At 51.0% G+C, this 71424-nt stretch overlaps 1 protein-coding gene across 1 annotated transcript; it reads right to left on the reverse strand.

Annotated features, from left to right (window-relative positions):
* Positions 1-3331: 3331 nt before the first annotated feature.
* On the reverse strand, positions 3332-28312 carry LRPAP1 (LDL receptor related protein associated protein 1). Its single transcript, XM_023549674.2, has 8 exons — positions 28100-28312; positions 22637-22781; positions 19474-19598; positions 11506-11626; positions 10679-10837; positions 8744-8826; positions 6079-6255; positions 3332-3771 (listed from the first exon to the last, which is right to left on the reverse strand). The coding sequence occupies exons 1-8, from the start codon at positions 28295-28297 to the stop codon at positions 3709-3711; spliced, it is 1071 nt and encodes a 356-aa protein (XP_023405442.1). The 5' UTR covers positions 28298-28312; the 3' UTR covers positions 3332-3708.
* Positions 28313-71424: the final 43112 nt, after the last annotated feature.

Genomic DNA, 71424 nt, shown 5'->3' on the forward strand with positions numbered 1-71424 from the left:
AAGCAAGGATGGCGAGACTACGTCTCACATACTTTGGACATGTTATCAGGAGGGACCAGTTCCTGGAGAAGGAAATAGTGCTTGGTAAAGTCAACGAGATGGACTGACGCAGTGGCTGTAGCAATGGGCTCAAACACAGCAATGATTGTGAGGATGGCACAGGGCTGGGCGGTGCTTTGTTCTGTTGTACGTAGGGTGACTATCAGTCGGAACCCACCCAACAGCACCTAACAACAATCTCTGATCGTTTCAATATCTGGTCTTCACCAGTCAGCTTCTGCTATTATCGCTGCTGGCTGTCCCTCATGGGGTCTTCTGTGGGCAGTTATTTTCAACCCTATGCTACTCATTGTTAACAAAAAGCTATTTTTTTTGAGAACTAGGGTAAAGATGTTAACCCCAGCCAGGTGCTGGAGCATCTAGATCCGCGGTAAAGCCGTTTGCGGGTCGAGGTTTTCTGAACCACACAAGTGGTTGATTCAGGGAGCAATTCATGAAGGGGATGGCCCTTGGTCAAGTCTTGTCAGGAGCAGGGCTTTCCTCTAACCCTTCACTCGACTGAGTACCTAGTCATCTCTCCTTTCTTGGCGTAGGGTGAAGGGGGTTGCTATAGATTCACCCTTCTTGAGGGGATAACTTAAGGGGCCCCAGTCATCAGAAACGGTCTCCTCCGGACTCCCAACGTATGCAGGCCTGAGGCCTTGACGTGTCCTCTTCACTGAGGTCAGAGACTTGAGCCAGTGTCTGCCTGGACTGGCAAAGCCCTCAGGGCAAAAGGCACTGGCCTTTCTGAGCTCCTGCTTTACCGTAATTTTGGCCATTCCTCCACAGGTTGCCAGACGTTCACTGCTTGTAAGGAGACGCATTTAAAGCAGCATGTATCTTTAGTGTGTTATTCCAAATAGCCTCGCCTGTCGTTACTGCAACCGGAAATTCCTTCCCTCTTTCGAATAACAAACATTTAAGGGTATACATTTCCCTCAGAGTATCACTCTAGCCACGTTCCCCCGTGTTTTGACATTATCATGAGCTTCAAAGTTATTTTCTCATTTCTGACATGGTTTCTTTGACCTATGTGTATTTAAAATTTCTTTAATTGCCTTGTTGTTATTGATCTCCTCCTTAATTGTGGTCAAAGACTGTGTGATCTCTGCCATTCTATCCTGTGAGAATTACTGACGCTTGTGTCCTGGTATATGGTCCATTTCCAGAATGTTCCAAGTGTGCTGGAGAAGGATGTTTTCTCTAATGGGCATAAAAAGATCAAGCCTGTGAAATGTATCGCCCAAAGCTTCTATATGCTGAGTAATTCTATTTGCTTGATACACTATCAACTACTGAGAAGTGTGTTAGAAAAGAAGGTCCGTAGTTATTGCTCTCAGCCTCTATCGTAAGAAGCTAGAACATGGACAGCAAATGGCCAGCACATTAAGCAAAACAAAGGAAATTTACGAAATAGCAAAAATCTATGAAAACAAAAACAACCAAGAATAAAGACAGTGACCCCAAAAGCTAGTTCTTGGGCAAGGCCCTGTAAAATTCATAAACTCTTAGCTAGACTGATGATGGAAAAGAGAAAACCTAAATTAGGAACATGAAGAACGAGATAGAAGGCTATCACTACAGGTTCTACAGACATTAAGGAAAAGGGATATTATGAACAAGTTCACACCAATTATTTTGACAACTTAAATAAAATTCCTTGACAAACATCTTAAAAACATGACACAAGAGGAAACAGAAAATCTAAATAGCCTCCGGTCAATTTTTAAAAATTCTCAATTAAAAAAAAAAAACTTAGCACAAAGAAAACTCCAGGCCCAGATGACTTCATTCATAAGTTCTATCACACATTTAAGAAAGAAATAATACCAACCCTGCATAAACTATTGCAGAAAATAGAGAATGGAAGGGGGCCCAAGAGAGGACTCTGTAATATCTACTTCTTGAGCTGATTACCTAATTCACTTTGAAGTAACTCACCCAACTCACTTAGCTGTAGTGATAGGCGTCGTGCATGTCTGTGAAGGCATGTTTTACTCTGATATGATCGTGTAGAAGGTAAAGCAGTGCAGCCACAGGCGCCCGGCTCAAGGCGATTCCATCTTTCACTCACTCACCTGCCAGCCCAGGGACTACAGGACTCCTTCCTCCAGGGGAAGAGGCTAGACCAGCCCTTAGTAAAGCCGCAGGCAGTTCTGCACACATCTGAAGACCCAGGGGCTCCTGGAGGTGTCTGGCCCTTGGCAACGGTGAACCAAACACAGGCTCCACCCTGTTGGCCCCAGCCTCACCCAGGCCGGTTGGTGCTGTGCTCATCAGCAGCTGTGCACCCCTCCCGCCTGGACTACAGAAGGGACCCTCGTGAATACTTGAGCTGTTCAGAGAACCACACGTGGCTGGGAGCCAGGAGCTCTGATGGCACAGATGTGGGGACACTGGCCAATGAGCATGTCTGGGTCTTGGATGTAGCATCCCTGAGTGGGGACAGTCCCGCCCTGCCCCCATGAGGTCATGAGTGCTGCTGCGTGCTGGAAGGACAGGCCCCACTGGTCAGGTTGTGCCTGTGTGGGTGGGGGGGGAAGGGTGGGCACAACGGTGCCATCCCCAGGCCAGGCAGAAAGCCCCATCTTCACCCAGGGACCCCTCTGGGAGTGGGACCGCAGCCAGGAGGACGCCTGCACTTGGCACGTGCTGGGCCAAGTCACTGCCGGCTCTGTAAGCAGTTCTTGCCCTCTGCCTCCAGTCTTTCCATTTTTCTAAGTAACGAGTAAGAGCGCATGTGTGTCTGGCGGGGTCTGCGCTCTTTGCTTGTGAGCTTTAGCTGAGTTCGTTAAGAGCCGAGACAGGCGTTATGTCTGAAAGGTGGTTCAGATGTGGAATTGTGTCACGTTCCAGGACGGGAACCTGGCTCCTGGGACAGCGGGGACTGGCTAAGCGCTGGGCCCCACATGTGCAGGCTCCAGGTGAGGTGCAGCATTCACATGGGCACAGGCTTTGCAGCCCCTCATGCCCCCACCCAGCTGTCTCCCTCGGGGCTGCACCCTCACCTTCTGTGACCTGCAGATCCAGGCATCCGCCTGCAACCAGCCCACAGCTCCAGCTCAGCTCTGTGCTCCCCAACTAGGGGAGGGGCCCCATAGGCAACGGATGGCAGCACCCCTTGGTCCTTCCTGCTCCACGGGGGTGGGGGTAGTGTCAGGGGATGGGCAGGAAGCGGGGAGCGAGGACACAGAGACACAGAGGACTGAGCAGCACCGCGTGCTCCACCGACTGAATCCCGTGGCCAGCACGGCAATGACACAGGCGGCAGTGAGACAGAGGGCATATCCTTGCTGGCTGTCGGCGTCAGGAGCACAGTGTATTTCTAGGATTCTGCACACACATGCCCAGTGGCAGATTTACACGGTTGACACAGCTGTGCCGACGTGGCACAGAGCAGCTTGGGACCCTCTTCTCCGTGTTGAGGAGGCTGCCCTGCTGGCCTGGGAGAAAAAAGGCCTGTCATCCAGAGCCAGAACCGTGGGGATGGCCGACAGCTGAGACCCTTGTAGTTCATCAAGGCCCTCCCCCGGTCTAGTCACACAACGGTAGCTCCAAAGTCACTTGGGACAAGGCCTCCTTGTGGCCAGCCCCCGTGGCAGGTCCCTAGCTCCTGACACCTCAGCTGTCTTCAGCGGGCCACCTCCCGTGTTCCGCCAGGCAAGCTCAGAGCTCATTGTGTCGGCCCCTCGAGACCCTGCCAGCCAGGTCCTGCAGGTGCTTCTTCACCTGAAACGGAGAGCAGGCCATCAGCAGGCAGAAGACAGGTCCCCGCAGGCTCGGGGTGCACACGGCCTGAACCCTGCTTATCTGTCCCCACGGGAATCCACCCAGCCGGAAACCAAACACAAATCATAAAGCAGCTCAATGTCAGCCGGCACCAAAAACAAGCAGCTGGAAGCAGATCATGCTGAAGGGGAAAATGGGTGTTTTGTCGTCATGTACCCACACTACTATGTCTGAAAGAGCAGTGAGCAGAGACGTGACAAACACACCTCCCTCGGAGCCCTCCTTACTCCTGGCCCACTTTCCTGAGACCCTCTCAGGGCTTCTGCCCTTGGCAACACCTCAGACCTGTCACCACCACCTCAGGGCGGTCGGCCCCACAGAGGACTCACCATGTGCCAGGTGCCTTTTTTCTAAATTCTTACAGAACCCGGCAAGGTCGAGGCTTCGGGTATGTGCCCTGCTCCCCTCTGACCCTGCCCCAAACCCTCACATGGCCCCAGACTGGGCTTCTCAGCCAAGACCGCAGCTTTGCCCGTGGTCAGGCAGTGCGAGGTGACCTGCTCCTTTCCCACCTTTCCCGATCCCAGATGGGCCTTCTCAGCAGATCCTCACATGTGGGACCCGCTTCCCACGCCCACAGGTATCACAGCCTCTGCCGCCCCTCCTCAGCCCCGCCCCGCCAAAACGGACGCACTGGGCTATAGCCTCCTCTCAGTGCTTCCGCCTTGTTCTCACCTTGTCTAGTTTTGAGCATGTGATGGAGTTCAGGGGAGCCCTGGTGGCACAGTGGTTAAGCACTTAGCTGCTACTCGAAAGGGTTCTCAGGAGAAAGGTGGGGCAGTCTGTTGACATGAAGACTACAGCCCCGGAACTCTACCAGGCAGTTCGACCCTGTCCGATGGTGTCACGCTCAGTCGGAATCGACTCGACAGCAGTGTTTTTTTTCTTAACATAGTTCAAAATTCAATAGGCATAGCAGTCTCCCTTCTATCCTGGCCCCTGCCACCAGTTCCTTCCAGAGACAGCCGAAAGGAGCAGTTTCTAGTTTCCTATGCATCCGTAAGCACATTCTTAAATTGCTTCTTACTTTTTTCACTTAATCACTTGACCTAAGCCAGAGCATGCCTGGTCCACGTGAAGGGATTCCTCTTGCTCAAAGGACTGAAGGTGCCCAGTGTGTGGGATCTACCCACAGTTCTCAATCAGGGCACCCAGGCCACTTCAGGCCTTTGCTGGTTCACACGACGAGGCAGCGTCACGAGTGTCAGTGGACGTGGCCAGGTGTGCGAGCTCTAGTTAGCTGACGCTTCGCTTCCAGGACCTGCCCAGAAAGCCCGGCCCGTGCTCAGGACGGCAGAGGATGCCCACGCAGTTCCACACCGGGACCACCTCGGGGTGCCTGACAGGAGCCCCAAGAACCAACCCAGGTGGACGCAACAGTACAACGCCACCCGGGCACATCGTCACGCTCACGATCCTGCCGTGGAAAATGTAAAAGGTCTGGAAACAGATGCTAACTCCCACCAGTGAGCATCTCTGGGGCCGGCAAGCCTGGGGGCGTGAAGTCTATGGGGGCAGGGGGTCTGTGGGGCCAGAGTCTATGGGGTGAGGAGGGCGAGCCTACGGGGGCAGGAGTCTGTGGGGTGGGTGGGCGAGCCTACGGGGGCAGGAGTCTGTGGGGTGGGTGGGCGAGCCTACGGGGGCAGGAGTCTCTGGGGTGGGTGGGCGAGCCTACGGGGGCAGGAGTCTGTGGGGTACGTGGGCGAGCCTACGGGGGCAGAAGTCTGTGGGGTGGGTGGGCGAGCCTACGGGGGCAGGAGTCTGTGGGGTGGATGGGCGAGCCTACGAGGTGGGCAGGTGAGTCTTTGAGGTTGGGCGCGTCTGGGAGGATATGCAGAGCAGCCTCCTGCTAGGTTTGCAAAAAGCCCAAACCTGCTGCTGTGGAGCTGATTTCAATTCATAGTGACCCTATGGGACAGACCAGAGCTTCCCCATAGCGCTTCCAAGGAGCGGCTGGTGGGTTCGAACTGCCGACCTTTTGGTTAGCAGCCCGAGCTTTCAATCCCTGCGCCACCAGGGCTCTACTAGGTTTGCAAAGGACAGTGAATTAACACACCATGTGTGACTCAGGACAGACACCAGGAAAGACTGATCTCCAAGAACAGCAGCGTCTGGTAGCCCCACCACTGGCCCTGGCCTGCAGCTGTGGGGGGGATGGCACCTTCCCCCACAACAGGCGCCTGACACCTGATCCCTCTCATGCCTCCACCTGTGGGCTGCAGGTCTGCGTGCCCTGCCCCGGCCCACCTTGTAGCCCAGCTCCTTGGCCTTCTCCTCCAGCAGCGCATACTTCTCACGGCTCCGGCTCAGGTGCTCCCTGTCGCCGGTGCTCTCCACGTGCTGCAGCTTCTGGTGCGAGAGCTCCAGCTGCTTCTGGTAGTGGTTGTGCTTCTCGATCTTGGCTTCGAAGTGCTTCAGCTCCTCCTAGGTCACAGGGAACTGAGCTGGCTCTCTTTCGCCTGCCGGAGGGCAGCCTTAGGGGCCTGAGGGGAGCCTTAGGGGCCCAAGGGGGACAACTGCATTCAACCCAGGGGCTGGGGCCCTACTGTGGGGCCCAGGGAGCAGAGGGCAGAAGGTGTCACACCTGAAGGCTGCAGGCACCACGCCTCAGAGCTACCCTACAGACAGTATGGGATGTGGGCTGCCACTGCTCCTGCTGCCCCACAATTACAGACGTGGCCTCTGCACCAAAACCACTGTAACTCACCTTAAAGGCTCTGAGGTAAGGCGGACGCTCGCACTCCACCCAATGGCCCTGGTGGACCACCAGCACCCACACCCGGGCTTCAGCTGGCACCTCATCTTCCTCATCAGTGCCCTGACCCCTGTGGCCTTGTGCATTGTCCCTGTGACCAGCAGCTGCCCCATCCCCAGAAGCCAGGCCAGAACCTGCAGCCATTTGGCTCCACCCTGGCCCTGCCCCATCCCCACTGTCCCATCTCCACAACTGCAACCCTGCGCACAACCCCACCCCCATGCCTCCAGCGCCAACCCTGCGTCCCCACCCCTATGCCCCTGTCCCCACAGCCCCATCCCCACATCCCTACCCCCACACCCGTCCCCCCACTCCCACTGTCCTGTCTCCGTGTGTGGCCCCGTGTCCGCACCCTGTCCGCATCTGCACCAGCACCCTGGCTGGACACGGCTCTCACTCCCTGCTGGCAGCCCTACGCCAGGCTCCCTTGTGGCCTGTGTCTGTCAGGTCCCTGCTCTAAACTCAGCGCTCCCTTCCCAGCCCAATGCCCCATGCGCTCACTTCTGAAAATCCACCTGCAGTCAGCTGCCCCCTGCACCTGGAGCAGTCCTCTCAGGTGAGGGTCTCCTGCTCTGGGAGGGAGTGTCCCTCACCCCTCCAGTCTGGGGCCAACTAGGGCCCGCGTCCCCAGTCATGGCCCACATCGTGTCGTCTCAGCTCCGTGAGGGCAGGATCCATGTGCCCCGTGTCCGCCTGCAGCACTGACTGCGGCTGCATCTGCCCTGGACCCCACCCACCTTCCTGACACCTCACCCTGTTCCACCCAACCTGCTCACGGAGGTGCTGCCCTGTTTCCGCCCTCTGCCCCAGCCCCGACACCGTGGGTGACCGTTCATCTCCAGGGCCCATGGCGCCACTGCCCTCTGTACCTCCCTGGAGTTCAGGCACACACGACGCCCCAACATCCCGCTAGCCCCACAAGGAGAAGCTCCCTCTCTTTCCTTGTCCCAGCTCTCGGTCTCATGAAATGCCAACAATCCCAACAGCCCAGTCATCCCTGATGGCCCCAGTCTTGTCCCAACCATGACCGTGTGCTACGTGACCCACGGGGAGTGTGGCGTGGGGCAGTGAGACTCATAAGATGCACGGACACCCTTTTTCTGTCTCACTGGCACAGGCTGAGCCCAATGTCTCTTCCTCTGAAAATTCTCAAACCCATTCACTTCTTGCAGCCCCCACTGCCACCGTCCTCACCTGGTAGCTGGCATCGCCACCCGCCAGCCCTCCCTCCTCAACCGGCATCGCCTCCCGCCAGCCCTCCCTCCTCACCAGGCATCACCACCCACCAGCCCTTCCTCCTCACCTGGCAGCAGGCATTGCCTCCCGCCAGCCCTCCCTCATCACCCAGTATCACCACCCACCAGCCCTCCCTCGTCACCCAGTATCACCACCCACCAGCCCACCCTCCTCATCCAGCAGCAGGCATCGCCTCCCGCCAGCCCTCCCTCCTCACCTGGCATCGCCTCCCGCCAGCCCACCCTCCTCACCCAGCATCACCACCCACCAGCCCTCCCTCCTCACCCAGCATCACCACCCACCAGCCCTCCCTCCTCACCCAGCATCACCACCCACTAGCCCCCCCCATCCAGCATCACCACCCACCAGCCCTCCCGCCTCACCCAGCATCACCACCCACCAGCCCACTCTCCTTATCTGGCAGCAGGCATCGCCTCCCGCCAGCCCTCCCTCCTCACCCGGCATCGCATCCCACCAGCCCTCTGTCCTCACCTGGCATCACCTCCTGCCAGCCCTCCCTCCTCACTAGCCAGCAGGCATCGCCTCCCACCAGCCCCTGATCTCACTTGGCAGCCAGCATTGCTTCCCGTCAGCTCTCCATCATAACCTGGAGGCCAGCATCGTCTCCCACCAGCCCTCCACCCCCACTTGGCCTCCCCAAGGGCAGACGGTCTGTCCACAGGGGACATCAGGGCCCTCCGACAGGCACTTGGGGTTAGGCAGGCACAGTGTACAAGGGCCCCATGGGCTGGTGAGCAGGCCAGCAGGGCAGAGGTCACATGGAGAACGTGAAGAGAGGGGAAACGGGTTCAGGCTGGGTGCTAAGCTGCTGCCTCCCGTGTGAATAAGGGAGGAAAGAGAATGCACGCTATCTGAGAAGGCAAGGGGACAGATATCTGGCAGACAAATTCGCATCCTTACCCGGAACGACTCCAGCTCCTTCTTGGTGAAGTTCGCAGACTTGGCCATGTCCCACAGGTCAATCACACGGGGCTCTTCGAACTCTGCCGGGACAGCGAGGCGGGCTCTGTGACCCCCAACAACAGCGCGGCACCACACTCCCCGCCCAACACTGCGGTCACTGGGTGGGTGTGACTGTGTGCACCATGAGTGTAAGCACACGTGTGCTATGACGTGCACGAGTTTGTGTGCACAAGCGTATGTGCACGCGAGTGCATGTGCCAATGTGTGTGAGCACGCGTGTGGGCGCCTGAGCGTGTGAGCACCTGAGCATGTGTGTGAGCACGCATGTGAGCACCTGAGCATGTGTGTGAGCACGCATGTGGGCGCCTGTGTGTGTGTATTTCCAGCACGTGTATTTAGTGTTCCCTGGAGCACGGGGGGGCGTCTTTCTCAGGCACATTTGCTCTGCAGCACACAAGACTGCTGACATGTGGCCCTCGCAGCGCCATCACCCGCTCCCCTGGGTCAAGCAGACGCCACCAGGGCACGGTGAAGACCTCCATGGTCACCTGTAGCTCTTGGGTCAAGGCGCTGGCATCCCCCTCACTCCTGAGAGAAGCAAACCAGACTGAAATGGCTGCCTGACCCCATCGGGGCTCTCGTGTGGGCACAAGAACAATGCCTGCAGCCCGGGCCAAGTCCTCTGACTGGCTGTGTGGGGACTCCAGGCTGCCCCCACTGCCTCCTGCACTGGCCCCGAAGGGCCTCAGGGTTTGCGGGGAATCTCCTGGGGGACCCAGCTGATGCAGGTGCCAGGAAGATGGTCCAAGACAAGGATGGCAAGCAGGGGCCACCATTTACCTACCAGCAGAGGCCAGGCTCAACGAGTCCTGCTAGGAGCTCGGTGCTGGACAGCCCTGCTCTGACACCACAAACGTGACCCATCACCACACCAGCATGCACTGGGAGCTTACCCGGGACTGGGCAGACATGGCCCCGCCCCCCAAGAGCTGAGGCCGCTGCACAGGGTGAGGGTGTAGGAGACAAACGGACAGAGCTATGTGTCCAGATGAGGGTGTGGACTGGGCACGCTCCAGGAAGAACCTTGTATATGCACATGTGCGCATCCACATGCACACACGGGTGTGACACCACAGCAGGACACACTCACACACAGACCACAGATGTGACACCACAGCAGGACACACACACACCATAGGACACACATACACACGGGTGTGACACCACAGCAGGACACACACACACCACAGGACATACACGCCCCCCCCACAGGACACACACACCCCCCACAGGACACATGCACACCACAGGACACACTCACACACCACAGGACACACACACACACGGGTATGACACCACAGCAAGACATACACACATGCACTCACCCACAGGACTGAACACAGCAGAACACACACACCCCTCACAGGACACACACACCCCCCACAGGACACACACACCCCCCACAGGACACACGCACACCACAGGACACACACACACACACGGGTGTGACACCACGGCAGGACACACACACATGCACTCACCCACAGGACTGAACACAGCAGAACACACACACCCCTCACAGGACACACACACCCCCCACAGGACACACACATACCCCACAGGACACACGCACACCACAGGACACACACACACGGGTGTGACACCACGGCAGGACACACACACATGCACTCACCCACAGGACTGAAAACAGAAGGACATACACACGTACACACAGACCACAGATGTGACACCACGGCAGGATACACACACACAAACAGGTGTGACATCACAGCAGGACACACACACATGCACTCACCCACAGGACTGACCACAGCAGGACACACACACCCCCCACAGGACACACGCACGCACGGGCGTGACACCACAGCAGGACACACACGCGCAGCCACACGCAGCCCCCCACCCGCTCACCGTTCTCGGAGCTGTAGCCCTGGTGGCTGACCTTCCGCAGGCGGTCGAAGCCCTGGTTGATGCTGCGCAGCTTGTCCTTCAGCTCTGCGTGCCGGCTCTGCAGGACCTCCTCCTCGATGCGGCTCATGTCCGAGGGACTGATGACGTTTTTGTGGATTTCTGTGGAAACAGGAGCCAGGTACCTCAAGAAGAGGCCGTCGTCCTCTGAGAGTCTGCTGCTGGGACCCACTGGAAACCCAGGCCGCCTGAGGCCCCTGCCCATGCCGAGCATTTCCCATAAGCCACGTCCCTGTGGATTTAAGGCCCTCGGTCCTCTGGCTAAGACGTGTCTCCCCGTGGGCCCGGGAGGTGTCCCGCAGTAACGATGTGGTCTGTCGCTTCCTCAGATGTGGAGGCTTTAGGACGTGTGTGTCTCCAAGTTAAGGCAACTGATGAACCTTGTAGCCTGAGGCCAGGGCTGGACTCTAGGCTGTCCCACACACCTGCCCGCCCGCCCGCCTCCTGCTCCCACTTTCTGGAGGGGGGCGTCCCACCATGCTTCATGAACCCTCAGGTCGTGGCAGCCAACAGGCAGCAGCTGCTTATTTTTGTTGGCATAGTGACGACCAGGGAGGATAGATCACTAGTTACCACAGAAACATATAATCTGACCAGACGCCCCCATGGATTAATGAGACACCCTGAGTGTTTCCTAAGCCATGAGAGGCCCAGTCCCAGACTGGTGGAGATGGCACCACGTGCCCCAGGCTCCCACTGCGTCCAGCTTCCCGAGCCGGGCCTGTAGGCCTGGAGGCCGGGGTTGAGTGGCAGTATGGGCTGACGAGCACCTTCGGTTCTGCTCAGCGTCTCCAGCAGGACGTTGTACTCCCGCACTTTCTCTGTGTGATGTTTCAGCTCCCGCCACAGCTTCTCCAGCTCTTCACTGCTGAACTTTCCAGAGGTCTTTGCCTGAGACAGAGAAAAGGCCTGAGTGAAAACTCCTCGAAAACTGCTCTGACCCATCTGAGGTGGCTCCGAGCCCCAGTGGCTGGTCCCTGCTCCTAGGGGGCACGTCCTCGTCCTGTCCAGAGCCTCACAGGGCCAGCGCTTACACCCACGTCCCTGTACTAGGAGGTCTGTGTGGCAGGAAAATAAGAGATGAGGGGCAATTCTGCTCCTGAGGCTAAGTGGTGGGGCGGCCACAAAGTACGGCTGTGGTGTGGAGAGGGGCAGGACTTTCCCTCCCCCCTTTCCTCACAGGCCCACCCCACAAGGCCTCTCCCTCCCTCCCCACACTGGCTGGTGCTCATCTCCCATGACCACGGACGAGAGCTTCAATGTTCAGACCCTAATAAACGTGACTCGGACAGGGAGCTGGACTGAGCCAACAGCTCGATGGGCAAACCCCAGCGCCTCACCCCAGCTCCCACCCACAGAGGTTTGCGCACCCAGAGAGGCCGGCACTGCCTCAACCCTCCCCAGATGCCACGGCGAGGCCATCCCATTCTCTGTCTGCCTCAAGGGTTCTGGGAAATTAATGTGTCTCCACCATACATAAGCACAAATTCAAAATAGATTAAGGGCCTAAATGTGCCAACTAAAACCATAAAATTCTTAGAAGTCCAAACAAGGACAAAGCTGTCAGGCCCAGCATTCAACAATGGGTTAGCTAATATAATAACAAAAGCACAGACAGCAAAAGACAAAATAAACACATAGGACTTCATAAAAATTAACAACTTATGTCCATTAAAAGACTGTACCTAGAAAGTGAAAAGACAAGCTACCTACTGGGAGAATATCTTCAGAAACCACATACTCAACAAGAATCTAATAACCAAAAAATATATACATAAAACTTTGACAATGACAAAAAGACAACGCAATCATAAAATGGGCAGAGAACTTGAATAGACATTTCACTAACGAGGACATTCCGACGGTCACCAAACACACAAGATGCTCAGCATCGTTAGCCATCAGAGAGATGTAAATCAAAACCACAACGAGATACCATTTCACTCCCACTAGGATGGCATGACAGGTTGGTAAGCGTGATGGTTAAAGTTGTGTGTCAGCTTGGCTGGGCACCATTCTCAGTGGTTTGGCAGTCGTGACGTAGCCTGACAGCTTTTTAATGATGTCATCACCTCCACGATGAGATCTGATATAAAGTGTTCACCTCCATGATGAGATGTTGTAAGCAGCCAATCAGCTGAAAGGGAGTTTCCTTGGGGGTGTGGCCTGCATCCAATACAGGTGGACTTTCTGGCAAGGCTAGCTGGCCTTTGCTCACTCTGGATCCTGCAGCTGGCTCCTGTTCTTCTGATCTCTGGTCCTTGACACCTGAGCTAGCAGCTTACCTACCAATCTTGGCATTCGTCAGCCTTCACAGCCTGTGAGTCAGAAGACTCTTATCACCTGATCTTGAGTTCACTGTCACCTATGGCTACGTGAGTCGGGAGAAGCCTCCAGCCTGATCTGCAAATGTGGGACTTTCCAGCCTCTACAGCTGCGTGAGCCATTTCCTTTACTCAGGTCTGTCTACACATATATTTACATGTTGCACTGGTTCTGTTTCTCTAGACAGCGCAGCCTAAGACAGTGAGGACGTGAGGAAGTTGGAACCCTCACCCATTGCTGGTGGTCATACGAAATGGTACAGCTGTTGTAGAAAACAGTATAGCGGTTCCTCAGAGAACTAAAAATGGAACTACCATATGACCCAGCAGTTCTACTCCTAGGTATGCACCCCAAGACTTGAAAGCAGAGACTCAGAGACTTGTATGCCAATGTTTACTGCAGCACTATTCACAATAGCCAAAAGGTACCAACAGCCTAAATGCCCATCGGCAGATAAATGCATAAACAAAATGTGGTACCAAAATACAATGAAATACTACTCAGCTAGCGGGAGAAGTGAAGGCTTGATGGATGCTATGGTATGGATACAGCTTAAAGACATTGTTATTGTGTTATTGTTGGGCGCTGTCCAGTCGGTTCCAACTCATGGTGACCCTATGTATGACAGAATGAAACACTGCCCCATCCAGTGTCATCCTCCCAGTTGTCACAATTGAGCCTATTGTTGCAGCCGCTGTGTCAACCCATCTTGTTGAGGGTCTTCCTCTTTCTTGCTGGCCCTTCACTTTACCAAGCATGACATCCTTCTCCAGTGACTGATCCCTCCAGATAACACATCCAAAGTACGTGAGATGCAGTCTCGCCATCCTTGCTTCTAGGAGCATTCTGGCTACACTTCTTCCAAGGCAGACTTGTTTGTTCTTCTGGCAGCCCACGGTATAGTCAATGTTCTTCACCAACACCACAGTTCAAAGCTCTCAACTCTTCTTCGGTCTTCCTTATTCATCGTCCAGACTTTGCAGGCATATGAGCCAACCGGAAACACCACGGCTTGGGTCAGGCGCACCTTAGTCCTTAAAGTGACATCTTCCCTTTTCAACACTTCAAAGAGGTCTTTTGCAGAAGATTTTCCCAATGCGATGCGTCATTTGATTTCTTGACTGTTGCTTCCATGGGTGTTGATTGTGGATCCAAGTAAAATGAAATCCTTGACAACTTCAATCTTTTCTCTATTTATTATGATGTTGCTTATTGGTCCAGTTGTGAGCATTTTGTTTTTTTTTTTAATAAACAAAAGAAAAAATTGAAGCAATTATGCTGAGCAAAATAAACCAATCACAAAAGGATTGTAATGACCTCACTTACACAAAAAACAAGAAAAAGCAAATGTATAGAGACCAAAGTTTATCAGAGGTGGGAAGGAGGGGGAAAAAGGTTAATGGCAATAGAGAAATCGCACTGATCACGGGTAGGGTCGCACAGCCGATGACTGCTGATTGCTGTCAATCAGTTGTACACCTTTAAGTTGTACACCTGTAAATTGTGCACCTGTAAGTTGTGCACCTGTAAGTTGTGCACCTGTAAATTGTGCACCTGTAAAAAATTGAATTGTTGGGGATACCTTCACGCAATGACAGAAAGAAGAAGTAGCTGCTGAGGCTGCTTACATACAACTTATGGGGTTTGGTTCCTTGGTCTGGAAGTTCAGGGTCACAGTTTCATGGGACGTCCCACTTAGCTGGCACAATAACATGTTTAGTGCCTCTTCTACCTCCTAGTTTGCTCTGCAGTGCCTGGGGTCTCAAAAGTTTGCAAGCAACCATCCAAGGTACAACTTGACTCTATTTGCTGGGAACAACAGAGGGAAGAGTCAGCAACTGGAGGAGGAAACAGAGTGCGTGGGTAGCTGCCTCCATGGACAGTTGCCTCCTTTGCCGCGAGGCCAGAAGTGGGTGGTGCCCAGCTACCATACTCAACACTTTGGTCAAAGGTTCCACAGGAGAGCCCTGACCAAAAAGAGAAAAACGCAGAACAGAATTTCAAATACTCATGCACTCCAGACTCTCTGGAGCCACGGAGGGTGGATGAACCCCTGAAACTACTGCCTTGAGGTAATACTTAAACCTTAAACCAAAAATATCCCCTGAAGTCTTTTGCGTATGTGTGTGTGTGTGCGCTTTAGGTGAACGTTTACAGTCCAGGTTAATTCCCTGTACAAAAATTTATACACGTTGTTATGTGACACTAGCTGCAATCTCTATAAATGTGACAGCACACTCCCCTTTCCACCCTGAGCTTCCCGTGTCCACCCAACCAGCTCCTGTCCCCTTCTGACTTCTCATCCTGCCTCTGGAGAGGAGCCGCCCATTCAGTCTCCTGTATCTGCCTGAAATAAGAAACACACACTTCGTAAGTGTTATTTTATGTTTCACAGTCCAGTCTATTCTTCTGAAGAGTCGGCTTCAGGAATGTTTTCAGTTCTGGGCTAACAGTGTCCGGGGGCCATGCCTTCGAGGGTTCCCCGAGTCTCAGTTCTGGGCTAACGGTGTCCAGGGGCCATGCCTTCAAGGGTTCCCCGAGTCTCAGTTCTGGGCTAACGGCGTCTAGGGGCCATGCCTTCGAGGGTTCCCCGAGTCTCAGTTCTGGGCTAACGGCGTCCGGGGGCCGTGCCCTCGAGGGTTCCCCGAGTCTCAGTTCTGGGCTAACGGCGTCCGGGGGCCGTGCCTTTGAGGGTTCCCCGAGTCTCAGTTCTGGGCTAACGGCGTCCGGGGGCCATGCCTTCGAAGGTTCCCCGAGTCTCAGTTCTGGGCTAACGGCATCCGGGGGTCATGCCTTCGAGGGCTCCCCGAGTCTCAGTTCTGGGCTAACGGCGTCCGGGGGCCGTGCCCTCGAGGGTTCCCCGAGTCTCAGTTCTGGGCTAACGGCGTCCGGGGGCCGTGCCCTCGAGGGTTCCCCGAGTCTCAGTTCTGGGCTAACGGCGTCCGGGGGCCGTGCCCTCGAGGGTTCCCCGAGTCTCAGTTCTGGGCTAACAGCGTCCGGGGGCCGTGCCCTTGAGGGTTCCCTGAGTCTCAGTTCTGGGCTAACGGTGTCCGGGGGCCATGCCCTCGAGGGTTCCCTGAGTCTCAGTGAGACCATTAAGTCTGGTCTTTTTACTTGAGTTTTGAGTTCTGCACCACACTTTTCTCCTGCTGTCAGGGACTTTCTGCTGGGTTCCCTGTCCGGGCGGTCGTTGGTGGTAGCCGGGCACTGTCCAGTTCTCGTCTCAGGCTGATGAAATCTCTGGTTTACGTGGTCCTTTTGTCTCTTGGGCTAATATATTCCTTGTGTCTTTGGTGTTCTTCATTCTCCTTTGCTCTGGGTGGGTTGGAACTAGTTGATGCATCTTAGATGGCCACTCACACGCTTTTAAGATGCCACTCACCAAAGTGGGATGCAGAACATTTTCTTAATAAACTTTATTATGTCAATTGCCCTAGATGTCCCCCTAAACTATGGTCCCCAGATCCCAGTCCCTGCTACTTTGTCCCTTGAAGTGTTTGGTTGTATTTAGGAAACTTCCTAGCTTTTGGTTTAGTCCAGTTCCCTTCACCGAAGTTCACCCGTCTACTACCTAGTTAGTGATTTTCCCTCCCTCTCCCTCATAACCATCAAAGAATGTTTTCTTCTGTGTTTAAACCTTTCCTTGAGTTCTTGTAATAGTGGTCTCATACAATATTTGTCCTTTTGTGGCTAATTTCACTCAGCATAATGCCTTCTAGATTCAACCACATTGTGAGATGCTCCCCAGATTCATCATTGTTCTTTATCGTTTCAAAGTATTCCACTGTGTGTATGTACCAGAATTTGCTTATCTATTTGTTGCCGGGTACTAGGGTTGTTTCCATCTTTTTGCTACCGTGAACAGCGCTGCCATGAACAATGGTGTGCATATATCAATTCATGTGAGGGCTCTTATTTCTCTAGGATACATCCCAAGGAGTGGGATTGTTGGATTGTATGGTAGTTCTATCTTTTTAAGGAAGTGCCGAACCAATTTCCAAAGTGGCTGTGCCATTTTACATTCCCACCAGCAGTGTGTAAGTGTTCCAGTGTCTCCACAACCTCTCCAACATTTATTATTTTCTGTTTTTTAGATTACTACTAGACTTATTGGGTTGAGAGGGTATCTCATTATAGTTTTGATTTGCATTTCTCTAATGGCTTATGATGGTGAACATTTTCTCATGTATCTGTTAGCTACCTGAATATCTTCTCTGGTGAAGTGCCTGTTCATATCCTTTGCCTATCTTTTAATTGTATTGTCCTTTTGTTAAGATTTTGCAGTATCTTGTAGATTTTAGAGATTAAACTCTGATCGGATATGTCGCAGCCAAAAAAATTTTTCCCAGCCTATATGTTGTCTTTGTACTCTTCTGGTGAAGTCTTTGGATGAGCATAGGTGTTTGATTTTTAGGAGCTCCCGGTTATCTAGTTTCTCTTCTGGTGTTTGTGCATTGTTAGTAATGTTTTGTATACTGTTTATGCCATGTATTAGGGCTCTTAGCGTTGTCCCTATTTTTTCTTCTATGATCTTTACTGTTTTAGATTTTATATTTAGGTGTTTTGTCCATTTTGAGTTAGTGTTTGTGCATGGTGTGAGGTACGGGTCTTGTTTCATTTTTTTGCAGATGGATATCCAGTTATGGCAGCACCATTTGTTAAAGAGACTGTCTTTTCCCCATTTAACAGACTTTGGGCCTTTGTCAAATATCAGCTGCTCATATGTGGATGGATTTATGTCTGGATTCTCAATTCTGTTCCATTGGTCTATGTATCTGTTGTTGTACCAGTACCACGCTCTTCTGACTACTGTTGGTGGTATAACAGGTTCTAAAATCAGGTAGTGTGAGGCCTCCCACTTTGTTCTTCTTCTTCAGTAATACTTTGCTTATCTGGGGCCTCTTCCCTTTCTACATAAAGTTGGTGATCTGTTTCTCCATCTCATTAAAAAATGTCATTGTAATTTGATGGGGATTGCATTGTATCTGTACATCACTTTGGGTAGAACTGACATTTTCACAATGTTGAGTATTCCTATCCATGAGCAAGGTATGTTTTTCCACTTATGCAGGTCTCTTGCAGTAGTGTCTTGTAGTTTTCTTTGTATAGGTCTTTTATGTCTCTGGTTAGATTTATTCCTAAGTATTTATCTTCTTGGGGGCTACTGTAAATGGCATTGATTTGGTGATTTCCTCTTTGAAGTTCTCTTTGTTGGGGTACAGGAATCTAACTGATTTATGTATGTTTATCTTGTATCCTGATACTTTGCTGAACTCTTCTATTAGTTCCAGTAGTTTTCTTGTGGATTCTTTGGGGTTTTCTGTGTTTAAGATCATATCATCTGCAAACATGGATACTTTGTCTTCTTCCTTACCAATTTAGATGCCATTTATTTCTTTAACCAGGCTTATTACACTGGCTAGGACCTCCAGCACAATGCTGAATAAGAGTGGTGATAAATGGCATCCTTGTCTGGTTCCTGTTCTCAAGCGGAATACTGAAGTCTTCTTAAAACCAAACAAGAGTTTAGCTTAGCTGGTAAAAAAGGTCTGTGCTGAGCACTATGCTGTTTTAAGAACTATATACGTGGGATCAAACTGACAAGAGCAACTCAAAAGATTAGGCAGGAACTTTAACGGGCAGCGAGTTTATGTTAATGAGGAAGGAACAATTCAGAAACGGAGGGTGAGAATGACTGCACAGCTCAAAGAATGTAACCAATGCCACTAAATTGTACATGTACAACTGTTGAATGATGTATGTTTTGCTGTGTATAGTCTCAACAACAACAAAATAAATAAACTTTAGGAGGAAAAAAAGTAATACACCTCGCCCCTGGCGGAGGGCGCCTCTGTGACCATGGAAGCAAGGCTGCGTGACCCGCCCACAAATCAAATCTCAGACCTGAGTGAAACTCCAGCCCATGCTGTGCTAAGCCCTACAATGTGTTATGAAGCATTTCTTCGTATCTGATGGTCTCCCAAATGGCTAGGTCCTCAACTACTGGCCGAGAGGTCAGCAGTTCAAACCCACCCAGGCCTGGTGGTCTGCTTCTGAAAGGTCACAGCCTTGAAAGCCCGATAGGGCAGTGGTACTCTGTACATGTGGGGTCACCAGGAGTCAGAATCCACCCGTCAGCAACTAACAACACTGAGGACAAACACACTCATTGCAAGAGAAAAGTACTCTAACAGGAAAGGAGCAACTGTTCACATGAAAACAAAAATCACAGAAAGAGCCTAACGGCTTCACCAGGGAGCCCCTATATCCACAAGACTCCCCACATTACGGGATTCCCTGCAGAACAGACACAGCCTTCTTAAAGGGGAGAACAGAGGCAGTGCCCCACCAGCCCCCAGCCCTAACGCCCACAAGATAGTACAGACGGGGTTTCTGGAAGGAGCCGAGGGTACCTTGTGCCACAGCTTCTCCAGCCGTGGGTCCTCCAGGCCCTCGTCCTGGGTGCCGTCCTGGAGGTAGTTGGTGTCGACCACCTGGGTGTCTTTCCTCCCGTCCAGCCCGTACTTGGCCAAGATGACTAGGGAGAAAAGAAAGATTTTACCTGTGTGGCTTCTTCAGTCTGCGTGACTCCTGGTCTAGGCTTTGACACAGCTCCGCCACTCGAGCTGTGGGAGAGCCAGGTTGGCCCCTCATGTTCCTTCAGCCTTCTCCTCACCTCAGGTTCCAGGTGACAAGGCCTGGACACTCCCCACCCCGAGACAATGCTGCCCCGTATTCCTCTCCTAAGGCACCACCTGACTCCCCATTGACCATGCTAAGTCAGGGTGGCAGGGGCCGGTACAGCTGGGATGAAGGTCCCAGCGGGACCATTTTCACAGCCCCCTTCACAGACCTCCCAGCCCCAGTGCTAAGTAACGGCTGGCTGGGCGTACGGGAGCAATGGCTAGGGGATGGCCTTTTGACAATCAAAATCATGTTTCTACTTAAGGGAAAACACTTCCTAAAGGAACGTGGCTTCAAGGTCAGCTGGGCCAGCCCCAAGTCACGTGGCAGCTCTTGGGGACAAGTCATCTGCTGGGTCTCCCTGGAACTTGGGCCATCTTGGCCCAGCCAAGCCCCTTCCATCATTTCCTTCTCACCCAGGTTGGCCAAACTACACGGATTTCCTTGGCAGGGGTGGACTGGCCCCTCTTTCCGTCCTCCTCTGGAGTGGGTAGGGCTCTACCAGGCCCTACTGCCCCCAGGGCTGGACCCCGGGCCTCCAGGAGCTCCCAGCCCCAACTCCCCTCCACTGCCCCCAGGGCTGCACCCCACGCCCCAAGGAGCTCCCAGCCCCAACTCCCCTCCACTGCCCTCAGGGCTGCACCCCAGGCCCCCAGGAGCTCCCAGCCCCAAGTCCCCTCCACTGCCCCCAGGGCTGCCCCCCAAGCCCCCAGGAGCTCCCAGCCCCAAGTCCCCTCCACTGCCCCCAGGCCCCCAGGAGCTCCCAGCCCCAAGTCCCCTCCACTGCCCCCAGGCCCCCAGGAGCTCCCAGCCCCAAGTCCCCTCCAGCTGCAACCACCTCTGCCGTCCTTGGTGACTTCATTGATCAAGCTGGTGACCATCTGAGCCCTGTACCACAGCTCCTGCACTAGACCTGAGCCCCACATAAGACAGCCCCCTGCATGGCTCTCCTAAAACTCCACCTCCACAACCCCACACCTGGCACCCCTCCTCTGCCCCCCTACCCCTCACCTGCGTCCCCACTGTGAATCTACAGGGGCCCCCAGCCCCGACTCCTCTCTCTGCCCCATTCTTTTGGCTGCCTCTAGCCTCCTGGACTCAAATCCTGCTGCATCGCTCACTGGTTGAGGGAATGAGGGTGCGTCGACGCCCTGTACCTCAGCTCCTCACCTGGGACTCGGGGAGAACATCTGCCCGGACACCATCACTGGGGGTGCAAGCCGAGATGGCACAGGCCCTGGACGTGTCCCAGGACAGTGACTGTCCCCACACTGCCACCGGGGGTGCAAGCTGAGATAGCACAGGCCTGGACGTGTTCCAGGATAGCAGACTGCACCCCCCCAACCTGGCCTGAAGGTTCCAGATGGGGCTGCAGCCCCCCTAAAGTCACCCCGAGAAGCTCTTGGTCAGATTATGGGAACCCATCACCCACTTATACACAAGGGCCCTCTGAAGCCAGAACCTGGTCCCCAGGGCTGCCTGCTGCAGCTGCCCCCCACCACCCATTTGTACACAAGGACCCTCTGAAGGGCCGAGGCTGCCCCGTGGGCAGCTGGCACAGGAAGCCCATGCCCAGAGAAGAAGCCGGGGTGTACCCAGTGAGCTCCTGACTGGCCACAGAGAGCCGGCCCTGGGTGACTCCTGAGGAGGCTTCCTTCTGCTCAAGCTCAGATTCTCCCTCCTGACTTACCTCCCCAGGCCCCCCAATAACAACATGCTCTTGTGGTGGGGAGAAGCTGCCCCCATCCTCCACCCCAGACACACCAGGACACCCGCCCGCCTCCTGCTCCTCTGGCATCCCAGGTCCCTTCACCCTCCTCTCAGAATGATGGCCCAGCAAGCCCCATCTGGAACCTAGTCGGGGCACCAGGCAGTCTGCTGGTACCTTGAGTGGCGAGGGCTGGCCCGGAACAGAGACCTCCAGCCTGGACCCTGCCCTGGCCTTCCAATCCACTGGGACCCTGCTAGTCTGCCATGCCCAGCCTTGTTCCTGGTCTGCCCAGGTCCAGATACCAGCTCTCACAGGCCTGGAGGATGGGTGGACGCACACACATGTGCGTGCACACACGCACACCACACATACATCCTTGTTCCTGGTCTCCTGTCTGAGGTCTCCTGCCCAAGCTCAGGCACCAGGTTCCACAGGGCCCAAGGACAGAACAACACAACACACACACCACACCCGTGTGCGCACACAAATGCACACAATCACACACACGTGTGCAAATACACATACACCCCACACGGACATGCAGATACATGCTGATAGAAGGAAAACCCATCAGCTCAGAAACACCACTCCTGGAGGTGCCTCCGAGGTTCTCTGCAATGCGTGGGCACGCATGTGGGACCCGTCTTAGATGTTGGGTGTCTAGCCAGCGTTGAGGGACTGAAGGAGAAGGGGGAAGGCATAGAGGTGGGGCCTGAGAAGTAATCACGGCCTGTTTGCCCAACTACTTTTTTCAGACCTCTGAGCCCTGAGAACACGTGTGTCTCTTGAGCCCTGGTAGCTAAGCAGATGACTGCTCTGTCCCTCCTTGAAGACCCAGCAGAGAGCAGCTCCCAACCTCACGCCACAGCCCACAGGAAGCCCTTCTCCTACCAGACCTAGAGCCTGGCCCCAAAGCCTCCAGACTCTGAGACACACTCATGCCCTCTGCTGTCCCCCACCTCCCTGACCTCCCTACATTTGCCACCAGCACTCAGAGAATGCTGGTGCTGTGGGCCCAGCCCTCCAGCAAGCTGTCCTTGGGGCTGAGCAACCAACCGCCAGGCTGCCCCGGCCGGCCGCCCTCCTCGGTCTGCCACATCGTGCAAGATACCGACAACGGAACCAGCAAACGGTAAATGAGAGGCCGGGTGGCGGCTCCCTTCACATGAAAACGAAGATACCCTGGAGATTGCGGATGAGCCTGGCTTCCTTCTCTCCATCTTCATCCAGCCCTTCCAGCTTCAGCTTCTTCCAGCCAAGCTCATCCCGCTCCTGGATCTTCAGGTCAGCATGGAGCTCGGCTAGCTTCACGGGGGAGAGGTGGAGCTGAAAAGAGGGCAGGAGGAGTGTGAGGCCGGTGCGTGGTGACCAGCACGGCCACAAGAAAGCAGGCCTGGAGTGCCACGGGGCCAGACACAGGTGACAGGATGGAACCTGCAGAACCGGGGCCACTGGCGACACAGTTCACACGGGGAAGCTCCAATGGCCAGGCTTCAGACACGGCATCACCCAGAAACCCAAGTCTGCCTGAGAGCTTCCCTGGAGACAGTGGCCTGACTGCACAGACCCAGTAAGGAGCCACCCGCTTCTCGCAGCCTCGCCCGCGGCTGTGCCGTGGGATGTGGGCTTGGGCTGAGGCACGTGGGTAAGTGGGTACACCTCACAGAAATGGGCTACTGTCCACTGCTCAGCCTCCTCTGACGCCCAGAAGCCTCAGCGGTCAGGGTGGACAATGCCCCGCTGGGCAGAGGCCACAGACCAGCAGCAAGTGACCAGGAAGGAGGATGCAACAGGTCAGTGAGAAGACCTAACACCAGCTCCCAGGCCCTTCTCTGTACGCCGAGTATCAACATTTCCAGTTAAGAGCAAGTTAACATGATCCAAATGCAAGACAGACTCTGTCAAACATTAGACAGTGAAGCAACCACCCATGACCGCAAGATGAGCCGACGCGTGGGGGGTGGGATGGGACGGCCCCTGAACCCAGTGACTTCTGTCCCGGGCTGGAGCACGAAGTCCCATGTGTGTCAGAAGCCTGTTCCTAAAACTCTCCAGGCTGAGCCTTGTCTGCACCCCTCCTGACACTCAGACGGAGGGCAGCCCTGCCAGAGCACAGGGGCGAGGACTTCTCAGTCTCACAACCCTGAGGGCTGCCTTCCCTCCGCCCCCGGGAAACTGAGGTGGGCTGGAGGTAGGGAGCAGGTCCAGATCCTGGAGCTAAAGATCCCTGGGCTGGTGTCCACCTCCCCAGCGCCAGCCCAGGACCCGCTCCAGCCAAGGTGGGCACAGGGGACAGTAGAGGAGGGGTCAGGCAGCGGCTCACGTGTGTCCAGTATCAACACTTTCAGGTGCCAGCCCGAGACCCTGTCAGACCACAGGCCCCAGCTCACGGGCAGGACACAGCCACCTGGAAGGCACTGTGGTCTGCCCGTTGCAGATGCTGCCACAGCACAGGGCAGCCTGGCCCTTCAGTCCTCTGAGCTCCACGACAAGAACGTCTGCCTCACGCTGCTGTGAGGAGACTGTTCCACCGTGGGACCCGCCAGGGGTAGGCCTGGAAAGTTCTGGCACGCTGCAGGGAATTCAGCTGGCTGCAGCTCAGCCCCTGGCTTTCCTCTCCAGCCCTCAGCATCCATGCTTAGACCCCAGTGCCCAGAGAAGAGGAGTGAGGACACACACGGGGCAGTGACGAGCAGTGTTCTGGCGTTCCCAGTACCTGCAGAAGCAAGCACCCTGCAAGCCCAACTGCATGCCTCGCTTCTGAGGACGCGCCGGCCTTCCCCACGGCCCGATGACAGCACTGAGTGCTCAGAGCGCCTACCTTCTCCCAGGCCTGCAAGCCTCTGCACTAGCACAATGTGGATCTGCTTGGGAACCTCCCCCAACACCCCCGAATACACAGCCACCTGAGAGAGGAGAAAACCCCGAATCTCCAGGAACACAGGGTAGCTCCACACAAAGCCCCCTTTGAAAAGACTCTGACAGCTCACCCCAGCAGCAGAGCCCCAGGCGGCAGCCCTCAGCTCTACAGTCTTGCCACACCCGAGAATGTCACAACGCCTGAGCTGCCTGGCAGAGGGAACCCGAGTTCTCATCGTTGGCTCTCTCAGCACTTACAACAGGAACTGGGTAGGTGACCTTGCAGAAAGCAAGCCTGGAGGTGCAGGACAGATGACACAACAGGCAGTGGCTGGGTCACAACAGGGAGCCTCCTGGCGCCTGCCCTATGGGGGCTCGCACATGACAAAGAGGGATTCCGCCCCCCAGGCCTACGAAAGGGGGAAAGAGGATGAGGCAGGTCGGAATGCCATCAGACTCTTTCTTTGACCCTATATTCTAGGGCACGCTATGTGCTTACGGTCCCAGGAGAAAGGCCTGGAGATCTGCTTCCACAAGGTTACAGCCACTGCACAGCCTGGAGCACAGCTCTACCTGACACACAGGACGGGTTAGGATACACTATGATACAAAGTCACATTTAAAGAGAACAAAGACACAATGTTTTCATACAGCAAACCACAGAAAGGACAAAATCTTCTTGGCAAGGAAGGGAATGACTGTTGCAAGGAGGCTAAGAAAGGCTTCTCTGTAGCAGCAGCGTTCACCTGCCCCTGGTAAGTGACCTGCAGCTAATGAGACCACGACTCAAGAAGGCCCCCCTTTCTTCACAAGTGGCACTGGGCTCCAGGTTGGCAGCAGAGGTGACAAGAACGTGCACATAATCCCCGGACTATGTCAACTGAGGATAGCACCACAGGCCTCCCCGCTGTGCTCGGAGCCACTCCACCCAGGACCCTGGCAGGTAAGGAGCAAGAAATGAAGCCTGATGCCCACCCAGACGAATACCACCATTATGCATCATGTTCACAACTAGGATGATAACTGTGACCAGGGATGAGGGCTCCCTGGCCAGGCCCGCGTCTAATGCCTCTGCAACCAGCTTGAGGGCTTGGCTCCACCCACCACACCATCCAGAAGGAAAACCAACACCAGTCAGCATGGCTCCACTAGGGTGTCCACCAGGCACCAGGAACACTCTAGAGCACCTTCAGATTCTGTCTGGCAGAAAAGAGGTTCTCATGACTGGTATTTCAGGGTTGGGGGAAAGGCCATCAAGTCCAAGGGCTCACCTCAACCAGGCCTTAGGAGAGCTGGGACCTGAGAGAGAGCAGCATAGGCCAGGTGGACAGACGGCAGGAGAGAAGGCGGGGTGTGGGTGCAGGTGCTGTGCACAGGCAGGTGAGAAGCTGCCCAGGTCTGCCTGGGGAAGCACTGGCACAGCAGCCCTAGGGGGCCAGCAGGGCTGACTGAGCCAGCTGTGGGGTGGGTGGAGGGCTGGGGGCCAGAGCCCAAGAGCAAAAGGGAGCCCTGCAGGTTCTGGGGCACCACCATGCACCCCAACACAACCAGTCACTTCCCAGTTGGTTCTCAAATCCTTACTCTGCCTGTCAGGTAATGTTCCCTGCTGCTTGGAGGGCTTCCTACACTCCAGTCAAGCCTATGTCCCCAGGCCCTTCAAAGCCCACCCATCCCCACCCCTCCAGCCCAAGTGCCCCCTCCCCCTCACAGGCTGACCCGCACCCTCAGGGCTGGAATGCCTACCCCCTCCCCAGCAGAGTCCTCTCAAGGACACAAGTCTGGGCAGAATGCTGGGCTGGGGAGAAGCCCACTGAGGGCCTGCTGGGGTACTCAGGGTCAACCTGGTGCCCTCAAGGGCAGTCTTCCTCCATCTGCCCCTCCCCTACCTCCTCCTTTTTTCTTCCAAACTCAGTTCTGCCTTCTCAACTACGTCCTCTCCTCAAAGACTCTCGCAAGCCTTTACAGATGATCTAATCTAGCCCTCCTCATTTCAGAGATAAAGCTCCTAGGCCCCCACGGAACACGTAAACACACATTTCACTAAGGACAAAGCCATTATGTTAATGGACAGAGTGGCCTGCCCAGGGTCTCACAACCTTAGAAGGCTCTGCTCCTCCTGGCTCAGTGGTCTCCAGGCCTCTGAAATGAAGATGGTCAGAGTAGATTGCTTATCTCTTGGGTTTTAGCATTCCTTGAGTCTTGTGTTTTATGTCTTCTAAGCCTAAACCATCTCCTCCAACCTCACCATGCCCCCGGCCACCAATGAACAACTGACCCGCTCCCGGGGTTCCTGCTGTCCCCCATGTGCCTTCATGCTCAAGACCACCTCATAACCACAACCAGCTGATGTGCAGTCAACTCTGATTCATGGCGATCCCATGTGTGTCATACTAGAACTGAGCTCCACAGGGTTTTCAATGGCTGAGTTTTTGGAAGCAGACAGCCAGGCTTTCCTTCTGAGGCACCTCTGGCTGGATTTGAACCCCCAACCTTTCAGTAAGCAGTGTTAACTGTTTGCACCACCCATATAACCAAAACCCAATGCCATCAAGTCGATTCTGACTCCTGGCTACCATATAGGACAGAGTAGAACTGCCCCATAGGGTTTCCAAGGAGCACCTGGTGGATGTGAACTCCCCACCGTTTGGTTAGCAGCTGCAGCTCTCAACCGCTGCGCCACCAGTGTTCCTGTGTCTTCATACAGGGAGATATAACGTAAGAGAAAAGATAAAAAACTGGAAGCCTGAGTGCTGAGACCGAGTCCTGGTTCAGTAGTGGAAGGCAGCCTGCAGCCCGGGGCAGGCTGGGGGTGGTTAACCAGCCCTTGACCCTCCCAGGTCTGTCTTCGGCTGCACTAAATGGCACGCACAGCCCCTTTCGAGGCTGACATCCCAGCAGACTGCTGGCACCAAGGCCTCCGCAAGTGTCGCCAAGGTCTGGGTCTCTAGTTCCACCCGCCAGACACCACTGAGGATTTGCCAAGGGTCGGGGTTTGTACCCCACAAAAGCCCTAAGCGAAGGCAAGGGGCCGGCACCTGCAGGAGAGAAGGTAAGCACGCCCGAGGCCCAGTCCGGGTCCACCAGGCCCACGGTCCACCAGGCCCGGTCTGGGTCCACCAGGCCCACGGTCCACCGGGCCCACGGCCCACCAGGCCCGGTCCGGGTCCGCCACGCCCACAGTCCACCCGGCCCACGGCCCACCAGGCCCACGGTCCACCCGGCCCGGTCCCGGCCCACCAGGCCCACGGTCCACCAGGCCCGGTCCGGGTCCGCCAGGCCCACGGTCCACCCGACCCACGGTCCACGGTCCACCCGGCCCGGTCCCGGCCCACCAGGCCCACGGCCCACCAGGCCCGGTCCGGGTCCGCCAGGCCCACGGTCCACCCGACCCACGGTCCACGGTCCACCCGGCCCGGTCCCGGCCCACCAGGCCCACGGCCCACCCGGCCCGGTCCGGGTCCGCCAGGCCCACGGCCCACCAGGCCCACGGTCCACGGTCCACCCGGCCCGGTCCCGGCCCACCAGGCCCACGGCCCACGCGGCCCGGTCCGGGTCCGCCAGGCCCACGGCCCACCCGGCCAACGGTCCACGGTCCACCCGGCCCGGTCCCGGCCCACCAGGCCCACGGTCCACCAGGCCCGGTCCGGGTCCGCCAGGCCCACGGTCCACCCGACCCACGGTCCACGGTCCACCCGGCCCGGTCCCGGCCCACCAGGCCCACGGCCCACCAGGCCGGACCCGCCGCCGAGACAGGGGACACGGCTCCCCGCCCCCGGCCCGCTCACCCGCTGGGCCTTCTGCCACAGCTGGTTCAGCTTCTCCATCCGGAACGCCTCCGGCTCGCGCTTCGACGGCGGCGCGGGCTCGTTCTTCTCCCGCGAGTACTTGCCGCCGTGGCCGGCCGCCGGCGCGGGCCCGAACAGCAGCAGCAGCGGCAGCAGCAGCAGCAGCAGCAGCAGCAGCTTGAGTCCCCGCGACGCCATCTTCGTCTGCGCCTGGGGTTGAGCGGCCCGTCGGTAGAGGGCTGAGGCCCCGCCTGCGAGAGGCCCGCCCCACCGCGCGGCCTTCTGGGGGTTGTAGTCCTTCCGCGTACAGTCGGCCGAGGCACTACCGCTGGCCGACTACAAGGCCCAGGAAGCCCTGCGGTGGCACGTAGGCGTTGCCCAGGCAACCACGCCGCAGTCTCCTGACGCCGGGCAGAGCAGAGGCAATGGGGCAGAGCTGGGGTGCCTGAGGCCGTCCTGCAGCTGCCTAAACTGGAATTTGGGGGGTTATTGCGGGCAGGGGCTCCGGTGGCGGGGTGATTAAGAGCTTGGCTGCTAACCAAAAAGTGGGCAGTTCGAAACCCTATGGGGCAGTTCTACCGTGTCCTATAGGTCTCTATGAGTCAGTAACGGGGTTTTTTGTTTGGGGCGTAGGAGGAGGTTTGGCTGAAGAAGACGCAGTCGCCTCAGCACCTGGAATCCGGCCTCTTTCCCTGTACTCCGTAGAAAGAGTGAAAAGTTCAGAAATCAGGACGCTGTCTGGCTGGAATTTGGAATGTCCTTATTTCATCTACTTTAATACTAATTCTTCCTCATCACTATGGGCTTATGGAAGTCGCTAAGAGGCATCAGTGTTGCTGTCAGGAAGCTTAGAAGCCCCTAGCCCACTCCTTCATCTTACACAGGAAAAAAATGGAGGCCCAGGGAGTGAATGGCAGACCGGAGTAGGTCCGGTTACCTGGGCTTGCTCACTCCCATCCTGGCTGAGGCTTTCCCCGCCGATCCGGGAAGTACCCGCACCCCAACACTTATTTGGACTGCACTCCAAACACTTCCTCTCCGTGCTCTTTTCCCATATTGTTGTTAGTGCTGTCGAGCCGGTCCCAACTCATAGCGACCCTATGCACGACAGAATGAAACACTGCCTGGTCCTTTGCCATCCTCACAATCGTTGTTATGCAGGAGCTCATTGTTGCAGCCAATGTGTCAATCCATCTCGTCAAGAGTCTTCCTCTTTTTCGCTGACCCTCTACCAAGCATGATGTCCTTCTCCAGGGACTGATCCTTCCTGATAACATGTCTAAAGTATGTGAGATGAAGTCTCCCCATCCTTGCTTCTAAGGAACGCTCTGGTTGTACTTCTTCCCAGACAGATTTGTTTGTTCTTTTGGTGGTCCATGGTGTGTTCGATATCCTTCCCCGGCACAATTCAAAGGCATCAGTTCTTTTTTGGTCTTCCGTATTTATGGTCCAGCTTCCGCGTGCATGTGAGGCGATTGAAAACACCACGGCTTGGGTCAGATGCACCTTAGTCCCCACTTAGTCCTGCTGCTTCCACGCTTTCCCAGGAAGTCACCTCCAGTGGGCCCTTTATGCATTTGGGGGGCCAGTCCCTGGAGAAGGACATTATGCTTGGTAAAGTAGAGGGTCAGCAAAAAAGAGGATTGTGGATCCAAGTAAAATGAAGTCCTTGACAACTACAATCTTTTCTCCGTTTATCATGATGTTGCTCATTGGTCCAGTTGTGAGGATTTTTGTTTTCTTTATGTTGAGGTGTAATCCATACTGAAGGCTGTGGTCTTTGATCTTCATTAGTAAGTGCTTCAAGTCCTCTTCACTTTCAGCAAGCAAGGTTGTGTCATTTGCATAACAGAGGTTATTAATGAGTCTTCCTCCAATCCTGATGCCCTGTTCTTCTTCATATAGTCCAGCTTCTTGGATTATTTGCTCAGCATACAGATTGAATAGGCATGGTGAAAGAATACAACCCTGACACACACCTTTCCTGACTTTAAACCAATCAGTATCCCCTTGTTCTGTCCGAACAACTGCCTCTTGATCTATGTACAGGTTCCTCATGAGCACAATTAAGTGTTCTGGAATTCCCATTCTTCACAGTATTATCCATAATTTGTTATGATCCACACGGTCAAATGCCTTAGCACAGTCCATAAAACACAAATAAACATCTTTCTGGCATTCTCTGCTTTTAGACAGGATCCATCTGACATCAGCAATGATACCCCTGGTTCCACATCCTCTTCTGAATCTGGCCTGAATTTCTGGCAGTTCCTCATCGATATACTGGTGCAGCCACTTTTGAATGATCTTCAGCAAAATTTTACTGGTATTTGATATTAATGATATTGTTCAACGGAGTGGCTGATGGTTTTGAACTGCTGACCTTTCGGTTAGCAACCAAGTGATTAATCAGTGCACCACCAGGGTTCTTATTTAGGTTGTTGTTATTTTTAGGTGCTGTCAAGTTGATTCTGACAATAGCGACCCTGTGTACAACAGAATGAAACACTGCCCTGTCCTGTGCCATTCTCACGATTCTTGCTATATTTGAGCCCATTGTTGCAGCCAGTGTGTCAGTCCATCCTATTAAGGGTCTTCCTCTTTTTTGCTGACCCTCTACTTTACCAAGCATGATGTTCTCCAGGGACTGGCCCAGCAAATGCATAAAGGGCCCACAGGAGGTGTCTTCCTGGGAAAGTGGGCAAGGCTGTGGAACAGCTGCCGACTGGCATCAGCCAGTATTACATTTAATGTAACATATTTAAAAGGTTGATTCACAAAGGGGAACTCTGGAGCATGACTCAGCACAGAGGTGGCCCTCACCTGGAGGCCAGGATGTTCTATGCCCTCCATGTCAGTCAATCATTGCCGTGGTAATAATGGAGGGTGTAACTTACTGGCGAGGCAGTTCCTGTTTGGTCCAGGGCAATCCCCCAGAGAAGGGGCAGCTGTGAGTAGCTGGGGGAGGGGTGCCCTGTCTGGTGAAGGGGCACCAGTGGGCACTACGAGCATTCATGGCCTTCTGCCAGTCTATATCACCTGAGACAATAGGACCCCAAAACCACCCATTGCCCAGAGTCCGTGCTTCTGCCAGGACCCCAGGAGTGTCATTTGGTAAGACAACACTCAACTGACCTCCTTACTGCCAGGAGGAACCAAGTGGGGCCCCTGACAAAACTCATACCACTCGCTGCCTCCTTCCACTGTCTGTCTTGGGACCCAAGGACTAATCTCATTGTGCTCTTTCTGCCTCTCTATGTCAAGTTCAAGTCTCCCAGGCCACCCCTTTTCCGTATACAGCTCTGTATCTCCCCTTCTCTTACCCTATCTCCCACCACTCCCCAACTCTCAAAACCTTCCCACTGTGTGCTCTAAGGAGCCCTGGTAGTGCAGTGGTTCAGCTGCTAACCAAAAGACTGGCAGTTAGAATCCACCAGTTGCTCCTTGGAAACCCTGTGGGGCAGTTCTACTCTGTCCTATAGGGCTGCTACAAGTCAGAATCGACTCAACAGCAAAGGATAATGGGTGCCCTCTAACATCATAACCATTTGCATATTCTAAGCCTTTTCTCTGGACATTCCCTTGACTTTGCTCCAACTGAAAATGGTCACCCCCTTGCCCTTTGTGGAAAGCATCACTCTCTCTAGCAATTTTTTTTTTAGCAGCTCATGAGCAATGGAATGGAACTGGGCCTGTGCCAGCCCCATGACCAATTGGGGATTAGACGATGCTCCACTGTCCATTTTTCCATAGGGTTTTCTTTGGCTGGGTTTTCAGAAGGAGATCACCAGGCCTTTCTTCCTAGTCCATCTTAGTCAGGAAGCTTCCCTGAAGTCTCATCAGCATCATAGCAACAGGCAAGCCTCCGCTGACAGGCAGATGGTGGCTGCGCGTGAGGTGCACTGGCTGGGAATTGAGCGTGGGTCTCTGCGTAGAAGGTGAGATAGATGGATGGGTGGATGAGTGGATGAGGGATGGATGGGTGGATGATTGGTGCCAGCCTGGTCCTAGAATATGCCATCTCTTCTCAAAAATAAGGTTCCACAAAGCCCCTGGTGACAACATGGCAAAGGAACAGGGGGTAGTGATGTCTCATAGCCCCTTCACATCGAGCACGGCCTGGGAGAGGCCCAGGTGGGCTCTGCCAGCTGGTGAAGGGGCTGCGGGTGGGGGAAGAAGGCAGCTCTAAGCCCCTCTTCCAGGCAGCTCCCCACTCCCCTCCACCATGATGTTTCTGCAGACACAGGCATCACAGCTTTGAAGAGATGGGGCTGGCCGGGAGCATTTTCCCCTGGGGTGTGCATGCTGTGGTGGGGACACTGTGGAGACGTGGGGACCACTCTGCTGTCAGAGCCCCTGCCCTCTCCCCGCCCCTGCTCCCATGCCTTCCGCTCTCCCTAGGCCTCCTGTGCAGACAGACCTGGGAAGCACCTCACCTGGGAACACCACCATCACTCAGCACCTTGCTCTGCAGGAGGGCAATTAACTTGTCCGTTATCCTCTCCCACTTAGTCATTCCGACACGAAACTCCCACCAGGCTGAAACTTGACACAGAACAGCAATTACTGAAAACATTTTTTAAAAAGTTGACGTTTTTTGTAAGAGCTCATCCTCCTCCGCTCTCCAGCCTCCCCAGCGGGTACTTCTGTGTGAGTCTAACTTTGAGAACCTGAGTTGCGATTTAAGGTGGCCATGGGCTCAGCCCCTGCCTGGTCCTGTGGTCCATGGTAGACGGCAGAGAGCGTCACGTTGGTGGCCATGCGCTCAGCCCTGGCCTGGTCCTGTGGTCCATGGTAGATGGCAGAGAGCGTCACGTTGGTGGCCGTGGGCTCAGCCCCGGCCTGGTCCTGTGATCCATGGCAGACAGCAGAGAGCATCGCGTTGCTGGCAGGCCACCATTATGACGCTGTGTCTGCAGCACCAGGGCCGCCACCTGAGCGCCTAACAGCTTTACTAAGCAGCTGATTCCCAAGGTTCCATCTCAAGGAGCTGTGGAAGTCAGGAAAAGTGCTTTTCGTCACCTATGGCATGACAGGTGCAGGAGGGAGCGGCAGGCCCCTTTTCTGATGACAAGAGTGAAGTGTCTGACTTCAGGAAGATCCTGCCGCTTCCCTGGGTCTTAGCAATCATCTATCAAGTGCAGAAGAGTTGTTGGGTAGTGCAACTGCTTGCGTGCTGGACTACTAACCAAAGTAGTCGAACTCACCCAGGGTACCTCAGAAGAAAGGCCTGGGAATCTGCTTTCAAAAGACCACAGCCATGAAAATCCTATGGAAGTGAGAACTGCTCCTACAAAAAGAGGGTTGGGCAGGTGTCTGGCTCTCTGCTAGAGTGAGATTACATCCCCATTTTACAGGTGAGGGAATGAAGGGGACACACACACAACAGTCAGCAAAACAAGGGACGTCCCTGCCCTCCAGGAACTTGCATTCCAAGGCAAGTGCACCCAAGAAAATGCAAACCGTCCTGATGAGCTGTATCGGTGCTGACAACAGCGCCATCTTAGGATCTGAGTGTTGTGGGTCCCAGACCAGGCATGAGAAGACTGGGATTTCCACTGCCACCTTGACTAGCTCTGTGATTTAGAGTCCAGGAAGCAGCCTCACCCCTAAAATGGAGAGAGCGGTGCCTCCCTCCCAGGATTGCTGTGAGGACTCTGCCAGGGATGCGTGTGGAAGCAGTTCATAAACAGGGGTGTCCACGGAAACGTGAGCCAGGGATGCGCGTGGAAGCAGTTCATAAACAGGGGTGTCCACGGAAACGTGAGCCAGGGATGCGCGTGGAAGCAGTTCATAAACAGGGGTGTCCACGGAAACGTGAGCCAGGGATGCGCGTGGAAGCAGTTCATAAACAGGGGTGTCCACGGAAACGTGAGCTGTAGTTCGGACCCTTTACAGCATTTGCATTGCAGATATAACTCTAATAAAAGACCTGATACGAAAGGTAACAAGCTTTAATGTAGTGTACCCCAAAGGTTGATTCACCGTTTGGGGAAGGATTTGTTGTTATTGTTAGGTGCTGCTAAGTCGGCTCTGACCCATGGTGACCACATGTACCACAGGACGAAACGCTGCCCAGTCCTGCGCCATCCCCACAATTCTTGTTATGCGTGAGCCCATTGTTGCAGGCACCGTGTCAATCCGTCTCATTGAGGGTCTTCTTTTTCGCTGACCCTGTACTTTACCAAGCATGATGTCCTTCTCCAGGGACTGATCCGTCCTGATAAGGTGATGACGGTATGTGAGACAAAATCTCGCCATCCTTACTTCTAAGGTGGCAAGATTTAAAGGACTACAAATGCTTAAGTGACGTTGGGGAAGGCATCTCTGGCCAGCCTCCCCTTGACCTGGGCACCTTGTCCCTGGCCTTTCTTGCAGACCAGAAGTCCCCAGGCAGGTGTGAGGTGGCACATCTGGCTGGGGTCCTGGGCAGATGCCCTTCGCAGGTGTCAGAACCTGAAGAGCAGGATAAAGAGGCTCTGCCAGAACACCTGAGCAGAGGGTGACTTTTGGAGTCTCCTGTCCCCACAGGGGTTGTTATGGATTGAATTGTGTCCCCCCTAAAATGTGTGTCAGCTTGGCTAGGCCATGATTCCCAGTACTATGTGGTTGTCCACCATTTTGTGATCTGATGTGATTATCTTATGTGTTGTAAATCCTAACCTCTATGAGTCAGAATCAACTGGACGGCAATGGATTTGGGTTTTTTTTTTTTTTAATGAGGCAGGATTACAGGCAGTTATGTTCACAAGGCAGGACAAAATCCACAGGATTAGGTTGAGATATACAGACAGAAGCAAACAGAGAGACAGAGGGACTTCATCACCACCAAGCAAGAAGAACCAGGAGGGGAACACATCCTTTGAACTCGGGGTCCCAGTGCTTGAGAAGCTCCTGGACCAGGGGGAGATTGATGAAAAGGGCCTTCCTCCAGAGCCGACAGAGAGAGAAAGCCTTCCCCTGGAGCTGGCACCCTGAATTTGGACTTCTGGCCTCCTGGACTGTGAGAGAATAAACTGCTGTTTGTTAAAGCCATCCTTTTGTGGTATTTCTGTTATAGCAGCACTAGGTGACTAAGACGGGGTATTTGTGGATAATAACTGGGGGTAGGGGGACTCCTGCTGGTGGGGTCACAAAGGACCTGGCAAGCCCAGAGGTGTGGAGAGGCTATTTCTACGCCTGCCCTCAGCAAGGTGAGGACTGCAGAAACCTACCCAGGGGCCTCTCACTGAGTCACAGAGAGCCAGAGGGGAAGGTTGCACACTATTCCTGGATCCTTGATATTTTCAAGGCTGTTGAAATTTGTGCTTTCCCACACCATTGCTGAAGTGATAAAATATGCACCGCCATTGAGTGGATTCTGACTCATGGCAACCCTACAGGGCAGAATAGAGCTGCCCTACGGGGTTTCCAACGGGCAGTTGGTGGATTCAAACTGCTGACCTTTTGGTTAGCAGCCAAAGGCTTAACCACTGTGCTAGCGGGGCCACTTGTTGCTAATATATAGAAACAAAATGGAATTTTGCACACAGATTTTTGTATCCAACAACTTTGCTAAACCCAAACCTGCTGCTGTCAAGTCAATTCCATTTCACAGTGACCTTATAGGACAGAGTAGAACTGCCCCATAGAATTTCAAACACTGAAATCTTTACGGAAGCGAATTGCCACATCTTTGTCCCAAGGAGTAGGTGGTTGGGGCCACTGACCTTTTTGTTAGCAGCAGAGCACTTTGATCACTATGCCATCAGGTCTCCTCAACTTGGCTGACCTCCCTGTTAATCTCCGCCATCTGTCTGCAGAGTCTTTAGATTCTTTCGCACACACAATCATATCATCTGTGAATAAAGACAACTTGCTTTCTTTATTTCTTTACAAATTTTCCATGACTCACTGTACTTGCTGCCATCCAGGCTGATATTGAATAGCAGCGGGGCTAATGGTGTCTTTGTCTTGTTACCAGTCTCAGAAGGAAAGCTGTCAGCATTTTCCCATTGACTGTGATTACTGCTCTAGGTTTTCTGGTAGATAGCCTTTATCAAATTAACAACATTTTCTTCTGTCCCTTGAGGGCTAAGACATTTTCTTAAGAATTTTATCAGATGTTTCTTCTGCATCTATTGAGGTGATCCTATGTGGTTTTTATCTTTTAAAATGTTAATGTATGAACTTTCATTGGCTGCCTGAGGGTATACATGGCTTTTGGTTGTCATTGATAGATGTCCTCTAGTCCATTTTGACTCATACTGACCCCATGTGACAGAGTTGAACTGACCGGTAGGGTTTCCTAGGCTGTAATCGTTTTTTTTAATTTTTTTTTATTGCACTTTAAATGAAAGTTTACAAACCAAGTCAGTCTGTCATACAAAAACATATATACACCTTGCTATATACTCCTGGATTGTCACAGTGGTTGCAACAATGAGCTCAAGCATAAAAATGACTGTAAAGATGGCGCAGGACCGGGTAGTGTTTCATTGTGTTGTGCATACGGTTGCTATGAGTCGGAACCGACTCGACGGCACCTAACAACAACATATACTCCTAGTTGCTCTCCCTCTAGTGAGGCAGCACACTCCTTCGCTCCACTCTCTATTAAAATTGGCTGTAATCTTTACAGGAGCAGATCACCAGGTCTTTTCTCATGAGGAGCTGCCGGGTGGGTTCGAACTCCCAACATTTTGGTTAGCAGCCAAGCCTTTAAGCGTTGCGCTGCAACTTACTCCCAGGACCGGAGAGAGCCAGAGGAATAAATATCTCAACTTCACCTCCTCCCACCACCAGTTCTCTTGCTGGCTCCTCCCTTTCGCATTTGACTTGAAGGTGCAGGGCAAGAGTTCATTTGGGCTGTGGAGAGACTAGACAGGAAACACACAGAGCCAGAAACCAGTCTGTGGACTGTTCATCCAGTCATCTGATGTGTAACGTTGTAGCTAGGCTTTCTGCTCTTGTCAACACACATCACAATGGAAATTATTTAGTACATTGTCTATACTATTATAAATGGGCACCATGCAGCTTTGCCTTTTCTTTTTGAATGGGATCTTGTGAGATGGAGTTGATTAGAACCCCTGTTGTTTATAAAGCACAAACCTTTATCTGTACAGCAAACAAGGAGTGCACAGTGTGTGAAGTCAAATGTTCTATGCACTCTGACAGTAAATAACAAAAAAACAGATTTCACACCACCATGCTGGAGGAAAGACAATTATATTTCTACCCCTTCTGTGGAAAAGGATATTATAAAATTGTTGTCACCCGATGACATGGCTCAAAAGTATCACAGAGATGGGTCAGGCAGTTAGTTAAGAGAAATGTTACGTTGTTTTCCAGGCTTTGTATGTTTGTGGTTATCTGTCAGCTTTTAAAAACTAATAATTTGGGTTTTTTTCCTCATTCTGAATAAATATTCACGCCCAAACCTATTTTGTTTCACTAAGTTTGTATTCTTTAAAGAAGACCGCGAAACTGTCTAAACTGTAAGTCACACAAGAGTCAGACCCAGCCCAGCCCACTGCCGGTGCCTGCCTCCCCTCGGGCACCCTGCCCTGCCCACCTCTATATCACCATGAGGGTGACAGTGACACTGTGCTGGGGGCTGCCGATGCAGGAGGGAGGAGGAGACCTGGGAAGGGATTCAGAGAGCAGGAGGTCTCGGAATGCCCTTTTCTTTGTCAGTCTGGGATGGGGACTTTGCCTGAGGCCCTCAGCCTGGAGTGCCTGGCCAGGAGGCTAGCAGAACCTCCTAGAATCTCGCCCATATATGGCCGCCTTAAAGAAACAAGCCAATGATGGCAGTGCTTGGCATAGCACTGGACACACAGTGGGTCTTCAACAAATGGGAACGTCCTGCCCTATCACTGTGAAGTGTGTACTCACGCTCACACCCATGGTTCGCTCATTCACTCATTCAGGAAAAATTTGCTGACCCCTTGCCAAGTGTCAGCCCCTTGCTGGGTGCTGGGGATACAGGAAGTTGATCTAGAGAAGGACCTTGTGCGCAGAGGTCCCAGTCTTGGGGAGAGACCCCCCCGACCCCGTCCGCGGCGGTTCCCCGCCCCCCTCGCAGCCCACCAAGGCTCGGCTTCTAACTGCGGTTTGGCCCGACCAGGATGCGGCCATAACCACACTTTGAATTTGGCGCCAGAAACCTGCGCATGCGCAAACAGAGATTTTGGGCGCATGCGCAAGGCCTGAAGAGCTGAGTCCTGAATCTGTCCTTGGACCTGAACATCACCGACGTGATTTCAACATCCAGACCTCCAGATGTGGACACGGGAGGGCGTAGGGCCGGAGTTCCGAGCTCCAAACCCAGCCCCCAGATGCCATTGGAAATAATAAGCTCCCCAACCCCGTCAGAGGCGAGCACGTGGCCCTGTGGTCGCTAGACCCCACGTGCTCCTTGTCTGAACAGACAGTAAATTTCCAGTTTCTGTTTCCCTTGCAACTGGTAGTGAGGTGTCCATCTTATTTCGATCAGCTAATAGGACAGGACAAGAACCCTCGTTCGGTAACAGTAACAAGGGGAGTCTAGTCTCCAGTCCATTGTTCTCAACCGGGGCGTGGTTTTGCCCCCCAGGGGACACTTGACAATGCTGGAGACTTTCATGGTTGGCACAACTTGGGGTGGGGTGCTGTGCTCCTGGCCTTTAGTAGATGGGGCCCAGGGATGCTGCTAACCTCCTAGAGAGCATAGAATAGTCCCCACCACAGAGTGATCCAGTCCCAGCAGTGTGCAGCTGAGAAGCCCTGGGATGGAGCAGGGCGAAGCTTGCTTACACCAAGGCTGTGGGAAGCTAGAGGAGCTGGACAATCAACACATGTGAGAGCCCAGGGACAGAGCTTGGGGTCCACGTGGCGGAGCCACTGCAGAGGGCAGGCGGGGCTCTCATTCTCCTTTCACAGATGGCTGAACTGAGTTCCCAGAGGGGCTGAGTCCAAGTCCACAGCAGGTCACTACCCCAGCTCAGGTTTGTGAGTCTTCATGTGCACAGAGGATTCTAGCTTTTCCAAATCCTGTTCTTATTGCATCCTCCTAACACTTCCAAGGTCACAGGCAAGTGAAATCTTCTTGAAGAAAATTAAACAACAGTTGCAGCCGTGGATCAACAGGCAACTGCCAGAAATTTAAGTCGGATTCAGGAGAGGATGTGGAACAAGGGATATCATTGCTGATGTCAGATGCATCCTGGCTGAAAGCAGAGAATACCAGAAAGATGTTTACTTGTGTAAAAGTGAAGGCATTCAGCTATGTGAATCATAACAAAACTATAGATAACATTCCAAAGAATGAGAATTCCAGAACACTTAATTGTGCTCTTGAGGAACCTGTACATAGATCAAGAGGCAGTCATTCGAACAGAACAAGGGGATACTGCGTGGTTTAAAGTCAAGAAAGGTGTTCCTCAGGATTGTATCCTTTCACCATACTTATTCAACCTGTACGCTGAGCAAATAATCCGAGAAGCTGGGCTATAAGAAGAACGGGCATCAAAATTGGAGGAAGACTCACTAACAACCTGCCTTATACAGATGACACAACCTTGCTTGCTGAAAGTGAAGAGGACTTGAAGCACTTACTAATGAAGATCAAAGACCACAGCCTTCAGTATGGATTACACCTCAACATAAAGAAAACAAAAATCCTCACAACTGGAACAATGAGCAACATCATAATAAAGGGAGAAAAGACTGAAGTTGTCAAGGATTTCATTTTACTCGGATCTGCAATCAACAGCCATGGAAGCAGCAGTCAAGAAATCAAAAGACTCATTGCACTGGGGAAATCTGCTGGAAAAGACCTCTTTAAATTATCGAAAGGCAAGGATGTCACTTTGAGGACTAAGTTGCCCCTGACCCAAGCAATGGTGTTTTCAATTGCCTCATATGAATGCGAAAGCTGAACAGTGAATAAGGAAGACTAAGGAAGAATTGATGCCTTTGAACTGTTGTGTTGGCAAAGAATTTTCAATATACCATGGACTGCCAGAAGAACAAACAAATCTGTTTTAGAAGAAATACAACCAGAATGCTCCTTAGAAGCAAGGATGGTGAGACTTTGTCTCATGTACTTTGGACATGTTATCAGGAGGAATCAGTCCCTGGGGAAGGAAATCATGCTTGGGAAAGCAGAGGATCATTGAAAAAGAGGAAGACCCTGAATGAGGTGGGTTGACACACAGTGGCTGCAACAATGCGCTGAAGCATAGCAATGATTGTGAGGATGGCACAGGACTGGACAGTGTTTCCTTCTGCTGTACATAGAATCTCTATGAGTTGGAACTGACTCCAAGGCACCTAACAAAAACAACAGCAACGCTTCTAAGACGTAAGAAGGAAAGGTCCCTTTCTCCCCATTTTACAGAAGAAGAAAGCGGGCCAGGGCAGGAGGAAAGCCCAGAGCCACTGGTGTCATGGCTGGGTACTGCCCCGAGCCGCCGCAGTCACCTGAGCTGACCTAGAATCAGTAACTTCACGTCCCGGAGAGGCCAAGCTTGTCCAGCAAGATTGCAATTCACAGGCTTGCTGACAGAGAATGACTGAGTCACTTGGGACTTCTGAGCACATGTTACACTTCTAATTGGAAAGAAATGACCCTAATGAGGCCTTTGGGGGCACTTTAGAGCTTCTGAGGGTCTAATGCAGCGTCCAGGCCACGGAGCCTGCTGGAGCTGGGGCAGTCGCAGTCCTGGGTGCAGGGTCAGGTGCGGCGGCAGTCACCAGTATCCCTTGCTGCCCGGGCTCACAGGACTCAAGGCTGCCCACATGGATAAGGGGCTGTGTCTCAGAAAGGTACCCATAACCCCCAGTGGCAAGGCTGAGACTTGAATCCTCTCCAGGAGGCTCCCTCGAGCCCTGGTGGTGCAGCAGTTAAGCGCTGGGCTGCTAACCAAGACAGGTTGGCAGTTAGAACCCCCCAGCTGCTCCATGGAGAAAGATGTGGCAGTTGGCTCCCCTAAAGATTACAGCCTTGGATACCCTATGGGGCAGCTCTGCTCTGTCCTACACAGTCACTATGAGTCGGAATCTCCTCCATGGTTTTTGGTTTGGTCCAGATGGCTCCAGAGCAGGGCTTTGTCTCCTGGCCTGGCTCAAGGCCAAGTGACCCTGTGGGACTTGGGCAGCCTGAACATGGGCCTGGGCACTTGTGAGAAGGCAGCAGAGTGGCTTAGAGTCCAAGGTCCTGAGGACAAATTCTTGCTTCTCTGCAGCAAGCTCATGCAACTGGGCAGGTAGCTGAACTTCCCTGAGCCTGTTTGCTCACCTGTGAAGGGGGTTGTGACCCCTTAGTCTTATGTCCCTGGGGGGTGGTAAGTGCTCAGGAATAAATGAGGCCGCCTTGGGTCCAGGGTGACCGGGTGAGTGTAGTTGGGGCAGTGCCCAGCCCACTAGAGTGGCCCCACGTAAGGGAGGGACAGGAGAAGGAGAATGTGGCCGCCAGGCAGGGTGGGATCCTGGCCCAGATGAGGGAAGGCCGGGCTTGTGGGGCTGAGTGGGTGAGGGAGGGTCTTGGGCTATCTGGCTGACAGTGGAGTAGACTCCAGCAGACAGCAGATGGCCTTGCCTTTGAGTCCAATGTCTGTGGTCACACAGGTGTCTACCCTTCCAGCACCTAGAACACTCAGGTCTCTGTGTGGACGAGGATGCCAACTCCGTATCCTCTCCCTGGGCACCCTGGAAGATGAGCTCCCGGGAGTCTGGTCTGGCCGTTGGATGTGGCAGGAGAGATGGACCACTTGTAGGAGTGGGCTCAGAAAATCCTTGAGTCCCCAGCTCTCCTTTGCTTCTGGGCAATCTGGGCTGTGAGCTCCAGGGTGCAGTGCCCAGGGGGGGAAGCCTGGGTCCCTGAGCCACACTTGGGTGCTAGCTGTTGAAGAGAGCCTCCTGGATATCCTCCATCCATCAGAGGAGTGGAAATGCACCTTGGTTGTGGTGAACCACTGCCACTTTGGGGTCATCTGCAACAGTCACTGGAGTTCATTCTCCCAATGAGCCCAATCTCCCCACCTGGAAGGTGCTGGGAGGTGGACACCTGGGAGCCAGGGAGGGAGGGCTATCTGAGAGGGCTGTTCAGACCCCCTCCATGCATCAGGCGCCTCTCTTCAAGGCCTGGCCTGGCGTGCCTCCATCTGAGGTCTTCTCACCTTCTGTTCTTGGCATGTTGCCAGAGCTCCTCTCCCCTCTGAACCTCTTTCTCTATGAGCCCAACCTCTGTCCTTTGGAGAGTGCAATATTTCTAGAAGTGTGGTTTCAATCACTGATAAAGGCATTGTTTCTGTGGAGGAAACTGTGGTGAGCTTTTTTTCCTTCCAAAACTTTTATCACGAATATTTTCAAACATTAGCAAAGTGGAATGTTAAAGCAAACAACCGTATACCCACCACCTAGATTATATCTTTGGCATTTTTCTATCCTTGCTTTAATCACGTATCCATCCATCCATCCACCACCCACCCGCCCACCCAGCCACCTGTCTGTCCGTCCGTCCGTCCGTCCATCCATCCATCCATCCAACCATCCATCCATCCCTCCATTATTCATCCATCCATCCACTTATTTTTTAATCCATTTGAAGCAAATTATACAATATAATCATATTTCTCACTAAACATTTCAATATTTTACAGTTTTTAATGTAAAATTTATAGTGAGACACACACCTCTTGAGTGCGCCATCCTATGAGTTTGGACAACTGCAATACACCTGTGTAACCTAAACCTCTGTGGAGACATAGACCATCAATCACCATCACCCCAGCGAGTCCCCACAGGCTCCTTCCCAGTCAAACCACCCTTTTCCTCCAAACCACCTCTCCAACCCTAGATAACAATTGCTCTGGAGTTTTACCTGTCCCAGATCTTCATAGGACTGCAATCCCACCATGCAGTCCTCTGTGTTTGGCATGTTTCTGAGATTCATCCCTGACACTGTTCATCCCTTTTTATTGTTCGGTAATTTCCCTGTATGGCCACACCACAATGTGTTTACTCATTTTCCCACTGATGGACACCTGGGCTGTTTCCAGCTATAGGTATTATGAATAACGTTATGAACATTCACCTTTTTGTGGACATGTTTTCATTTCTCTCTTTGGAGACCTAGGAGCGAGATTGCTGGGTGATAGGGTAGCATCTATTTGGCTTTATAAGAAACTGCCAGACTTTTTGCAAAGTAGAGGTACTGTCTCTCAGAATGAGGTACCTCATCACCACCAAACAAGAAGAGCCAGGAGCCGAGTGTGTCCTTTGGACTTGGGAACCCTGAGAAACTCCTAGACCAGGGGACGATTGATGACAAGGATTGTCCCTCCAGAGCCGGAAGAGACAGAAAGTCTTCCCCTGGAGCTGGCGCCTGAATTCAGACCTCCAGTTCCTACTGGACCAGTAAGCACCATCATGATAAATGGACAAAAGATTGACATTGTCAAAGATTTCATTTTACTTGGATCCACAATCAACACCCATAGAAGCAGCAGTCAGGAAATCAAACCATGTACTGCATTGAGTAAATCTGTTCCAGAAGACTTCTTTAATGTGTTAAAAAGCAAAGATGTCACTTTGAGGACAAAGGTGTGCCTGACCCAACCTGTGATATTTTCAATTACCTCATATGCATGCACAAGCTGGACAATGAATAAGGAAGACCAAAGAAGAATTGATGCCTCTGGTTTATGGTGTTATTGAAGAATACTGAATATACCATGGGCTTCCAGAAGAACGAACAAGTCTGTCTTGAAAGAAATACAGCCAGAGTGCTCCTTAGAAACAAGGATGGCAAGACTTTATCTCACATAGTTTGGACCTGTTATCAGGAGGGACTGTCCTGAAGAAGGACATCATGCTTGGTAAAGCTGGGGGCCAGTGAAAAAGAGGAAGACCCTTAAGGAGATGGATTGAGACAGTGGTTGCAATGATGGGCTCAAACATAACAATGATTGTGAGGGTGGTGAAGGACTGGGCAACTGTTCTGGTGTACATAGGGTTGCTATGAGTCAGAACCAACTCAATGGCACCTAACAACAAGAAGTCTAAAACCACGAGAGAATAAACTTCTGTTTGTTAAAGCCATCCACTGGAGGTATTTTTGTTATAGGAGCACTGGATAACTAAGCCAGAATTTGGTACTGGGAGTGGGGTGCCTCCAAGTGCTTATCAACAGAGCTAAAGAGCTTTGGAACACTTGCCCAAGCAGGACAGACACTGGGCCAGCCCAAGAGGCCCAAGGGGCTGAGGGCCTGAGGTGATGAGAGGCTGAGAAACCAGGAAGCAGAACCTGAAGAGACAAGGAGCACAGGAAACATGAGCTGCCTTAGTCTCAAAGGGTAGAACCACAAGCTCTGGGGTCTCAAAAGGTGGAACCACAGCCTGCTGGACTCAAAGAGTGGGGCCACAGCCTCCTAGGTTTCAAAGACTCAGATAGTCACCAACTCAATTCCAGAGCATGAGGCTACCTCTCAGGAGTGCTAGCGGGATAAGTCCCTACGTGTCTGTCAATTTGTCGTACTGTGGGGGATTGTGTGTTGCTATGATGCTGGAAGCTATGCCACTGGTATTCAGATACCATGGCAAACAGGTTTCAGCTGGCCTTCCAGACTAAGACAGACTAGGAAGAAGGACCTGGCAGTCTACTTCTGAAAAGAATTAACCAGTGAAAACCTTATGAATAATAATAAAAAAAAAAAAAAGAATAGCAGCGGAATATTGTCTGATATAGTGCTGGAAGATGAGCCCCCCCAGGTTGGAAGGCACTCAAAAGACAGCTGGGGAAAAGCTGCCTCCTCAAAGTAGAGTCGACCTTAATGACGTGGATGGGGTAAAGCTTTTGGGACCTTCATTCGCTGATGTGGCACGACTCAAAATGAGAAGAAACAGCTACAAACATCCATTAATAATCAGAACCTGGAATGTACATAGTATGAATTTAGGAAAATTGGAAATCATCAAAAATGAAATGGAACACATAAACATCGATATCCTAGGCATTAGTGAGCTGAAATGGACTGGTATTGGCCATTTTGAATTGGACAATCATAAGGTCTACTACACTGGAATGACAGAAAACTTGAAGAGGAATGGTGTTGCATTCATCGTCAAAAAGAACATTTCAAGATCTATCCTAAAGAACAACACCATCACTAATAGGATAATATCCATACACCTACAAGGAAGACGAATTAATACCACTGTTATTCAAATTTACGCACCAACCACTAAGGCCAAAGATGAAGAAATAGAAGATTTTTATCAGCTGCTGCAGTCTGAAATTGATCGAACATGCAATCTGGATGCATTGATAGATTGGAATGCAAAAGTTGGAAACAAAGAAGGACAGGTAGTTGGAAAATATGGCCTTGGTGATAGAAACAATGCCAGAAATGGAATGATAGAATTTTGCAAGACCAACGACTTCTTCATTGCAAATACCTTCTTTCACCAACATAAACAGCAACTATGCACACGACCCTCACCAGATGGAACACACAGGAATCAAATTGACTACATCTGTGGAAAGACATGATGGAAAAGCTCGATATCATCAGTCAGAACAGGGCCAGGGGCCGACTGTGGAACAGACCATCAATTGCTCATATGCAATTTCAAGCTGAAAATGAAGAAAATCAGAACAAGTCCAGGTGAGCCAAAATATGACCTTGAGTATATCCCATCTGAATTTAGAAACCACCTCAAGAATAGATTTGATGCATTGAACACTAGTGATCGCAGACCAGACGAGTTGTGGAATGACATCAAGGACATCATCCATGAAGAAAGCAAGAGGTCATTGAAAAGACAGGAAAGAAAGATAAGACCAAGATGGGTGTCAGAGGAGACTCTGAAACTTGCTTATGAACATTGACCAGCTAAAGCAAAAGAAAGAAATGATGAAGTAAAAGAACTGAACAGAAGATTTCAAAGGGAGGTTTGAGAAGACAAAGTATTGTAATGACATGTGCAAGGACCTGGAGATAGGAACCGAATGGGAAGAACACGCTCAGTGTTTCTCAAGCTGAAAGAACTGAGGAAAAAATTCAATCCTTGAGTTGCAATAGTGAAGGATTCTATGGGGAAAATATTAAATGACACATGAAGAATCAAAAGAAGATGGAGGGAATACACAGAGTCATTATACCAAAAAGGATTAGTTGATGTTCTACCATTTCAAGAGATGGCATATAATCAGGAACCAATGGTACTGAAGGAAGAAATCCAAGCTGTACTGATGGCATTGGTGAAAAACAAGGCTCCAGGAATTGATGGACTATCAACTGAGATGTTTCAACAAACAGACGCAGCGCTGGAGGTGCTCACTTGTTTATGCCAAGAAATATGGAAGACAGCTTCCCGGCCAACTGACTGGAAGGATCCGTATTTATGCCTATTCCCAAGAAAGGTGATCCAACCGAATGTGGAAATTATAGAACAATATCATTAATAGCACACTCAAGCAAAATTTTGTTGAAGATCGTTCAAAAACGGCTGCAGCAGTATATCGACAGGGAACTACCAGAAATTCAGGGCGGTTTCAGAAGAGGACGTGGAACCAGGGATATCATTGCTGATGTCAGATGGATCCTGGCTGAAAGCAGAGAATACCAGAAGGATGTTTACCTGTGTTTTATTGACTATGCAAAGGCATTCGACTGTGTGGATCATAACAAACTGTGGATAACACTGAGAAGAATGGGAATTCCAGAACACTTAATTGTGCTCATGAGGAACCTGTACATAGATCAAGAGGCAGTTGTTCGGACAGAACAAGGGGATACTGATTGGTTTTAAAGTCAGGAAAGGTGTGCGTCAGGGTTGTATTCGTTCACCATACCTATTTAATCTGTATGCTGAACAAATAATATGAGAAGGTGGACTATCTGAAGAAGAACGGGGCATCAGGATTGGAGGAAGAATCATTAACAACCTGCGTTATGCAGATGACACAACCTTGCTTGCTGAAAGTGAAGAGGATTTGAAGCACTTACTGATGAAGATCAAAGACCACAGCCTTCAGTATGGATTGCACCTCAACATAAAGAAAACAAAAATCCTCACACCTGGACCAATGAGCAACATCATGATAAACGGAGAAAAGATTGAAGTTGTCAAGGATTTCATTTTACTTGGATCCACAATCGACAGCCATGGAAGCAGCAGTCAAGAAATCAAATGACGTGTTGCATTGGGTACATCTGCTGCAAAGAACCTCTTTAAAAGTGTTGAAAAGCAAAGATGCCACCTTGAAGACTAAGGTGCACCTGACTGAAGCCGTGGTATTTTCAGTTGCATTTTATGCATGTGAAAGCTGGACAATGAATAAGGAAGACCGAAGAAGAATTCATGCCTTTGAATAGTGGTGTTGGCAAAGAATATTAAATATACCATGGACTGCCAAAAGATCGAACAAGTCTGTCTTGGAAGAAATACAACCAGGATGCTCCTTAGAAGGAAGGATGGTGAGATCGCATCTTACATACTTTGGACATGTTATCAGGAGGGATCAGTCCCTCGGGAAGGGTGTCATCCTTGGCAAAGTACAGGGTCAGCGGAAAAGAGGAAGACCCTCAATGAGGTGGATTGACACAGTGGCTGCAACAGTGAGCTCAAGCATAACAATGATTGAAAGGATGGTGCAGGACCAGGCAGTGTTTTGTTCTGTTGTGCACAGGGTCGCTATGGGTCTGAACTGACTCCACAGCACCTAAGAAGAACAACAACAGTGGGATGGGGCCAGACTCACTTCCTGAAGCTGAGGGGGCAGGGCTGCCATGCCCAATGGGCAGAAGAACGGGGCCTGCCAGGGCTGAAGAAGTGGGATCGTCACTCAGGCTAACCAGGAGAATGGAGCCGCCAGAATCTGTCCCATAGGCTAGGAAATTGAAGCTGAAGCCCAGGGCGGAGGGGCCTCCACCCAGAATCTGGAGAGTGTGGCCAACGCCTAGAGTCTGGAGGGCAGGGCCATTGCCTAAATGGGCTCAGAGAACAGAGGATTATTTTCAAGCTCTGAGAGCTAATGTAATGTATTCTGCTGACTTCCTTGGTGCCTGTTATCCCTTCTTTTCCTCTAATTTCTTCCATCTGTAATGAAAATGTCGAGCTTGTGACTGTCCCATCATTGTTCTTTGGAAGCAGATAACTTCTATGCTAGATTTCATAAACGAAGAGGAATTTTGTCCCAGGATGGAATTTGGACTTGGAGTTGATTTTAGACTTTTGGGATGATATATTGGGGTGAATGTGTTTTACATGAGGCAAGAACATGAATTTTGGGGATGAAAGGATTGAATGCTATGGATTGAATTGTGTTCCCCCAAAATGTGTCAGCTTGGCTAGGCCATAATTCCCAGTATCTGTGATTGTCTACCATTTTGTGATCTGATGTGATTATCCTATGTGTTGTAAATCCTAACCTCCACGATGTTAATGAGGCAGGATTAGAGGCAGTCTTGTTAATGAGGCAGGACTCAATCTATGGGATTAGGTTGTATCTTAAGTCAATCTCTTTTGAGATATAAAAGAGAGAATTGAGCAGAGAGGAGAGGAACCTCTTTACCACTGAGCAAAAAAAGTCAGGAGTGGAGCGTATCCTTTGGACTTGGGGTCTCTGTGATGAAAAGCTCCTAGACCAGGGAAAGATTGATGACAAGGATTTTGTCCCAGAGCTGACAGAGAGATAAAGTCTTTCCCTGGAGTTGGCACTTGAATTTGGACTTCTAGTTCCTAAAACTGTGAGACAATATTTCTGTTTGTTAAAGCCATCCCTTTGTGGCATTTCTGTTTTAGCAGCACTAGATGACTGAGACATAGTCCTTCTGCTCACTGGCTTGCCAACTGTTATCTTTTTACCTTCAGGTATGATAAGTGAGGCGGCCAAGAACTGATTGTGTTTTCCACCCTACCTCCCCAATTTCCGTCAATATTTTGTTGGCTTATCATGACTGTCTTTTTGGACAGTGTAACATTTGCATTCAGTTTGTCATTCTCAGTCCTACTTTTGATAAATTTTTATGTCTGCAGCTAATTACATTTAAAGCTGATTCTTTGCCAAAATTCTCTCTGTCACCCTGTGGTGGGTGGAACTCATTCTCGGTAATGCTGCAAGAAATCCTCCCGTGCACCGTAGTTCCTGATTCTTGCCCACCCAGAATTGTTTGTCTAGTTGCCTTCGCACTTGAGGGCGCCTAACCCTCAGCTTGCATTTTTTTTCACTGAGCATCTTCCAGGTGTTGCTCTTCTTCCTCCTGGTGTTGAATGTTACTGCTGAGAATTCGGACTCCAACTTTCTTTCTTTCCTTTACACTTGGTCTTTTTGTCTGGCTACCCAAAGAGTTGTTTATCTTTAAAATTCTGAAATTTTACCAGGGTGTGTCCTGGTGGTGACCACTCCAGGTCAATATACCCAGGTATATGGCATTTATTTCCGTATGTAAGTACAAGTCTTCCTTTATTTCAAGAAAGCTTTCTTGGATAATAATGGGTTAAATATTTGTTCTGACCTATTACAGCTTAAAGTCAGGAAAGGTGTGCACCAGGGTTGCATTCTTTCACCATACCTATTTAATCTGTATGCTGAACAAATAATATGAGAAGCTGGACTATATGAAGAAGAACGGGGCATCAGGATTGAGGGAAGACTCATTAACAACCTGCAATATGCAGATGACACAACCTTGCTTGCTGAAAGTGAAGAGGACTTGAACCACTTACTAATGAAGATCAAAGACCACAGCCTTCAGTATGGATTGCACCTCAACATAAAGAAAACAAAAATCCTGACAACTGGACCAATAAGCAACATCATGATAATCAGAGAAAAGATTGAAGTCAAGGATTTCATTTTACTTGGATCCACAATCAACAGCCATGGAAGCAACAGTCAAGAAATCAAAAGACGCATTGCATTGGGTAAATCTGCTGCAAAGGTCCTCTTCAAAGTGTTAAAGAGCAAAGATGTCACCCTGAAGACTAAGGTGTGCCTGACCCAAGCCATGGTATTTTCAATTGGATCAAATGCATGTGAAAGCTGGACAATGAATAAAGAAGACCAAAGAAGGACTGACACTTTTGAATTGTGGTGTTGGCGAAGAATATTGAATATACCACGAACTGCCAAAAGAACGAACAAATCTGTCTTAGAAGAAGTACAGCCAGAACGCTCCTTAGAAGCAAGGATGGCGAGAATGCGTCTTACGTACTTTGGAGATGTTGTCAGGAGGGATCAGTCCCTGGAGAAGGACATGATGCTTGGCAGAGTACAGGGTCAGCGGAAAAGAGGAAGACCCTCAACGAGGGGGATTGACACAGTGGCTGCAACAATGAGCTCAAGCATAACAAAGTTTGTAGGGATGGCTCAGGACCGGGCAGTGTTTCGTTCTGCTGTGCATAGGGCCGCTATGAGTCAGAGCTGGCTCGACGGCACCTCACAACAACAGCAACATTACGGTTTTGGTTATGACCTTCTAAGACTCCAGTTATGTCTATGTTGGAGCTCCTTTACCAGTTTTTTTATAGTTATCATTTCCTTTCTAATCCTTTTTGATAGCTTCCCTATTTCTTTTCACTTGTTTACCTTTCTCTTTTATTTTCCTCTATGTCCCTCACTGTGATTTCCATGGCACGTATCCTGTTGTGTCACTTGTAACTCCATTTCTGAAATGGTTTCATCTTTTCCTTGAATTTCTTTTCTGAATTAAGTTTGTTTCTGTTCCACCCTCCCCATTTGTTTAAACATCTCTGCCCTGAATTTGTGCTGTTCTGTGTTGAGGTTCGCACTGGACCATTAGAGTATAGCTTTCATCTGCCTTGTGGCAGCACTTGCCTGGGGAGTTTTCGTCGTTGGTGGGACGGTGTTGTTTTTTGTGGCTGTTGAGTGAATTCTGACTCGCGGCCACCCCCGTACGTGCAGAATAGAACCACTGTGACCTGTCGGAAGCAGACTGCCCGGCCTTTCTCTTGAGGCACCTCTTGGTGGGTTTGAGCCATCAACCTTTTGGCTAGCAGTTGAGCGCTTAATGGTTCACGCCACCTAAGGATCCCCATAGGAAGATAATGCTGCCTTTTAACACGGAGAGCACACTCATTTTTTGTTATTTATATTTGAAAAAGATGATTTTTTTCCTGGTCCAGTAGCAGGTTCTTGTGGAGGCTCAGGGCAACAGTTCAGGGGTTCTCGCCATTTTCACTCTGCAAAGAATTTAAAATATGGCTCCTCTGGTCGCTTGCCTCCTCTGGGTCTCAGGAGCCAGCCTTGTCGAGAGCCCCCACACCCTGCCTGGGTCCCGGGCCTTTCCACAGGCCAGTCATCAAAGGACACAGCCTTGTCTTCAGGTGGTGCTCCCTTGAGACAGCGCGGGGTGCTGGTGCTTTCTGAGATCTGCTGCCCCGGGACAATTCTGAGCTTCATTCTGTCTCCGCCTCCCCTGAGGGTGGTACCCTGTTCATCCTGGGTGTCTTCCCAGCTGTTTCCCCTGAGGATGCAGCCTTGGCCTCTCAGGATCTTGGGAGATAGATGCCTGGTGGTGTCTCAGGCGTGGTAGACTGGTGGGAGGAGAAGTGACGAGACATGGCCCAAGGGCAGGTGTGAGTGAATGCTGGAAGGGGAGGAGCCTGCAGTCAGAGGGAAGGAGCAGGCTACCAAAAGGGGAGGGGTCTGTAACCAGAAGGTGCGGGGCTTTTAGCTAGAAGGGGAGGCCTGCCTCTGGGAGGGGAGGAGCCTAGTGCTTCAACAGGAGGATCCTTCCACCGGAAGAGAGGATCTGCACAGGAAGGGGCAGCTCGTGGTTTTGTGGTCAGAGGTGGTGAGGCCTGGGGAGGGAATAAAGCTCAGGGAACTGAGATGGAGGGCAGGCAGGACCCTGGAGGCCAGGAAGTGAAGGCTGAGATCACAGAGTGTTAGGAACAGTCAAGGCTGAGAGGAGCAGGGCCTTTTGAACAGAATAAGGGAGTACTGCTTGGTTTAAAGTCAGGAAAGGTGTGCGTCAGGGTTGTATCCTATCACCATACCTATTCGATCTGTATGCTGAGCAAATAATCTGAGAAGCTGGACTATATGAAGAAGAACGGGGCACCAGGATTGGAGGAAGACTCATTAGCAACCTGCGTTATGCAGATGACACAGCCTTGCTTGCTGAAAGTGAGGAGGACTTGAAGCACTGACTAATGAAGATCAGAGACCACAGCCTTCAGTATGGATTACACCTCAACATAAAGAAAACAAAAATCCTCACATCTGGACCAACAAGCAACATCATGACAAGTGGAGAAAAGATTGAAGTTGTCCAGGATTTCGTTTTACTTAGATCCACAATCAACATCTATGGAAGCAGCAGTCAAGAAATCAAAAGATGCATTGCATTGGGCAAATCTGCTGCAAAAAAAAAAAAAAAAAAAGGACCTCTTTAAATTAAAGTGTCAAAAAGCAAAGATGTCACCTTGAAGACTAAGGTACACCTGACCAGAGCCGTGGTGTTTTCAATTGCCTCATATACATCTGAAAGCTGGACAACGAATAAGGAAGACTGGAGAAGAATTGACACCTTTGAATTGTGGTGTTGGGGAAGAATATTAAATATACCATGGACTACCGAAAGAACAAACAAATCTGTCTTGGAAGAAGTACAACCAGAATGTTCCTTAGAAGCAAGGATGGTGAGACTACGTCTCACATACTTTGGGCATGCTATGAGGAGGGATGAGTCCCTGGAGAAGAACATCATGCTTGATAAAGTAGAGGGTCAGCATAAAAGAGGAAGGCCCTCAATGATATAGACTGACACATTGGCCGCAACAATGGGCTCAAGCATAACAGGGATTGTGAGGACGGCACAGGACTGAGCACTGTTTCATTGTGTTGTACACAGGACAAGGCAGTGTTTCATTGTGCTGTACACAGGACTGGGCATTGTTTCATTGTGTTGTACACAGGACTGGGGAGTGTTTCATTGTGTTGTACACAGGACTGGGGAGTGTTTCGTTGTGTTGTGCACAGGACTGGGAAGTGTTTCTTTGTGTTGTACACAGGACAGGGCAGTGTTTCATTGTGTTGCACACAGGACTGGGCACTGTTTCATTGTGTTGCACACAGGACAGGGGAGTGTTTCATTGTGTTGTACACAGGGTCGCTATGAGCCAGAACTGACTGGATGGCACCTAAGAACAACAGCAACAACAACAACCACCACCCCAGTACGGGCACCAGGTTCTGCCCAACATCCCTGCTTCTCTTCCTCAGTGTGAACAGAACCCTGATTTTTAGCTGGGCATGCAGCTGACCAGAATAAAAGACTTCATTTCCCAGCCTCCCTCCCTGACAGCTAAGGGGAACCAAGTAATTGAGTTTTGGCTAAAAGCAGAAGTTTTCTGTGGGACTTTCCATAAGCCTGCGAGTCAGCTGTGACTCCTGGGTGGGTCCCTTTTTTACCCTTCTGCTTTTCCAACCTTCTTCTATCTTCCTGTGGTCTGGATGGCTGGAGCCCCAGCAGCCATCCTGGACCATGAGGTAGCCTTGAGGATGGAGTGATGCTGCCAGAAGCCAAGGAATACCTGCGGCCACCAGAAGCTGGGATAGACAAGAAAGGATCCCCCCTAAGCCCTCAGAAAGAGGCTGTGCCCTGAATTTGGACTCCCAGACTCCAGGACTGGAGAGAATACTTTTCTGTTTTAAGCCACCTCGTTTGTGGGACTTTGTTATGGTGACCCCAGGACATTGGCCCAGAGGAGAGGGAGGGAGTTTATGTATAGCGACTCCTGCTAGATCTTACCTCCTCTGCATACATCACTATTCTGAAGGCAAACAAAGTTCACCACGGCATGTGTGGCTTAGTTTCTGCATCCCGCTCTGGGGTAGCTCCCTGTCTTCCTGGTCCGTCTGAGCCGTGGCAGCGTTCCAGCGGTGGCAGGAACACATGCATCACTGTGCAGAGTCTCCAGCTTTCTTGGAACTTCAGCGACTCATGGGCATTGAGAGCTTTCTTGGTGCCAGGCCGGGCTCTGGGGGCATAGGCCCTGTCTCCACTCACAGTCTGGTGGATAATGTTGAGAGACGTGCGGGAGGGAACCCATGGAGATGGCATGAAGCCTCTTGACAGGGAGGTTCAAGACTCCCCTCCAGCTTCCCAGGGGGAAATGGATGCTGGGAAGTTGTTGCTGTGTAGAATCACCCGCGACTCGTGACAGCCCCGGGCATAACAGGATTTGACTGTTGTGCTCCATAGGGTTTTCACTGGTGGATTTTTGGAAGTAGATCACCAGGCTTTTCTTCCAGGCCTGTCTTGGTCTGGAAGCTCTGCTGAAGTCCGTTCAGCATCAAGGCTACACACAAGCCTCCACTGACGAGGGGGCAGTACATCGGCTGGGAATCGAACCCTGCTCTCCTGCGTGGAAGATGGAAATTCTACCCCTGAACCACCACTGTCCCCAGAAAGATGTTAGAAGTATCCAAAGTCAACTCAGTCAGCTCTGTAGTGGCTACATGGTGGCCGCGGCTGTTTGTTCTTTGTCTGCACCAACCTGAAGCCTTTCCTTATGGCGTGATATAGAAACAAAGGGCCCCTTCTCAGGGTACAGCTGGGGGCACAGGAGCCTGGAAACCAAGTGAGCCTCAGGAGTTAGGGAGAAGTGTCCCCCAACCTCCTCAGCGTGTTAGTCTACCCAAGGGCTCTGCCACACACCTGTGGTCACCTGGGATGAAGGATTCCCTGGGGAGGAGAATGGTCCTGTCTTCCCTTCATGTGGTTTCTCCCCATGTCAGCCTTCCTGGGGCCATGGGTGGGCCATGGGGTTTTAGCCCCAGAATGTAACAGGGTGAATGAGACCAACCCCAGGCTCCTCTGTGCCCCTAGCCTGCCTGTTTGTGCCCATTGTCAGCGTGACATTTACGAGGTTCTGCAGTGACACTATCAGAGTCCAAAATGTGGATATAAGTCTCCCGTTGTCACATCTCTGGGGAGAAAAAGTCCATATGTCAAACCCCCTTGCAAATTACAGTTCAAGAAGTCCAAGTGGAAATCCATGTTCTTGCCCTCAGGATTTAAAAGCCAAAGTTCCAAACTTTTAAGTTAATCTCCCAAATGCTCTTATTTGGTTGCTTATCCCCCGGTCCCCAATTACCCAGTCACGGCCAAAGGGGTTCTCAGTGCTTGGGGGGAGCTGCTCGGCTGCTGTGGCTGGTCTTTTGTTTTAAATTTTTATTGTGGTGAAATTGTACACCATAGAACATTCACCAATTCAGCAATTTCTGCATGTACAATTCCGTGACGCTGATTACATCCTTGAAGTTGTACAACCATTCCCACCCTCCTTTTCCATGTCATTCCACCACCGTTAACATAAACTCACTGCCCCCTAAGCTAAAACTTCCCCTTTCCCCCTCCTTCCCACTCCTGGTAACCACTAATCATCTTGAGTGTCTGTATACCTGCTTAGCCTGATGCCCCGCTCTCCTTCATGTGGTCCAGCTTCTCGGATTATTTCCTCAGCGTACAGACCGGATAGGTATGGTGAAAGGATACAACCCTGATGTGCGCCTTTCCTGACTTTAAACCACGCAGTATCCCCTTGCTCTGTTTGAGTGGCTGACTCTTGGTCTAAGTAAAGGTCTCTCATGAGCACAATTAAGTGTTCTGGGTTTCCCATTCTTCTAACGTTATCCGTAGTTGGTGATGGTCCGCACCATCGAAAGCCTATACGTTTGCTTATTTCATATCAGTGAGATCACACCATATTTGACCTTCTGTGACTGATGTATTTTCCCTGGTGTGATGTTTTCAGGGTCCATCCATGCTGTGGTGTGCATCAGGACTTCATTTCTCTTTATGGCTGCATAGTATTCCACTGTGTGTACAGACCACATTTTGTGTATCTGTTCATCTGTTGATGGATATTTGGGTCGTATCCACCTTTTGGCTCTTGTGAAAAGTGCTGCAGTGAACACTGGTGTGCAGGTTTCTGTCTGGGTTCCTGCTTCACGTCTTTCAGGTGTATACTTAATGGCAGGTCTTTTGATTATAAGAACGTGGGAGCTTCTTTCCTGAGGGGCCCAAGAGCTCCTGAGGGGTGTGGGTCAGGCAGTTGACCACTCTGTGTCCCAGCCATCCTCCTTCCAGGGGCCCCTCCTGGCCAACATCAGCTTCTTGGCACCCCCAGATGCCCTTGCAGCTGGGGTTCTGGGGGTGAGCTGGCTTCCACTGTTCAGACATGCCAGGGTGAGGTTTTGGAGATGAAAGTGAGTTTGGGCTGTCTGTTGTGTTCACTGTCGCTGCTGGCCGAGGTGTGGCAGGAGACTGGCTTCTCCTGCAGAGGCGTCTGCATCCAGTCCTAGACCCACTGGGGTCCGTGATGGAACTTGGGGCACCCCCTTTAGCAGGAGCAGCTCTACCAGGCCTGTGGCCCCAGGCTGGCCATGTAGGGGTAGTTTTAATCCCAAGTGGAAGCCAGGAGTTCATGAGCAGAAGTCCCAGGTGCTACTTCCAGATTCTCCACCTTCTTGTGGCTGGTAGAGGTGGCAGGTCTTTGAAGATGCTATCAGCTATGTTAACATGAAGTCTTACTGAAGTAGGGCGGGTTCTAGTCTTATATGACTGGCGTCCTTACAAGAAGAGAAGAAGTGGCAGAGACAGACACACACAGGAAAGATGGCCACGAGAAGGTGGAGGCAGAGACTGAAGTGATCCACAAGCCAAGGAACACTGGCCATCATCGGAATCCAAGAGAAAGGAGTGGAAAAGAGGTGCAAAAGAAGTAAACTGGCCGACACTCTGATCTGCACTCCCAGCCTCCAGAGCTGTGAGACGATAAACTCCTGTTCTTATAAGTCACCCAGTTTGTGGTACTTTGCTATGGCGGTCCTAGAAAATTAATCGTAGCCATTGTTAGCTGCAATAGAGTTGGGCGGACTCAGGGTGACCTCATGAACAATGGAACGAAATGTTGCCAGGTCCTGCGCCATCTGCGTGATGGGTTGTGGATCAGACCATTGTGGTCTGTAGTGTTTTCACTGGCTGATTTTCAAACGAGGACTTCCAGCCCTTTCTTCCTAATGGGTCTTAGTCTGGAAGCTCTGCTGAAACCTGTTCGACACGACAACGTGCAAGCCTCCACTGACAGACGGCTGGTGTCTACTCATGAGGTGCATTGGGAATCAAACCTGAGCCTCCTGCACGGAAGGCGGGAATTCTACCACTGAGCTACTAATACCTCATAGGAAACTAGTTCATCTCCAAAGTCCCTTTCACAAGCTCTGCCAGCCCCTCTCCCTGCTCCAGGTGCACCTGGGACTCTCTTGTAGGACTTCTCTGAGCTCATGGGGCTGTTCCGGGTGGAAGCTTGCATTCCCTGGGCTGCTCTTAACCAATGACGTGAACTTGCTCTCTTACCTGGAGGCAGGACAAACTCCCAGGTAGATTTTATATTCCAGAGGCTCTCCCCAGGGGAGCTATCTGAGACTGCACCACCTGGAATCCCACACTTGCTTAGATTTTCCCTTTCCTGTCCTGCTCCCCTGGCCCCTACCGGGGCCCCCTGGGAACCTGTTCGTAACCATTCCTGAGTCCTCATCTTAGAGTCTGCTGCAGGGACCTGGCTTAAGACCATTTCCTCTGGAGCTTCAATTAGATGTTTGTTGGATATGCTCACCTCGGTATCTCTTCACGTCTCACATCTTCCATTTCTTTGCCTCTGTGCACTCTGGGAAACTTCTTCAGATCTATCTTCCAGTTCACGAATTCTCTCTTCAGCTGAGTCTCTCTTCTCCTTAACCCATTTGAGTTTCTAGTTTCAATCCAATTTTAACTTCTAGTTTCTCTCTCTTTAATTGTGCCTCATCTCTTCTGATGAACTTTTGTACTTTCATCATATGTCCAATCCTCTCTTTGATTTCTTTAAATATGTCAAAAGACATAATAACATATTAAAATTATTATTTTATCCTGTATATTCTGCTTCTGGTAATTTAAATATCTTCAATCTCTGTGGGTCTGGTTCTATTGATTGTACTCACTTAGGGTGGATTTTTCCCGTGTCTTGGGTGACTTTCTGTGGAGAGTCCTCACTCCTTGGCTGGAATCTGTGGGAATCCTTTGAGGCCTGAGTTTAAAATGCATTTCTCTGGAGAGAATTTGCCTTTGCTTTTGCAAGGTGGTTGTGTTAACAAAACTGCTTCAAACTGAATTTCTGCCTTGGGTGCGAATCCTGGCCTCATTCCACTGGAGTTGGGCTGTAGCTGGAATTCTCTGGGATGACTTTTTTCTTTTTTTCCCACAATATCCACAGCCAATGTGGATATGTTTTGTCCCCACCATCTTCCTTTTTGGAGGCCAGTTTTTCTCTAGTCCAGGAGCCCCGGTGGTGCAGTGGTTAGGAGCTTGACTGCTAACCAAAAGGTTGGCAGTTCGAATCCACCAGAGCCTCTCCCTGGAAACGCTATGGGGCAGTTCTACTCTGTCCTATAGAGTCTCTATGAGTTGGAATTGACTTGATGGCAATTTTTTTTTTTTTTCCCAGTCCACCTGCAGTCCTGGCTTTCTGGGGGCATTTCTGATCCCTCCTCCCCTGTTGTCTCCTGCTCCCTGTGTGTGTGGTCCATTAAAAGCAATTAAATAAAAATCCAAAAACCCGATAGAAAAAATGGGCAAAAGGCATGAACACTTTGTAGAAAAAGTAGGCAAGTGGCTCCCGAGCCTATGAAAAGATGCTCATAATAAAAAGATGAAATTTCTCACATCTCAGTTTGGCAGCGGTTCAGAAGCTTGACACACACCATGCTGATGAGGCCGTGGGAAGCCTTGCTCTCAAGCAGTCTTGCTGGGAGGAGAACGTTGTATGGCCCCTATGGAGCAGGATTTGGCAATGTCTAGTAAAACCGCATACTCTCTACCTTTTGACCCAGCAATTCCATGTCTAGGAATTTCCTCCTAGGCTATACCTCTGCAAACAGGAAACAATGTATGCAGACGGTGATACTTCGTAGCTGTATCCTAGCAAAATACTGGAAACAACTTCCTTGTCCATTCATAGGAGACTGGTTGTGTAAACGGACACAGTCACAAAATGGATCACTAGAGAGCTGTGAAACACTGTGAAGGCGAGCTCAGTGAGCTGAGGTGGCGTGACCGTCAGGATACGCTCTTAAGTGAAACAGGCAGAGTGCAGAAGGGCACCTCCAGTGCGCTGCCATTTGGGAAAGAAAGGAGAGTATATACACACAAAATCTATATCCACACCTACCTCTGTTTATCCCTATTGCCTGTATCTTTCTATCTATCAATCATCTATTTACCTGTCATGCTGGGTAAATGATCAGTGAAAAAGAAGAAGACCCTTAGCGAGATTGATTGACACGATGGCTGCAACAATGGGCTCAAACACACCTACTGTTATGAGGATGGCACGAGACTGGGCAACATTTCATTCTGTTATACACAAGGTCACTGTGAGTCTATCCGTCTCTCTGTCTATCTATCATCTATCTGCCTGTCTATCATTTATTTACCTGTCTGTCCATCTGTCTCTTTTTGTCCATCTGTCTGTCTGTCTGTCTGTCTATCTATCATCTACCTGTCAAGTTACCTAGGCCTGTTGTAACAAAATACCACAGTGGGTGCCTTTAAAGAATAGAAATGTGTTGTCTCACACACAGTTCTGGAAGCTGGAAGTCAAATCAGAGTGTGGGCAGGGCCATGTTTTCTCTCCGTTGGCTCTGGCAGACGATCCTTTCTTGTCTCTTCCACTTGCTGGTGGCCCTGGTGTTTCTCGGCATTTCGATGCCTTTTCATATGGTATCTACCCCCCCCATGTGACCCTGTGTCTCTCCTCCTCTTTTATAAGGGTACCACTAGGATGGAATTAGCGTTCTCCCAACTCTGGTATGACCTTGTCTTAGCTATTTAGTGCTGCTACAAGAGAAATATCACAAGTGGACAGCTCTAACAAACAGAAGTTTATTCTCTCATAGTCTAGGAGGCCAGAAGTCCAAGTTTAGGGTGTCAGCTCCAGGGGAAAGTTTACTCTCTGTTGGCTCTGGAGTAAGGCCCTTGTCATCAATCTTTCCCTGGTCTAGGATCTTTTCAGTGCAGGGACCCCAGGTTCAAAGGGTGCAATATGCTCCCTGCTCCTCTTTCTTGATGATAGGAGGTCCCTCTTCTCTCTGCTTGCTTCTCTCTTTTATATCTCAAAAGAGATTTACTTAAGATACAACCTGATCCTGTAGATTGAGTCCTGCCTCATTAACATAACTGCCTCTAATCCTGGCTCATTAATATCATAAAACCTATTGCCATCGAGTCCATTTTGACTCTAGTGACACTATAGGATAGCAACACTATAGGACAGAGTAGAACTGCCCCATAGATTTTCCAAAGAGCAGCTGGTAGATACACACTGCTGACCTTTTGGTTAGCAGCCAAGTTCTTAACCGCTGTGCCACCAGGGCTCCAGGTTAATATCATAGAGGCCAGGATTTACAAGACATAGGATAATCGCATCAGATCACAGAATGGTGGAGAGCCACACAATACTGGAAATTACGGCCTAACCAAGCTGACACACACTTTTGGGGGACACGGTGGAATCCATGACAGATGTAACTGATAGTAACTCAAAGACCTTATTTCCAAACAAGATTACATTCACAGGTATGGGGTTAAGACTTCAACAACTTCTTCAACAGCTTAGTCCGTAACACCACCTATTTATCTATGGAGAGTTAGTTTGCAAAAAGAAACCCAGGAAGGAAAACCCAGCAGCAGTGAAGGTGGTTATCATCAGGTGAAAGGATGGGATGGGATGAGAATTCTCTTTTTAATATTATTTGACTTTTGACTCAGGTGAATGTTTTTCATATTCAGAAAGTAAAATCAACAAGGATTACAAAATCCTAAAATTGAGTTCAAACGGAAACAAATGGACCTAAATAAATTGATAGCATAACCAGACTGTAAAAAGAATCCAAGTAGCTTTTGAACATGGTTCTCTAACTGTAAACAAATATTGACTTTATTCTATAGGCTTGTTGTTGCTTGTTACTGTGCACTGTTGAGTCGATTCCAGCTCATAGTGACTCCATGTGACAGAGTAGAACTGCCCCATAGGGCTTTCTAGACTGTAGTCTTTATGGGAGCAGACCACCCTGTCTTTTCTCCCACAGAGCGGCTGGTTAGCAGCCAAGTGCTTAACCATCACACCTTGTTGGTAGGTAGCAAAGAAACCCATTGCCATCAAGTTGATTCCACCTCATGGAGATCCCATGTTTTGCAGAGTAGAACTGCTCCATGGGGTTTTCTCGGTTGTGATCTTTATGGAAGCAGATGGCCAGGACTTTCTTCCACAGCACTCCTGGGTAGGTTGGAACTGTCAGCCTTTAGGTCAATAGGAGAGCAAACCATTTGCCCCAGCCAGGGGCCTTTGCAGTAGCAGTACGGGGGTAATGAATCCGAAAGTATTTTATGTGGATTGAGGGTTGATCACATGAGTGAGTGTACTGATACCTTTGAGGCGGGAGACCTGGTTGCAGAGTGGAGGAAGCTGAAGAAGGACCCTGGGGGTTCTGACTGAATTGGGAGCAGCAGTAAGAACTCATGATTTAAAAAAAAAAAAAAATCAATTTACTGGCTCTGAGCACTAGAAAGAGCTAAAAGTAGTGATTCCCCAAGAGCGAGGAACAAGCCAATACCTTCTGAAACTACTCCCCACTAACCAGACCAGGGATCCTTGGCTGACTCCAGACCTGAGGCAAGGAAAGCACAGATGAGCCTGGAGCATCCTGTTGATCCAGAAAGCAAGCAAACACTCAAAGACTGATGGGGACACACCAAAAGGGCACAGGGCCAGCGTGAAAAGAACCTGTGTCCAGATGTGGAGACCAGATGGTGCCTGTTCAATGAGAAATATCAGTCAGTCCACATTGATTCAGCACAAAGTGGGGGGGGGGGTTCCTTGTAGAGCAATGCCGGCTGATAAATGCAGAAGAGATGGCAGGTTTAGAAAACCCCCATTTTGCTGCTTGCATGTAATAACTGGTTCGTGCAGGTCAGGTTTGTCAAGGCTGCTGTGGCTGGCTGAGTAATAGCCTGAGGATAGCCGGAATGTGTGAATGCTTTTCTTTTCTTGCAAAAGGGACTGCGCAGGTGTCATTAAATGAAGGATCATGAGAAGGGGAGATTATTCTGTGTGATCCGTGTGGGTCCAATGTCATCACGAGGGTCCTTGTAAGAGGGAGGCAGGAGGGTCAGCATCAGGGCAGGACATGGAATGAAAGAGCACAGGTTGGAGCAATGAGCTTTGAAGACGGAGGAGGGGCCACAAGCCAAGGAATGTGGGTGGCCGCAAGAAGCTGGAGAGGACAAGGACACAGATTTTCCCCCAGAGCCTCCAGAAGGACCAGCATGTAACCTTTGCATTGAGAAGTGGGGAAATGAAAGCCATTGGGCCTTCTGTCCCCCCGTTTGGAAACACAGCTCCATGACAAATGGTAGTGCATTTACTGCTATAATGTGGCAGTGTCCACACCCAGCACACCTGACGTGCAGAATTGTTGCTGTCGATGGAGGAGGAAGTCAGCAGGGCTGGAGCCCAGAGCTGTGTCCTGGAAGGGGACAGATGGGGTCAGCATCTTCCAATGGACAGGGTCTTGCCCAACTGCCAGTGCAAACAGACTCAGAGGAAAAGGAGAAATTGGCACCGGTTAGCTTGTGCTGCATAGAACCCCTCAAAGTGTGGTGGCTGAAAACAACAGCTTACATAGCTCACAAGTCTTTGTATCCACCAGGCGGCCTTTTGGTAAATGGGGGCTTGGCAGGAGTAGGATATGTTAGGATGGCCTGACTCTGTGTCTGGCCCTGGGCTCCCTGGGGGTGTTGCAGAGTTCTAGAGAGAGAGAGAGGGAGAGAGAGAGATGAGAAGGGACATAGAAGAGAAAGGAGAGAGGAGAGAAAAGAGAGAGAGCAAAAGAGATAGGGAGAGAGACAGAGACAGAGGGACTGAGAGAGAAGAAAGAGAGGGATGGGGAGTAGAGAGAGACAGAGAGAGAAAGACAAAGAGAGATAAAAGAGAAAGAGAGAAGAGACAGAGAGACGAGAGAGGCAGAGAGAGAGGGAGAGAGAAGAGAGAGGAAGCTCCAGTGCACAGGGCTTCTCTGAGTCACATTTGCTCATGTCCTGTTGGCCAAAGCAAGCCCCACGGTCAAGATTCCATCAAAGGGACAGATACAGACTGGACTTGACTGTGAGAGCTGAGTCACTGCGCAGAGGGGTATGCGCTGGGGCACGGGAGACTTTGTGACTTTCTTTGTCACTTAGTATACCTCCCATTCACTCATTAGTTATTTAGTGAGTATCACTGTGGGCCTTTTGGGGCAGCTGGGCAGTGCTCTACTCAGCGGTGTCAGCTAGGGTTCAGAGCAGGACACAGAAACACCCTAGTTACTTTGAGCAGGAAGGGACTTCATGCAGGGAATGAGATGTTTACAAACTTGTCGGAAGACTAGTGAGTGGGGTCCTGGACTGGAACCTGGGTCCCTGAAACCCTAGAACTCTAATCTGCCCACCACATATGGTTCCTGGTGGGTGCAGCCAATTGTTCTACCACAGCTAGCCAGCCCAGGATTGCCCCCCATCAAGCACTGTCAACCCTTGGAGTCTTTATAAAGGTCCTTGGATGATGCAAATTCTTTGCACTTGACTACTAACCTGAAGGGTCGTGGTTTAAATCCATCCAGTGGCACCTTGGAAGAAAGACCTGGTGATCTGTTTCTGTAAAGATTTTGTCGTTAGGTGCTGTTGAGTCAGTACCTGGGGTCGCTATGCACAACAGAATGAAACGCTGCCTGGTCCTGCACCACGTTCACAATCGTTATGCTTGAGCCCATTGTTGCAGCCACTGTGTCAACCCATTTCGTGGAGGGTCTTTCTCTTTTTCTCTGACCCTCTACCTTATCAAGTGTGATGTTGTTCTCCAGGGACTGGTCCTGCTAACATGTCTCAAGTAAATGAAACAAAGTTTCCCCATCCTTTCTTCTAAGAAGCATTCTGGTTGTACTCATTCCAAGGCAGACTTGTTCATTCTTCTGGCAGTCCGTGGTATATTCAAAATTCTTCGCAAACATCATAATTCAAAGGCATCAATTCTTCTTCAGTCTTCCTTATTCATTGCCCAGCTTTCACATGCATACAATGCTATTGAAAGTATCATGCCTTGGGTTAGGCCCACCTTAGTAAAGATTACCCCCACTTGTCTGTCAGTTTGTTGTATTGTGGGGGCTTGCATGTTGCTGTGATGCTGGAAGCTATGCCACCGGGATTCAAATACTAGCAGGGTCACTCATGGTGGACATGTTGCACCTGAGCTTCCAGACTAAGGCAGACCAGGAAGAAGGACTTGGCGACCTACTTCTGAAAAGCATTAGCCAGTGAAAACTTTATGAATAGCAGCGGAACATTGTCTGATATAGTGCTGGAAGATGAGCCCTCCAGGTTGGAAGGCACTCAGAAGATGACTGGGGAAGAGTTGCCTCCTCAAAGTAGAGTCAACCTTAATGACGTGGGTGGAGTAAAGCTTTCGGGACCTTCATTTGCTGATGTGGCATGACTCAAAATGAGAAGAAACAGCTGCAAACATCCATTAATAATTGGAACCTGGAATGTACATAGTATGAATCTAGGAAAATTGGAAATCATCAGAAATATAAAGGAACACATAAAGATTGATATCCTAGGCATTAATGAGCTGAAATGGACTGGTATTGACCGTTTCGAATTGGACAATCATATGGTCTACTATGTCAGCAATGACAACTTAAAGAGGAATGGCATTGCATTCATTGTCAAAAAGAACATTTCAAGATCTATCCTGAAGTACAACACTGTCAGTGATAGGATAATAACCATACACCTATAAGGAAGATCAGTAAATATGACTATTATTCAAATTTATGCACCAAAGATGAAGACTAATTGAAGATTTTTACCAACTTCTCCAGTCTAAAATTGATCGAACATGCAATCAGGATGCACTAATTATAACTGGTGATTGGAATGCAAAAGTTAGGAACAAAAAAGGATCAGTAATTGGAAAATATGGCTTTGGTAATAGAAACGATGCTGGAGATTGCATGATAGAATTTTGCAAGACCAACAACTTCTTCATTGGAAATACCTTTTTTCAACAACATAAATGGCAACTATACATGTGGACCTTGCCAGATGAAATATACAGGAATCAAATCTACTGCTTCTGTAAAAAGAGATGATGGAAAAACTCAATATCATCAGTCAGAATAAGGCCAGCAGCTGACTGTGGAACAGACCATCAATTGCTCATATGCAAGTTCAGGTTGAAACTAAAGAAAATTAGAACAAGTCCACAGGAGCCAAAGTATGACCTTGAGTACAGCACACCTGAATTTAGAGACCATCTCAAGAGTAGATTTGGACATTAATGGTCAAAGACCAGATGAGATGTGGAATGATATCAAGGGCATCATACATGAAGAAAGCAAAAAGTCATTAAAAAGACAGGAAGAAAAAAAAAGACAGAAAGGGATGTCAGAAGAGACTTTGAATTGCTCTTAAAAGCTGAGTAGCTAAAGTGAGAGGAAGAAATGAAATCGAAGAGCTGAAGAGAAGATTTCAAAGGATGGCTCGAGAAGACAAAGTGGAGTATTATAATGACATGTGCAAAGACGTGGAGAAGAAAACCAAAAGGGAAGAACATGCTTGGCGTTTCTCAAGCTGAAAGAACTGAAAGATTCTACGAGGAAAATATTAAACGACACAGGAAGCATCAAAAGAAGATGGAAGGAATATACAGAGTCATTATACCAAAAAGTTTTGGTTGATGGTCAACCATTTCAGGAGGTAGCATATGATCAGGAACCGATGGTACTGAAGGAAGAAGTCCAAGCTGCTCTGAAGGCATTGGCGAGAGACAAGGCTACAGGTATTGACGGAATACCAATTGAGATGTTTCAACAAACAGATGCAGCACTGGAGGTGCTTACTTGTCTATGTCAAGAAATTTGGAAGACAGCTACCTTGCCAATTGACTGGAAGAGATCCATATTTATGCCTATTCCCAAGAAAGGTGATCCAATAGAACGTGGAAAATATCAAACAATATCATTAATATCACACACACGAAAAATTTTGCTGAAGATCATTCAAAGGCGACTGCAGCAGTACATCAACAGGGAACTGCCAGAAATTCAAGCTGGATTCAGAAGAGGTCGTGGAACCAGGGATATCGTTGCTGATGTCAGATGGATCCTGGCTGAAAGCAGAGAATACCGGAAGGATGTTTACCTGTGTTTTATTGACTATGCAGAGGCATCCGACTGTGTGAGTCATAAACAATTATGGATAACAATTCAAAGAAAGAGAATTCCAGAACACTTAATTTTGCTCATGAGGAGCCTGTACATGGATAAAAAGGCAGTCGTTCGAACAGAGCAAGGGGACACTGTGTGGTTTAAAGTCAGGAAAGGTGTGTGTCAGCTTATATCCTTTCTCCATACTTATTCAATCTGTATGCTGAACAAATAATCCAAGAAGCTGGACTACATGAAGAAGAACGGGGCATCAGGATTGGAGGAAGACTCATTAACAACCTTCAATATGCAGATGACACAACCTTGCTTGCTGGAAGTGAAGAGAACTTGAAGCACTTAACGATGAAGATCGAAGACCACAGCCTTCAGTATGGATCACACGTCATAAAGAAAACAAAAATCCTCACAACTGGACCGATAAGCCACATCATGATAAAAGGAGAAAAGATTGAAGTTGTCAAGGATTTCATTTGACTTGGATCCACAACCAACAACCACAGAAGCAGCAGTCAAATCAAAAGTTGCATTGGGCAAATCTGCTGCCAAAGAGTTCTTTAAAGGTTCGAAAAGCAAAGACGTCACCTGAAGACTAAGGCGCGCCTGACCAAAGCCATGGTGTTTTCAGTTGCCTCATACGTGTGCAAAAGCTGGGCGATGAATAAAGAAGACCCGAGAAGAATTGACGTCTTTGAATTGTGGTGTTGGCAAAGAATATTGAATATACCACGGACTGCCAAAAGAACAAACAAATCTGTCTTGGAAGAAGCACAGCCAGAATGCTCCTTAGAAGCAAAGATGGTGAGATTACGTCTCACATGGTTTGGCCGTGTTATCAGGAAGGATCATTCCCTGGAGAAGCACATCATGCTTGGTAAAGTAGAGCCTCGTTGAAAAAGAGGAAGACCCCCAAAGAGATAGATTGACACAGTGGCTGCGATAATAGGCTCAAGCATAACAGCGATTGTCAGGATTGGGCGGGGCTGGGCGGTGTCCCCTTCTGTTGTGTATAGGGTTGCTATGAGTTGGAACCAACTCGAGGGCACCCGACAACAACAGCAGTAAATATTACAGCCAAGAAAACCCTGTGGAGCACAGTTCTGCTCTGTAACACACGAGGTCACCGTGAGTTTGAATCGTCTCCACGGCAAAAGGGTTATTTTGTTTGTTTTTTGGGTCTTTATACAGTTCTGTGAAACTCTGTCTCTGACTTTATAATGAAAATCAGCAGGAGAGGCTTACTTGATGGACAGGCATCTTGGGTTGTTTGAGTAGCTTGCGTGGTTTCCATCCACCCTGGAGCTGTGATCCGTCCGTCCGTTCGCCCGTCCGTCCGTCCGTCCGTGGTCTGGGTCGATCGGCCCACACTCTGAAACGAAGAACCCCCGGAGGGGATTCAGCAGAGGGACCTTGGGTTCAGATGGGTCAAACGTCTTCACCACGTGGCCGGGCTGGGGCAGGAACCCAGCCCTCCTGAGCCCAAGCTGAGCACTCTCCTCTCAAACCCTTTGGCCCGGAAGCCGCCTATGCCCCTGGTCCCCCTTCTCACCCACAGGCAGTCTCTGACGGTCCCTGCTTGCCCACTTCAGAGTGCTGGCCTGAGGGAAAGGGTTATTTGTGCCAAGGGACAGGGCAAGGAGGAGAGGCTGCTAGATCCTGGCCCTGGGACTGCCAAGCATCCCCTGGGACTGGTGGCTTCACAGCGCTGACCCTCTTCACAGTCTGGGTGGGAATCAAACCTGCAGAGTCAGAGGTGGGGCCATTTATGGCTGTGTTCTGGACTTCTGAAAGCCCAGGGCACAGACACACTTTCCCATGGAGGCCTTCTTTTTCAGGACAGAGGGTCATGCTAACTGGCCCCGAGGCAAGAGCTGTTTCTTCTGACCTAAAGGGGACAAGTGGGGAAACCCAGCAAGGACTAGGGGAGGCTTGTTAGGCATAGAAGAGAGGAAGAGGAATGGAGGGGGGAGGATGTGGAAGGAGAGAAGGAAGGGAGTGTGAGGACGAGGAGACTCAGACCCAGCTCAGGAGGTCACAGTCTGGTTCAAGTGACCCACAAATATGGAGACAGAACAAGGGGGCTCTCTAATGTGTATATGCAGGAGAAGGTAAGGGTGGTGCAGGCATGAGGTGGGGACTTCTGGAGAAGTTGGGGTCTGAGCCTTTAGAATGAGTGTGGAGAGGTAGAAGGTGTGGAGAGATTGGTGGTATGGAGGGGAGGGCAGGGCAGTAAGGTGGGTGGCATGGAGAGGTGAGTGGGGTGAAGAGGTGAGTGGTGTGAAGAGGTGGGTGGTGTGGAGAGGTGAGTGGTGTGAAGAGATGAATGGTGTGGAGAGATGGGTGGTATGGAGAGGTGGATGGTGTGGAGAGGTGGGTGGGGTGAAGAGGTGAGTGGTGTGAAGAGGTGGGTGGTGTGAAGAGGTGAGTGGTGTGAAGAGGTGGGTGGGGTAAAGAGACAGGTAGTGTGGAGAGGTGGGTGGTGTGAAGAGGTGGTGGTGTGGAGAAGTGGGAAGAGTGGAGAGGAGGGTAGAGTGAGATATATAGTGAAAAGTGGAAAGTGTGAAGAGGTGGATGAAATGGACGGGATGGTGTGAAGAGATGGGCGCTTTGGAAACATGGGCCCTGTGGAGAGTGGGTTGAGTGGGCAAGTGGGTTGCGTAGTGGTGAGGTTAGTAGGGCTGAGAGGTGGATGGTGCTGAGAGGTGAGTGGGGCTGAGAGGTGAGTGGGGCTGAGAGGTGAGTGGGGCTGGGGTGGGTGGGCTGAGAGGTAGGCAGGGCTGAGAGGTAAGTGGGTGGAGAGGTGGAGAGGCGGGCCATCTGAGAGGTGGCTGGGGCTGAGAGGTGGATAGGTGGGGTTGAGAGGTGAATGGGGCTGAGGGGTGGATGGGTGGGGCTGAGACGTGAGAGAGCTGAGGTGGGTGGGGCCGAGAGGTGGATAGGCTGAGAGGTGGGTTGGGCTGAGCAGTGGAGGGGCTGACAGGTGAGTGAGAGGGGCCAAGTTAGGTGGGGTCAAGAGGTGGGTGGGCTGAGAGGGGAGTAGGGCTGAGGGGTAGGTGGGCTGAGGGGTGCGTGGGATGAATGTTTAAGAGGAGGATGGGGCAATGAGGGGTGGAGAGGGTGTCCTGGCACGTCACAGGGAGTCTCAGTGCAGAAATGGGCAGCGTGAATGTTAAGGTTAACTTGGTTAGGCCGTGACTCTCAGTGGCTTGGCCGATACTGTGCAATCATCCTTTATTTTGTGATCTGATGTGATCAGCTAATCAGTTGAAAGGGGAATTTCCTTGGAGGCGTGGCCTACATCCAATATATATGGATGTTCTGGCAAAGCCTACCCTCTTGATCCTGCCTTTGCCTTGTCATCCTCTGACCTCCAGTTCTTGGGATGTGAGCCAGCAGCCTGCCACCTGACCTGCGATTTTGGGGTTCGCCAGCTCCCGAAATCCTGTAAGCCAGCAGTCTATCATCCGACCTGTGGTTTGGGGTTTGTCAGCCCCTGCAACAACGTGAGTCAGGAGAAGCCTCCAGCCTGACACCTGACCCACAGATTTGGGACTTGCCAATCTCCACAACTGCCTGAGCCATTTTCTTGAAATAAATCTCTCTCTGTTTACATATATACGCTTCACTGGTTTTACTTCTCTAGAGAACTCAGCCTAAGACAGACAGTACCGGTGAACAAGACCACCCTGAAGATGGGAGGGTGCCTGAGACCCCTGCAGGAGTCATGGAGAGCCCATGTTCTTCATCTCCCTTAAGTCTGCAGTTCCTGGGGAGGGAAGGGCTACACTGACTCAGCAGTGAGCTTCTGGGTGGGCTGTCATGGAGATGGGGGTTCATAGCCTTGGCTTCCCCTGTACTCACTGTTCCGTTCTGCATTCATTCATTCATTCATCAGTTTATCAGTCCATCTGTCCATTCATCCATCTGTCCATCCATCCATCCGTCCATCCATCCATTCAGTAAACCCTCCCAGGCCACTTCTTGGTGTCAGCCTCTGCTAAATTTGTGGGGCATCACAGGAGTGAGAGCCAGCGGGGCTGGGGTAGAGTGTCTTGGCCAGGACAACAATGTGGTGGTACTGTGGGAACAGAGCATAGGTCATGCAGTGGGATCTGACTATTCTAGCTGAGGGCCTGAGATAGACACGGTGGCTTGATTTCATAATCTGTCACTTGGCCTAGCTGTGGGACCTTCTGACTCACACCTGTCCACATGCTGACTTCACGCAGGGCCCGCCGGAGTTAAAGCCTTCTTGTCCAGGGTACCACCAAGGCTGGGGAGAAGTGCTGGGGGCCTGGGCTGACGCACCCTCCATCTCCACAGCAGCCCCATGGCTAATTCTTGATTTACAGCTGAAAGGGCAGGTAGAGGCGTCCAAGTATGGAAATGAGCTGTCCTGGGCCACTGCGCTGGTCTCTGAGCCCCTCCAGCCAGGCCAGAAGCTGGGTGTCTTCAGAATTGTTCTGCTGACCTGGGGTTGGCCCAGGGTAAGCAGGAGTCTGTCATGGCTGTAGGTGTCCTGCAGGTGGTGGGCTGCCAGAGCCTGTCCCCCTGCCCCTCGGTGCCTAGGGCAATCCCTGACCACAGCAGCCAGACTCTCTTCCCCTTGACAAGACCATGCTGCATGCAGGAGGTCAGATCTACAGAGGCTCTGAGCCAGGTGGGTGGGCCCGGCCTCTGCACTTTCTGCCAGGTGGCCGTGTGGCTTCTGCTGCCCATCTCCAGGGCTGGGTGTTCACCCCTTGTGACACAGTGGGTCCCACAGCCACTCACTCCCTCAGAAAGTCAGCTTTCTTGAGGTTTTCCCGCCCTCGTGTTTTGCTCTTGCAGTCCCACAGAACAGTCTGCTCTCTTCTTGATTGTTATTGTTATTGGGATGCCTTGTACTGTGTCCTTTGGGTCCCCAACTCCCCTGGGACAGGGCCCTGCCGAGGCCAGACAGCCCTGAGGGACCCACTTCAGTCTATTTGTGGCAGGAAAGGTTGGCTGGCCCTTGGGAAATGTCCAGGAATAAGTCAGAGCT

The sequence above is a fragment of the Loxodonta africana genome, chromosome 5, assembly GCF_030014295.1.
Source record: "Loxodonta africana isolate mLoxAfr1 chromosome 5, mLoxAfr1.hap2, whole genome shotgun sequence".
Taxonomy (NCBI): Eukaryota; Metazoa; Chordata; class Mammalia; order Proboscidea; family Elephantidae; genus Loxodonta; species Loxodonta africana.

Coding starts and splice junctions, on each gene's coding strand:
- LRPAP1 (XM_023549674.2), bottom strand. CDS start 28,297: ATGGCGTCGCGGGGACTCAAGCTGCTGCTGCTGCTGCTGCTGCTGCTG. Junction 8,827..10,678: donor GGGCTACAGCTCCGAGAACG/GTGAGCGGGTGG, acceptor CTGTCCCGGCAG/AGTTCGAAGAGCCCCGTGTG. Junction 3,772..6,078: donor CCAAGGAGCTGGGCTACAAG/GTGGGCCGGGGC, acceptor TCTCCGTTTCAG/GTGAAGAAGCACCTGCAGGA.